Raw genomic sequence first — 67,811 nt, 5'->3', positions numbered from 1 at the left:
CGCCAGCCATTTTTTGAAAAAATGCCCGCCAGTATTTTTTGTGACTTTCACAGAAGTTTCACAAAATGCCTTCCAGGAAACTTTTCTTCTAAAAATATATAAACATACAAATATATCAAATGAAAGAACAGACCCCCTGCTTTCAAACAAACAATAAACAAACAAACAAAACATAAAAAAGTTTCATCCTATATCTATATTTTTTCCCTCTCTTTATAAACTCTTAGATATGGGTAGTTTTCTTTAAAAACAATTTTTTTAGCAAAAAGCTTAAATAATTGTATTTTTGTGAATTTTGATAGAGATCAGATTCAGAACGATTATCAAAACATACACAGAGTTTAAAATGAGTAAATAATGTTTTGGCTTCAGTTTTTTTATAAATTGGGTAAGTGGATAATTGCGGTATTGCAGATTAACATAAAAAATCATCAGTAACACGTTTTTTTTTTTAATGCAAATGTTTTCTCTTAATTGACAGTTTAACTCGTCAATGGCGTGGAAAGAGTTAAAAACATTTCTTTTTCATCCGTTTTAAAATTTTAATAATACTTTACAATATTATTGTATATTTATTACTATTATCTCTGTCAATTCTCATTTTTCTATTGTAGTGTTTTTAATGGTCACATGACATGCAGATTAAACAAATATAATATATCTCCTGTGTAAGTAAATGTTTTATTTCGATTTATTTAATTTCAAATTATTTATTTACATTTTATGATTTAATTGTAATTAATTAATCGTTTTTCATCCCCCCAAAAATCCAACAGGGGTTCAGTTTTTTAGACTTAAATGCCGAAGTATGGTGCATTTTTTACATATCAGAAGAGTGTGTGCCCACTGTATGCACACCACCATATTTTTAAAAATATTTGTACCTCACCCTGAATTGCAACGATAAACTAGTAAAATCGGCTTATTGTAAAAACCTGTTTTCATGTGTTACATGCAAATCAATAAACCGGCTGCGCATTTACAATGCATTTGAAGAATTGTTTGTTTTTTTTGCAGGCAGTGACGTCACCACTTCGATTCCGTCTAGTCCAGAAGTTCTCAATCCCGGCCCTGGAGCCTCACTGCTCTGCGCATTTTGTATGTCTGCCTTATTTAACACAGCTGTTTCAAATCATCAGCTCAATAGCAGAGATCTCATTGAATTAAACTGAGTCTGTCAGATAAGAGAGAAATTCAAAATGCAAAGCAGTGGGCCCCCAAGACCAGGATTGAGAACCACTGGCCTAGTCATTTAAAAAGCCAATAGGAAATTTGTCAAAATTGATACTGTTGTATAAATACAATAGACCAGCATGCTACACCAGCTAAAACCAAGCTGGGAGACCATCTAAAACCACCTCACCAACTTATGCAGGGAATGTAATAGATTGAAGCTTTAAATATGAATAAGATGCCGATCATTCCTCCATCATTTCACCCTATTGCATGGGAGGGAGGCTCCTATACTTTCAATATGTTGCATGTGACATACTGACAAAAAAGTCAAATAAATGCAAAACAGAGATACAATGCAATGTCATGCTTTGGTATTGAATATCCACACAGCTGGGACTTTTTGTGGCACTTGCGTACAGCTGACGTGTCGGGATCCGTCCAACAGGGTGCCAGCATCACAGTGGACACGGGTGGCAAGGTGTTTCATTAACACCAACACTGTGGATGGATTATTGCAGATGTTGTCATGTCAAATTACAGGATGCATATGGTCATTATTAACAACTACTTGGTAGTAAATAGAAAAAGCAGTCCTAGAAAATACAACAGTTTAATTACAACTGTTTCACATAAGGAAAGTGTAATGATGGGTGGAAAGACGCATAATCCACAAGGGCTTGAGTTGGTAAAGGAAGCAGATGGCTCACGCTGTAGGTGTGTGTGAACCGTGGAAAACATGGGGAAGTGTGGCAAAAAGAGAGAGAGAGAGAGTGAAGGGTGATTATGATGAATGAAGGGAGATAGTACAGGTGAATCCATTCGGATTCATCTCAGGTCTCCATACCGCTTTTCCCACAAACGGTATGTAGTGAAAATCTGCTGAGGAGGCAGGAAACCAATATTTACAACCAAAGCTCATGGCCTCAGGCTTTGATAAGACGCTTTTGGAAAAAGTGCGATAAAGACATTTCCCCTTTGCTTTCCCGGCTGTGTGGAGTGAAGCTAATATCAGGACAAATTAATTGGCATTCAGTTAGCATCATTAACATGCATGCGGGTTAGGGCTCGAGCTAATCAGTCAGTTCCTTGCATATCTCGGCAGACTTAACCGAGTGACTCTCTTCATGAGGAGTTTTGCTTTCATCGAGTTATTTGCGACTGGGTCGTCACAAGCATGAAAAGCGCCTCATTAAGACTAAGGTTCCGTTGTGTCGTCTCCAATTTCGTTTGCCTCGTATCCATCTGTTCTGTCATAGTTACGGTCAGTTTAAACACAGATTTTTCTATTTGCACTTAAGGCACCCTATACCCAGGGCTCAGATCATTGTGTGTGTAGTCAGGTAGGGAGGAAGGGGGGCAAGGCCGTGATGTATTTGCTAAAGCAAAGAGTAAAAGCTTTATGAAGGACTCCACCACTTTATGCTTATAATCGTCAATTGTGTTGTCAAGGCAACTGCAGTTGTGAAGTGCCACGTCGGAGGATGCGTCTGGATTGGTTGGTCCGGTCAAATAGGCTGGTGATTACAAGGAAGGACATCAGGGTACACCTGGGGAGAAGCAAGCAGATGCAAAGAGGTGGATGGATGGATAGTTAGTTGATAATAAAATGCTTGCGTATTACTTTGTTTAAAAATTGCCCAGACAGGTTTCCATGATTTGATGCCAAATACAGATAAAGACAAGCAGATGGAACTGTCGATATGATGTTTGCATAAACAGAGAGGTTGTGTGGGGTAAAACAAGGCTGTTTGAGGTCAGGAGGTCTGAGAAATGGAGAAAACGTCCTTGGGAGAGTGATTGAAAATTTGATCGTAAATCACTTACCCCTGTGTCATCCCAAGTCCTTCAATCGTCCTTGGAATAAATTTGTAGATATGTATGATGAAAACTGGGAGGCTTGTGTTGTGGCTGTCCAGTTGATTGCCAAACTGACACTACTCAAGCCCAGAAACGAATTAAAGACATTGGCAAAAAAGACCATGTGGCATCAGTGGTTCAACCAAGCGACGAGCACACTTTTGTGCACGAAAAAACAAACAAAATAACGACTTTATTCATCAATTTGTTTTTTTATGTTTGCACATTCATTAGCAGACTAAAGGGCTCATTACAGTTATGCGTAGGTCCTACTACAGCATAGCCTCGATGCCGTAAGCTACATGTCATTTTTCATATATACTTCTGAGTTGTCGTCCATATCGACGTGCAGTTACACCTGCAGACGGCTAGTAGGCAGTATCCACACCTGTAACCAACAGCAGCAGTGCAACAACCAAAAAAGAAGCTGCTTGGCCAGTAAACCCACAAGCGAAGAAGTAGTAGCAGATGATGGAGGTAATAGACAGCGACTTTTGCAGTTTGAGTTAAATCACTCCTCAACTTGGCCCATCTTTGTTCTTTACCGTCCCAGGGAGAAATGCATATGAAGAAATGCACCAGAGATTTTTTTTTACCTGATGGGGGGTTCTAGTGCAGTGGTTCTCAATTCCAGTCCTCGGGACCCCCCTCCAGAATGTTTTAGATGTCTCCTTATATGGAACACCTGATTTCACTCATCAGGCTCCTTAATTAACACACTAACAAGCTGAGGAACTGAATCAGGTGTTTCATATAAGGAGACATCTAAAACATTCTGGAGGGGGGTCCCGAGGACTGGAATTGAGAATCATTGTTCTAGTGGACCAATGACAACGCTTGCGGTCCGCGTAGAACAGATGCGTTAATGAAATTTTAGACGAGGTGCGCTTTGATACGCTTTAGCTGTGATTTGAACTATGGTACTTGTTGTTTATTTTGCTTGTTATCAGAAATAAACTACTACAAAAGGACCCTATTGTTATTGATTCTTTGCAGAAGTTTACCGGAACTTGCGTTTGTTCCATGAAAGCCATTTGTTTATGGTGTTACTGCTGAAACTGTCTATAAATTACACTTAAGGGTTTATGCCGTGATATCCTGATGTAGTTGCCAAGCAACTGAGTTCACGCAACTACGTCAGGAGGTCACAACGTGAACTCGTAATCTCATGAACTCTCTGACGTGAAAAACAAATGGATGAATAAAGTCGTTATTTTTGTTTTGAATTTGATTGAAGGACTTATGGGTTTGGAACGACACGGGGGTACGTGATTTATGATAACATTTTCATTTTGGAGTAAACTATCCATTTAAAGGAAAACATCACCGTTTTTCAATAATTTACTCTGTTTTTACCTCAACTTAGACAAATTAATACATACCTATCTTTTTCAATGCGTGCACTTAATCTTTGTACACCGCGTCGTGAATGTGTTAGCATTTAGCCTAGCCCCATTCATTCCTTAGTGACCAAACACTTTCATGTTTTCCCTTTTTACTCATGTAACTACTCATGTAACAGTCTTTAAATAGGAAAAACATAAACGTGTTTGGTGGCTTCTAAATTCATCCCTGTTTGGATCTTAAGGAATGAATGGGGCTAGGCTAAATGCTAACGCATTCACGACATGCTGTACAAAGATTAAGTTCTTGCATTGATAAAAGATAGGTATCAATTTGTCTAAGTTGAGGTAAGAACATAGTAAATTATTGGAAAACTGTGGTGTTTTCCTTTAACCCTTATAAGTCCCTTCGGGTCAATCTTACCCCCAAGCCAATGCCAAAATGGTGGTGTTTTCCTTTAATGCATGAATTTGCCAGTGGTCTAATGGTGCAGTGTTCAAACTAATAGTAACTTAAAAGAAACAGTAGGATTATAGAAGTGTAGATATAAAAACTATATTAAAAATGTGCTAAACACAAAATATATTTTTATAAATAAAGGTAAGCACATAGTTGGCGATACACATAGTGGGAAAAACAAATACTATATAAGTCAATGGGAACTGTCAACTGTGTGCTTTCCACCTTCTTTTGTGTTATACAGGTACAACATGAGGGTGAGTAAATGAATTAAATTTAATTTTTGAGTGAACTATCCCTTTATTGGACAACATGTTCCCTGTTTATCTAAAACATTGTAGTAATGCGCACACATGGTCAGAACAGCATTCACAGTGACGTAACAGTGACACGCGTGTTTGCCAGATATAGGTTTAGGGATGATCATGTCTTCTGTCTCTCTCTCTGTTTTGCTGCCTCTCAGTTTGACAGGTGTCTGGATATCCGTCCCAACTAATGAGGTGCGCTGATCTAAAACACACATTTATGATTCCCTCCTTTGATATAGGCCACTAATGCAAATCCATGTAAAATGATCTTGCATAACTATCAAACTCCGTGCTGTGCATAAAAACATGAGCTCTTTCAATTAAAAAATGCTAAATAGAAGTCCTGTCGGGATGATGCAGACGTCGGTAAAGGAGAGCGCGAGGGACTGAGTCACAAATGAGAGCACTCGGCTGGTTCAATGAGGTCTAAATCTGTTTCTCACTGTAGGATTATAAGAGCAGGGCACCTGGTGAGGCTGATGAGGGGGAACGAAAAACACTGTGGAAAAATAGACAGATGGTGGCAGACATTCTTAGAGAGAGAAAACTGAAGGATGGATGGATGGATGGTGGGGGGTTTACTGGAAAAGATAGCAGCTGGTCCTTCATGAAACAGTAGAAATATTCAAAAATATTTTCAGAAATATTCTGCCCAATACAGGAAACCCCAAAATCACTTTATCTTTGTATAGAGCCACAACAGCAGAAACCTTGTCTCGCAAAACCTTCTGTTAAAGTTACACTCACTGTTTGCGTGTGTGGTGTACAATAAGTCTTTATGGTGCGATTGGCTTGTTCACACTTACCCCCCAATGTTGACATGCAAATACGCAACAGCCATTGTATAACATCCAGCTGGTGAATAAGTACTTTACCAATCGCTGCCAGATCTATTGCACAAGACTGTTGATGCTAATTTGGGATGACTGCAGGTCTGCAAGAGGTCAGCGGTTGTCTACCTATTACAGCCCAGGACAACCTGCACCAAGCAGCGTGATGGACGGCAGAGGAAATGTAGATAAGGAGGCACAGAGGGTTAGAGAGAAACACAGTAAGAAATTAAAAGAAAATGACAGCAGATTACAAAGCGAGAGGAAGGAGGGATGGAAAGACGGTTTAAAAGACTGCAAACAAAATGCATAAATCAGAGCGCTTTAGGGCAGCTGCAGACAGCATGGTCACTGGGCTCACGTGCTTATTGGACTTTGAACTGCCAACTTTAAGACCAGCACAACTTCATATGACACTAACTAACTGCATCTGTGCAAACTGGAGGGAAGGAAATTGAAAAGAGAGAAGACAAGGCAGGAAATGGCCATGTAGGAAAAAAAATCATAGTGGAGAGACGCTAAAACACCCACTGACACTTTAAAGGACTTGGGTGTTAATAATTTATTTCAGACTTGCTGTTGTTTCCTGTTGTATACAAAATTCATTCATACAAGCTGTCAAGCACCAAAAGTGATGTGATTTCACCATGTGATTTGTATGATGACAGACTGAAGTTAAAGGTGCATTATGTGACATCTGATTATTCTGTGATTTCATACAGCGGGGAAAATAAGTATTTGACACATCAGCATTTTTATCATTAAGGGGATTTCATTAAGTGGATGAAGCTATCAAGCCAAATATTGAATTCATACAAAGAAATCAGAACATTTAAGTATACAAGCCGAGCCACAATAAATAAAGTGAAATGACACAGGGAACAAGCACCGAACACACTTTATTTAATACTTTGTAGAAAAGCCTTTGTTGGTGATTACAGCTTCTAGACTCTTGTATGGAGAGACTAGTCGTCTGCATTGCTCAGGAGTGATTCTGGCCCATTCTTCCACACAAATGGTCTTTAAATCTTGAAGGTTCCTTGGGCCTCTTTTATAAACTTTGATATTTAGTTATCTCCATAAATCTTTTATGGGATTTAGGTCAGGTGATTGACTGGGCCATTCAAGCAACTTGATTTTCTTTCTTTGAAACCACTTCATTGTTTCCTTGGCCTTGTGTTTGGGGTCATTGTCATACTGAAATGTTCATCCTCTTTTCATTTTTAGCTTTCTGGTAGAAAGCAGCCCCCAAACTTAACTGTTGCTCTGGTGTTCTTGCTTGCTTGTTGTATAAATAAACTAAGTTTAAAGAACTTTGTTGTTATTTGAAGAGTTTCGTTGCAAAATGAGATAAATAAATTTTTTAACATTTTTGACAAAACATGTTTATTATTATGTTATTATTTTGTTTTATAGTGCTACTTAGCTGTATTTTTTAAGTTATGAAGGTTAAAATCAAAACAAACCAACTGCAGTTGCATTGAAATGAATTGGAATGCACAACCAAAAAACGCGATTTCTGAACAATTAAAAAAACGGTGGTTATCTCATTTTGCAACGAAACTCTTCATTTATTCTTAGCGAAGTTTACCGGAAGCTTAGTGCGGACCACGACAGCCGCTTGTTTATGTTGTTACTGCTAAAACCGTCTATAGGCCATCAATTAGGACTAAAGCAGCTGATATCAATTAGTACTGATAGGGGGCAGGGTTTCTCTTTCAATACTGACAGATTTCAAGTGATCTCCTGGCTTTCTATGCCATTTTGCACCTTGTTCTCTTCATGTGTTCAATACTTATTCCCTGTGTCATTTCACTTTATTTATTACGACTCAACTTGTATACTTAAATGTTCCGAGCCAGCGCACGCATTTGGGCAACAGAAGTGATGTTATTCCCCATTGGTTCTAACGTGTTAGCAACTCAGAAAGTTTATTAAAACGATTTCCCAGCATCAAAATGTCTGGTTGCGTTTGATTGCACTAATATAATATACTAATATACGTATATGTATCTGGCTACTTATTGGCCATCTGCTAACGTCTTCTATCCACTCCAGTATAGTACACAGATCTGGTAGCTGTGTTGATAAAGTCAACTTTTTTTAAATAACTTTTTTCTATCCGTGTTGCTTCACTGCTGATTCTTGCCATACTTTCGTTGCCAAAATGTGTGCGCATACGCTGCCACATCATCATTGTGTACAAGCAGTAAAAAGGTCTATAAGTAAATTTCACTTAATTGAGATTTCGTGCAATAGAGGTACGGACGTCACGTGACCTGTTCTGTGTATGCCACCATACTGGCAGGCAAGGACAGCCGAGAGCGAATATGAAATGAATGGCGCCAGCAGGAGTTTCATGGCAACAGAGTTCATTGCCCAGCCCAGTTATTTTCCACATTTTAAACTCTTTCATGTAATTTCAGGGTTACTATACAACATAAAACCCTCATACAACATGTTGAAATAGTAAGGTTTGTAAGATACAAACAGTCTGGTTTAAAATTATTGTTCGATACCAATGCTACAGCACTCAAACTCTTTACAGTTGCCTGCCCAATTGTGGCGTTTAGGCTTTGTGACGTCAACTGCAGAAGCCCTATAGGCACTATACTGCAAGTATTATATTAATTGTTAGTTATGTAGTCAAAGAGACAGTGAAAGAAACAATGAGTAGGCCTTATGATGAAAGTGTTAAAAGGCAAGAAAAAGTTACAGTATGAAGAAACCTGGCAGGGGAAATTTCTGATGTAACTTGATAATCAGGAATATATTTTGAATACAGAGTGTATGAGATGCTTAAAAACCCACTTTACTCCAACACAATTATTGTGAGGCTCACAGTAGAGCAGGAATGCTTAAGTTCAGGGTTCGCATAGACGGACGGGTCGCAATCCAAGGCGCATCCTTTGGGAAATTTGCTATGTATTAACTCGTTCTTGAAACACAGCGATTTCCCCAGTGCTTATACCACCAAAACCAGAGGGATCCACCTTTGAGCGCTGCGTAGTTTATGAACTATGAAAGAAAAGTTACAAAAAGAAATATTACTTTTGGCACTCAGGTATCTTGTAGAGGATTCTTTCTCTCTCATTCACAAGCTGTTTTTATCATTGTCGTTTCTCAGTTTGATGATGGTTTACAGGCACAGCATGTTGTACATTACTGGGAAAGCAGTTGTAAAAATCTTCCCGTAAACCCGGAGCACGTTCACTGAAGAAAATAACTGTCTATACTCTTTGTCAGTAATTTTAAACACATGAGACAGAACCATATGCATGTGTATGATAAAACAGAAAAATATGTATTAAATGTAGCCTGCTATGGTTTTTGCTTATTTCCACATGATCTAATTTTAAAATGTATTTTATGCATCATTTACAAATTTTTTATAAAACTGGATGCACAAAATAAATGTAACCTTAAAGTTCAGATTTCTGATACAATCCACATTCCTGTGTGTGATTTATATTGCAAAATCTTATTGGTGGCCATAAAAGTTAAAACATATGGCATTAAGTAAAATAAAAAATAAATATTAAATTACTTTATAACTTGATGTTATAAACAAGGCTGGAAATGGCAGAAATTCAATGGGGAACACTGTTTTTTTTTTTTTTTTTGGAGGGGGATTATTTGAGATGACTTCATAGATGGGTATAAAATAAAATATTTTTTGTTTTAGCATATGTTTTCTTCAGTATTTAAGTCACACAAACTATTAACAATTTAAAAATAAATTTGTCCTTAGGTTAAGAAAAACATTTGTAGAGAGTGAAAATTTGGATATTTATTTTGAATAAGAGGAAAGATCTGAAATTAAACTGCTATAACAGTCATACAGTGCCACTGTGACTGTGAAGTGTCATGTGACACGCTCCATGATGCATTATAAAATAGTTGTAATTAAAAAAAAATCATTTTTAAATGCTATGAAGTTGTTTAAATATAATTCATTTTCAACTCCACCATTTTAAAAATAAGGAGTTTTGGTTGGAACTCAATTCTCCCTCGAAATTAATTCCAGGGCTCTGTCCCCCTGCGTTCCCCCCATTTCCAGCACTGGTTATTAAGTAATTCAATACTTTGATTATTCTGATTCTGATTACTGCAAATTAGCTTCTCCAATACTGCTTGCAAACAAAACTCACAATGAACAAATTAGTTGATGCCAATACAATTGCTAATTTTAGTTCATTGTGCATTAACAAATGATAACAGTTACAACTGATTTTAACAACACATTGGTAAATACTTAAATTAACATCAACTAAGAATAATAAATGCTTTAGATGTATTGTTCATTGTCATTCCATGCTAACTAATGCATTAACCAATGTTAACCTATACAAGCTTATTGTATTTCATAGGTTAGTAAATGTTTAAAAAGGTTAAAAAGTCTTACCCTGTGTCCCAATTCGAAGTAAATAGTAGTCAAAATCAAAATTTGATTTAGTATGTCCCATCTCTATTAATGCACTCAGATTTACATACTTTCACATCACAAAAACAGTGCATACTTTGAGAGGCAAATTGGTACGCTGGGCTAGAAAGCCCAAGTTTATTCTTGCAGCATTACTGGATTTGATCGCCACCTACTGGAAAATATCTAATTCATGACTTTAGACTTTACTACTGAAGAGTCATAAAAAATATATCAAACACAATTTGAAGAGGTAATAAGTAGGAATTTATTAATGAAAGTGCTTGGTGCATTGTCAGTTAACCACCTACACAAACAAGTTTCATATAGGATAAATAAAGTACTGCACTGTGGAAAATATACACATGCACAGACTGCATCAATTCAGATATTAGATAAATAACATCAGTAACATTTATACAGTAATATTCAAGAAATAAAAGCTTTGCATTTTGGGTTTATATGTAATCTTTAATCTGCTTAAGTTTGTTATGGTTGTCTTTATTGTGTTGTACATTCCTGTCTTCTTTTCCAGTGTGTGATGGTCTTTATCCTGACTGATATACAAAGCACTGTGCTGATATTTAGTGCATTTCATTTATTTGAGAAACCCTGTATTTATAAATAAATGTAATTTAGTGAAGTTCCAATATTTCATTATCTTTTGGCATTACTGATATGGAGGTGTATAGACTGCATTAACAAATGGAAGACATTTTTCTCTTATAAAGGTCAAAGTTGCATATAGACACAAGCATGTTTTGATTGAAGATTCACCCTATAAAAATTATTTAAAAAAAATGTTTTACCTACATTTTAAAAACAAATGAGTGTACACTTTAATGTTGATTTTGGGTATAGCACCTGTTGTTTAGATCTGTTCTGATGTGTGTGGTCCTTCTCTCTGGATCTCATGCATTACGGACTGCACCACCTCAGAGGTTGTGCCCTGTCCTCCCAAGTCAGCTGTGTGCAACTGTAAGAACATAAGAACTTATTAAGACAAATGCATATATAAGCTATATAATGAAAAGGTATTAGTAATATTGCAAATGCTAGTACTACTTTATAGTATTATCTTGAACTACAGCATGCATACGGCTGTTTAAAATATGCATGCATCATACCCGGATTTCAGACAAAGTTCTCAGGACTGCATTTCGAATCATACTGGCATGTGCATGAAGTCTAGAAAATGGTAAAAGAGGGAAGATAGCAAAACATTTAACCAACAGAGAGACATTGTACAGTTTGTGCAAAAGTTTAAGTCCATTTTCAGTGTAGAATGTAAGTGTTGTCTTGTAATTAATATTTTTTCATATGCCACCAACACTGTTTTATAGATGAAATTTCGTACACTGCATGGAATGAATACAGACAAAACGTACTTCAAGTGATCGAGCATCAAGCAGCTGGCCAGCAGTGTGGCTGTAGGGTTTGCGATATTCTTGTTAGCAATGCTTTTCCCAGTGTTCCTAGTGCCCTATAAATCAGAAGACACTTGTGATGCAATCACTTTAACAGCTATCATATTAAATTTAAGTTTTGCTTTTTTCTTACGTTCTCAAAAACAGCATAGTCCTTGCCGTAGTTGGCTCCTGGTACCAGACCTGGACCTCCAACAAGTCCAGCACACACATTGCTCACCACATTTCCATAGAGATTAGGCATCACCATCACATCAAACTGCTGGGGCTTGGAGACAAGCTATGACAGAAATGTAGATTTTACTCGTTACTGAGTGCCATATTTCAAAAATAGTCCTTAAATCAAATCTGAATCTTTAATAAGTTTAACTTTTGAGTATATCTATAATCTTTCACTTATCTGTACAGTTTGTACCTTACCATATACAGTACTGTGCAAAAGTCTTAGTCCACCACCACCAGCTTTGTTGTGTGCAGTGTTTTAATGTCCATTCATATTTATTTTTCACTCTTTTTATTTATTCACAATATTTTTTTTATTTTGTGAATAATTTTTTTTAAATTGCAAGTATATTATAGTGTGCGGGAGTTTTTTTCCTTTCTGATACGACCTAATTGTTGGTCTTTTTTTCCTACGCACCTATTCACTACAGGTGTGCGATGGAGTTTGTTCATTAATTCACTCTTTTTATTAAAATACAAACAGAAAATACAGGAAATATGTACACAAAATTAAAAACAAAACAATTTTCAGAACTAAAATGTCTTCTTCAGGCATCAATCAGTATTTAGTGTGACCTCTCTTGGCACATCTTGAGCTTTTTTGAGTCCTGAAGTAATTCGATTAGAATTAGGATTTAATTTCATTTAGGTTTAAAGGCGGGGTGCATGCTTTTTGAAAAACACTTTGGAAAAGAGAGTCCAAAACACACTTGTAGCCAATCAGCAGTAAGGGGCATTTTTACCAGTGGTGTCAAAAGTACTCATATTCATTACTCAAGTAAAAGTATAGATACTAGAGTTTAAAAAGACTTTTGTAGAAGTTGAAGTATCAACTCAAGCTTTTTACTCAAGTAAAAGTGAAAAAGTACTGGTTTCAAAACTACTTAAAGTATAAAAGTAAAAGTAATGTAAGGAAAAAAATATCATTACGGAAAAAAGCCTAGGCCGCACCACAGGGGCCTATTGTGCACTACCCTATCTCCTCTAAAAAATGTTTCTTAAGGCCATAATAACTATAGTGTCATATTAAAATGTTATTGTTAAAAAAATGTGGGATGCACTAGGGCCAGGGGTATGCAATGTCAGTCCTGGAGTGCCGATGTCCTGCAAATTTTAGCTCCAACCCTTACAAAACCTTGGCTACCTGTAGTTTCAGGTGACTTTTTCAGGGGCTTTTGATTAGACCTGGAGCTAAACTCTGCAGGACATCAGAACTCCATGTTGCCTAACCCCGCAACTAGGCTATATCTGTTTCAACTGCATACGGTATATGCCCATTAAAAATGAACGCATTTTAGTACAATGCAAACAAGTACATTAAAGCAGTGGTTCTCAAACTGGGGGCCGCGAGATGGTGCCAGGGGCCCCAGTTTTATAATATTTCATGAAATACATTACTTTATTATAAATTCTGTGTGATTAAACCTCAGAACAATAAGGCTACTAAACAAAATCAATACATTTGTATAATTTAACATGTTTTGTTTAATTCAAAATTTATGTTTTAGAATGATTTATGTCATAATTTTTTTGGGGGGGGCTGTGAAGGAATCCACTGTACACAAGGGAGGCGAAAAAAAAATGGTTTCATAACCACTGCATTAAAGAACCTTATATGTGTACTACTGAGCATTATATATAAATATTCAAATATTATAATGGTGCAAAAAGTCAAAATTCAGAGCAGGGCCGCTGCTGGCCAAACTTTTACAGTGGTGCCCTCTTTAGTTAAAAAACAACAAACTATAGTATGTGTGAGCATAGAAATATGCTATTGTTATCATTTATAATTGTATTTTGACAGCAACACAATCTACAATTACACACATATGCAATTATATATTAAAGCCTATATTTCTGCATCTGTACCAGTGTAGCTAATGGACGTCAGCTTAATCTAATGTGACAAAGCTGATCTTACATGTCAGTGTAAATCCAAGTAATTTTGAAGACTGTCTTTCTTGTAAGTAAATTAAAAGTCAGGTTTAAGGAAACAGCTGATGTCTAGTAACAAAAGCAAAAGTTGGTATGTATGGGTATGTGTTTGATTGATTTAACACTCAAGCATTTAGCTAAGTAGGTTTTGTTAATGCAAATAAAATGAAGGGCAGTTATTACAAAACAACAGATGTCTTTAGCATAGATATCTTTGCCATGCTTCAAAACGCAACGCAGCACAATGTCATTTAAGTTGAACAACTGAAGTTACATGATTTAAATTGGTACATTGTTGTACTATTTAAATCACACAGATGCGTTGGTGTCAGCAGCCAGCTATACATTTACACAGGCTTGTGAATGTGAACTGACCTGAAAGTGATCCGCGAGTTTTATTTCGTCCTTTTCCATTTGAAGGCAGAGTGCCGCGTTCTGTTACTGTACAAACGGATGGCGGATGATATCAAAGCATCGCGAGAGCAAACTGCTCCAACTGCTTCGCAGGCTTTCTAATCGCTCTCGCGGTTCTTTTAAGTTTATCTTTGCAGCGCTATCGAACAAACTTTTGATCATCTGCAGTCAGCTGGGGGGGCGGGGATTGCGTACGGCGGGGATTGCGTACAAACCAATAGGGTGTCGGAATGGTGTATGTTTATACTTCTCATCCAACCACATTCGGATTCATCCGGATGATGCAATTTTATCAAGATAGGTTTGGGGTTTTTTTTAACGATGACAAGCCGGAATGTAAAAAAAGAAAACAAGCCGAAATTAAAAGAAGTAACGAGGCGATTTTTAAAATGTAAGGAGTAGAAAGTACAGATAATTGCGTGAAAATGTAAGGAGTAGAAGTAAAAAGTCGTCTGAAAAATAATTACTCAAGTAAAGTATAGATACCCAAAATATCTACTTAAGTATTGTAACGAAGTATTTGTACTTCGTTACTTGACACCTCTGATTTTTACCAACCGTCATCATTGCATGGGCTGCTTATGTGTGGGACGTGTCTATCAAAAGAAGGTCCAGATTCTATTGGGGTAGGGGTGTGTTTGTTTAGGTGATTTCAATTATCAACATTGGCTTTCAGAGATTATGCACCCCGCCTTTAAGAGGCCTGCTATTGCTAAAGTGGAAAGGGAGTTTACCCTAAATATTCAACATTTCAGCTTTTACCTTTATACATGTTTTAATACGGCATACAAATTTCCTGTATTTTCTGGTTGTATTCCAATGAAGAGACTGAGAAATAATTATATATGATCACTATACAATTGCTAAAATAACAAATATAATGTGGGCATGGTGGCCTAAGACTCTTGCAAAGTATTGTACATACTTACCTGCATAGTGGTATTATCCACGATCATGTTATCAAATGTGATATCAGGATATCCAGCTGCAACCTCTTTACAGCACTGCAGAAAAAGGCCATCGCCCAGCTTCCTATCAAGCACAGGAGCAAACCATCCCAAATAAACCTGATATGAATACATTTTTTGGAGCAGTATTTTTGGCCAATGATTCAGTGCCACAAAAGTAACATGTGGTGAGCGAGGAGACATTCAAGTATAGAGGGAATCTTACATGATATTAGCTTTGTGTACAGCCGTGACCTTACGGCGTCCTTTTTCCCTGGCCAATTTAAAGGCATATTCAGCAATCCGCAATGAATTCAGACGCGTTATTATCTTTAAACTCTCAACAACCCCAGGAACATTCTGAAAAAGAGGCATTTTACAGGGTTAGATCAACAAAAAAATAAAAATTTGGTATTGATTCACTCATCTTCATGTCAAACCCATATAACTTCAATTAAAGTGAATGGCAACCGAGGCTATCAGTCCCTAACATTTTGGTTAACATCTGGACAGAACAAAATAAGTCAACACAAAAAAAGTGGAAAAAAAGTGGAACAACTTGAGGTTGAGTAAACGATGACACAGTTTTCATTTTTGGGTGCGTAGTCCCTTTAACATGAGAAATAAGAGATATTGCAATCCTTATATTTAACACAGACCTCATGCTCCAGGCTGCTATATTCTCCTTCAGTATTCTCCCTAATAATGATGATATCAATGCCTTTGTGATGGGTCGGGACTCCGGGAAGTGTCTGACAGTGCATCACATTAGCATACAGGTCCAAAGATGTCCTATGGGAGTAAAAAAAAGTAACGCAAATTCTCAACCTGAATTAGGCAGATATAACAATTCAAGATCTTACCGAAGCAAATTGTTCCTGGATTTATGAGATGGAGGAAGGTTGTGATTGGTCTCTATGTTACCTATAAAAGACAAAGCTCTGATATATAGCGTATACTGCAATTTTTTTTTGCCCTCAACACTGATTCATGCCCACCCTTAAGTGCGACTCCATTCCGTTTGATTGCAGTAATGGCGTTGTTGATGTCACTCTCAGATGCAACAGATGAATCCACATTGACAATCTCAAAATCCACTGGGACACAGCAGTATCTGTGAATAGCATTTTAAGCCAAATAAGAAAACTTTATTTATTACATGCTATTAAAGTGAGAAAACAGAAGCTTTATCCTCAGACCTGAAGAGATCTCTGACGTGGTTCAGTAGTTCCGGCCCAATACCATCACCAGGTATCAAAGTCACAGTGTGTCTGCCCCCATATTTAGCAGGAGGAGGCTAATGAATAGAGATGCAAATCAGATCATAGACAAACGGAAGCTAAACTTAAGCGCCAAAAGCTCAGTTATTAGTTTATTAGATCTATGGCCAATATCCAATATTAGGAGAAAAACGCTCTGCCGATACAGATTATAGGAAGATATATTGCCGCATTCTTATTGTAAGTCTGTCTTTCCCATATAAATGAGAATTAAATAAGGTTTTGCCTCAATATGCTTAATTTTTATCATATATCAATGCCATTTTTTTAACTCAAGATGCACAACAGTATTGTTTTTTGTAAGGGATGATTGTAAAAACTACTTAAATGTCCAAATATAACTAAAGTCCTTGTTTGGGAAACTGCCCAACTGCAATACCTATAGATTAACAAATATAAAGAAAGATATGTTATGGCTGCTTATATATAACATATCCTATTGCACCTTGTGAATACATTTACTGTAGTATTGCTTGTCGTACGCAGGGTTTCCCACAGCACTTTTCTGTTCGGGCGGCCCACCTAAGCTGGGAAACCCTACCACCTTAACTAGGTCGTAAAAAAAAACCAAAAAAAAAACAAAAAACAACATGGTCGAAATGAGAGAAGAGAGAAAGACATGGTCCGTCACTGTCTGGAGGATAATTAGCCATTTGATAGAACATTTAATTCATTAATTATCTAGTATGTGTTCATTTTCTGTCATAGTTTCTTCAAAATTTAGTTTTATTTGAGTGTTTTAAATAAAAATATTTTCATCATGACGCATACGCCCCGCCCCTTTGATTGCCATGCCCCCGGCCCCGCCCACCAGCACAACCCCTACCACCTTAACTAACAAATTTTCTGCGGGAAACCCTGCGTACGTTTTTATAACTCTAGCATGTAATAAGTTCAGTACTAGTTATGCCTAGTTAAAACCTGTAAGCAAATGTTAGTTCCAGTACTCACAATTGTCTGGTTGTGGTTGGTTGATGAGATGTGGGACAATCAGGAGAGAACAGGAATGGTTAGTCAGAGGACAGAGTGAGTGGAAACCCATCTGCCTGGTTTTTGGTTACACAAATTAGCTTTGGCTTTTTAAACAAGCAAGGGAAAAGCAGCTTGATGTTAATACAGAGCTGAAAAAAAGCTTTGCTTTAAAGCGCTCGATTAAAAATATCTACTCCAATCTGTAATGCATGCCACAACAAAGATGTTTACTTTTTACAAAAACACCAAAAACAATCATTTCAAATAGAGGATACGTAACTTAGTAAGGATTGCTATAAAGACAGTAAAATGGCAAGAAAGGATACATGCTTTAGTTTGATTTTATACAGTAGGTGAAAGTACAAAGGAAGGGAAGTGAGGTCAAACATGATTATAAATTAGGAGAAACCATGCTGACTCAAGTACACACACTTACAGTATACGAGGACTTCATCCTCTGGCAGCAAACCGCAGGTCTCAGCTGGTATTGAAATATGAGAGGGAAAAAAGCACAAAAAATTGCACCGAGACAAAGGCATAATTTATAATGACGATTTTCTTTTGTTTTCTGAGTGTAATTTTATGCTACTTCACATTATTAATGATTCAATCCTTCTTAGGTTGCATTAAATGTTCACTTTAAATATCTCATTAAAGAGGCGCTCGGCTTGACACCTGTAGCGCGTGCAGACAGTGACCTTGTCGGTGGCTGAGCGTTTACTGGAGACGTTGCTAACAACAACACTGATTTTGTTGAAATCCATAATTATTTTCTGAATTTTATAAACTAATTGTGTTTGATATAATTTCATTTAAGGGAAAGCTTACGCTGTTTGCGGTGAACTTTACTCCGGTCCACGGTTGCAGACGCTTGGAGAGAAAAAGCGCTGACATTACCGCTTTTGACATGTTGCTTGCTCGGAGGACGATATCGCGCTACCGCTACAGGGTCTTCTTCTTCTACGGAACCGCTCCAGGGTCAGATCACACACCGCGCTAAAAATCGACGTGCTCTCTGTTTGAGTCAGATGTGCTTCTACAATCAGTTTACGCACAAAGTCAGGATCCAATTTCATCACAAAAATAACTTTGGCGCCCCCTTGTGTTTAATGTTTGAGTATTTGAGCAAAACACAACATGAAAATACATTTTAGTATACTTTAGTATATTCACTCTAGTTGTCTGTAGTAAAATTCCAAGATACTAGTGTTTTCGAACCTTACCATAGTAAATAAACTATCCTACAATATTTGCTAATTTTTCTAATTCACCATAAAACAACACAGAATACTATACATTAACAATGTGAAGTAACCAATGTAATATACTGCATTTTATGCTATATTATATTCTTTATTCTAATTATGTATATATTTATATGCCATATAACTATACTAAAGTATACTACATTATTTATTTATTTGATGTAGGTGTGCTTAAATAACCATAATGTGATATATAAAAATTGCTTTATATAAACTATTTGTGTCTGAAATATTAAGCAACATTTCCTCTTTTTTACCCCAGATTGAGTCGCCCTGTACATATAGCAGTGCACTTGTTGCATTTAGTTGAGAGGGGAGACTCATTCAGAAGCCTGTCAAACCACTACATAATTCCCTTAATTGTGTTTAACATTCTCACGCAAAAAAACTGTAACAATTTATAAAAAATATATTCAGACACTAAGTGTAAACAGCGAGGGCAACTATTTCAAAGCAGTTTTTGCAACTACACCAAATTTCCCTATCAACTTCTGAATGAATCGTTCCTTTCGGATTTGGCATCCACCGGGGCCTCTTACTGTGACGTATCGGTAGTTGTAGTCTTTTAATCAAACTTCTACGTACAGCAGCACGGCCTTTCGAGATAGAAGAACTACATCCCCCAGAACACGCCCATCGCCCCTCCCACTTTTCCACAGCTCGCCTGCCCTCCCACTTTCTGTTGGTCCGCGGGGAAGTCGCAAGATGGCCGACGTCGCATGAAAGTATGTTCCTCTCCTCAACATGAAGTCGTGAGTGAGACAGAGAGCGAGGGAGCTTACGTCGGGCTTTTGTTTTTGTTTTATTTTAGTTGTTTTACTTTATTTTCCCCGTAATTATTCATCTCATTCCGAATCGTGGCTCCCCTCGATTTGTCTCGACTAGTTGACGCGTCAATCACGCCGGGATCTTGGCTAACTGGCTAAGTGCGCGAGCTAGTTTGTTAGCCGCAAACTGTAGCTCTTATAACTGTTAATCAGTATCGGTTAGATATAGTTTTAATAACAGCGAGCATGTTGGATAGCAATGCGTAGTCATTGTTTATATTGCAGCTAGATGAGTTACTAGACGGGTTTATTTTGATGTTACCAACATTGTCGACATTATAACTGTAACGTGCGTGCCGTTATCCTCCATCGTTACATTGTAGACAGTGGTTATGTGGTGCAACATTGTAATTAATCAAAACAAATAACGTTAGACTGTCGTTTGGATTACAATACTGGGACATCACTGTAACACAGTAAGGAATGGACACATGCTATACTTACACGACCAAATGTAAAAAATAGCCACACATATCTGTCATTTTACCGAGGTGTTTATTTGACAGTTGCATTTTGTCGGGTTGTTTACCTTACGCACCACACTGTAAACATTTCAGATTAGTTAGCCAAAACTACTCCTGACACTTTGGCTAAGTAATTAATCTTCTCAATATAAGGTTCACACATCTCGCGCTTATAGACACTCGTACAAGCAACATGGGAGTTCAAGGCTTTCAAGAGTATTTGGAGAAACGTTGCCCCGGGGCGGCGGTTCCGGTGGACCTTCTCAAGCTCGCACGAACAGTAGGCCGTCAGCCCCCACATCACCACCACCACCATCCCCATCATCCGAGCTCGCTGCCTCCGCCTCCCCCGCCAGCTCGCATTCTCGTTGACGCAGACTCCGGCCTTCAGCGGCTGTACGGGGGCTACCAGACCGACTGGGTTTGCGGAGGCGAGTGGAACGCAATGCTCGGCTATCTGGCGGCGCTCTCCCAGGCTTGTCTGTACCAGGGCGGGCTGGAGCTGGTGGTGGTTTTTAACGGCACGCTTGGGAAAGATCGCTGGCCGGAGTGGGCGCGGCGGGCACAGGGACAGAGGCAAACAGCGCAGCTTATCGTCAATCACGTTGGCAGCAAGGCCACGCCCCCTCCGCGGGCCTGGTTCCTGCCCCCGGCCTGTCTGAGCCACTGTGTCCGTCTTGCCATGTTCAGATTCCGCGTACGGGTGAGTGGCCTACGGTGCTGGGGATGCACTAAGACACTTGGTTATGAAGTGTATGTGATGCATGCTTTATAAGACGTATTTATGGGATGTAGATTGCACACTTTTAAAGTTTTTACACTTATAGATAGATGAATTGTGTGCCTTTTAAGTGTGCATGTGCTGCCACTCCTCCTGATGAATCAGCCAAAATAAATTGTGCAGAAAAACCTGCTTATTCATTGATTTTCTATCATAAATCCCTTACACTCATCCATCCTCACTAGTTAAACTTTACGTGGTGTAGATCAGAATCACACAGCAACAGAAGATGGATGGATAAGGTTGTTTTTCTACTTCACGTGGTCTTTTTCTTCCCTGCCTGGGTTGTAGGTAGTGCAGACCCTTGAGGACCACCACCAGGAGGTGCTCTCCCTGTACAGAGACTACGGTTTTCAGGGTCTGATTGCACAGGACTCAGAGTTTGCACTATGCAACGTCCCAGCCTATTTCAGCTCACATGCTCTCAAACTCTCCTGGAACGGCAAGAATCTGACCACTCACCAGTACCTGCTAACAGAGGCTGCTCGCCAACTTGGCCTCAAGACCCAGCACTTGGCCATCTTTGCTGCTCTACTTGGTAACCACTTACGTCAGGATTTGTGACATTGATGATTGCGCTTACATGTTCGGCTCTGACTGTATGTTTTCAATACAGGTAACCACATTCTGCCAGATGAAGACTTGGCTGCCTTTCATTGGAGTCTTTTAGGCCCAGAACATCCTCTTGCCTCACTCAAGGTACACATTTTTGGGTTGAAACAGTGTCTGATATTTGCAGCCTTTCATAGTTATGACTGACAATATACTTTAGCATCCTTGAGCATCAGGCATTAGCAAGTCTTTTTCCATACTCATTCTTTAACTTTTTTTTTATCACACATTTTTTGTTTCTCTCTGCTTAGGTAAGGGCTCATCAATTAGTTCTCCCACCTTGTGAGGTTGTCATCAAGGCTGTATCTGAATATGTGGCATCCATCAAAGATCTTGGGAATTTGGATTCGGTGGCCAAGGATGTTTTTAAGCAGTCACAGGTGAAGCAATGTTATTTAAAACTGATTTCATTTCCCTTGTCGTCATCTGTCGATATAAAGCACACTTTCATAATGATAACTTGAAGCGCTTTTTGTTTTTGTCATGACCAGTCACGAACCGAAGACAAAGTTGAGAGGTTTAAAAAGGCAGTGGAGTATTTTTCAGTGGCCAGTAAACCTAGACCTCTCTCCATGGGACCTTCTCCTTACCTCTGTAGGTTCCAATCACAGTTTATTATATTGATGTCCCTCCGTTTTTTGCAATATTTATTTGGTTTTCCTTATAGTTCCAGGCTTTGGGCCTAGTCAGTTTAGTGGACCTCCAGGCCACATGGGGGCAATGCAGCCTGGAAAAGCTCAGGTAATTTTGCCCAGAGAAATTTAGTGCATAACATCACGTTTCTAATTATGAGACGAATTCTAACATATGACCTTTTATCATTTTGCTTTTCTCGACAGTTTGGTCCACCCCAGATGTCAGGTGTTAAGGTGCCTTATCTAGGTGGGCTCTACGGACCCAGCCCTGCCACTGGTCCTGCCCTTTTATGCCAGAACCCCACACAGCCTCTACAAGACTGTAATGATTCGCTAGCTGGGAAAATGGGCTTTGCTGATTGGTCTGCTCCATATGATTCCTCACAAGGTGGCAACAGACAGCCCAATCATCACACAGCTGCTCCTACAGGTCCTTCCCCTTCATCGTCGTCATCTTCAGATGGGGAAGAGCAAAATGACACCAGCACTAAGTGAGTCCACATTGCACGTGTAGGACCCCCATATATCTGTGTTAATTATGTCAGTGGTTCTCAATTCTGTTCCTGGGGGCCATACTAACCTGTTTGTTAGCCTTTTGATATTAAGGATAGTGTAAATATACATTTTCTCTTTTTAAGTCATTTGGCTGACAAATCTTCGAGATGGGAAGATCCCAGTGGACGAGGAAGCGGGCCCTCTGGGGATAGCCACCATGGCAATGGAAGTGGCCCGTCCATCCCGTCTTTGCTGTCCATGCCGACACGCAGTCACATGGACATCACAACTCCGCCCCTTCCACAGGTCAGTGCTGAGGTGCTGCGAGTGGCAGAGCACAGACACAGAAGAGGACTCATGTATCCACAGATCTACCACATCCTGACCAAGGTATTGCAATCACACAGCATGAGCTTGTACTTTTTTAGGATTAGTTACTGATGTAACTAAGCATGTAGTTTTGAAGACTGGCATAACATTTATGAAGTCAGTTTTAATATTGTTGTACTCTTGCCGGCAACAGTATTGTAATCTTTTTCCTGTTAAGTGTCAAATAAATGTCACCCTCTGAATTTGATCATATTATGTAATTAATTTGACATTTTAAGCTAATTCAAAGTGGCAAATATCCCATAAAGCTATTTAATTACATTAAAGCATGTAATAATGCCTGTTACTCTTACACTTTTCTATTTTTCTATCATGTCTCAGGGGGAGATGAAGATGCCTGTGTGTATAGAGGATGAGTGCAACCCAGACCTTCCTCCTGCCTCTCTTCTTTTCCGTTCTGCACGCCAGTATGCCTATGGGGTGCTGTTCAGCTTGGCTGAGACCCAGCGGAGGCTGGAGAGACTGGCTATGCGCAAACGAAGTCCAATTGATGGTGAGAGGAATGAGAGTAGATGGGACTGTAGAGTAGGGCTGTAGCAATACTAAAGTTTTTAGTATTCAATAACATGTAAAATGTGTATGGTAATTAATACTAATTTTAATATGACTGCAATTTAAAAACATATATATTATTGTGTTTATTAAATTAAAAAGATTATATTTGGAAGCAGTATCGTCCGGTACCGATTACCAATCACAGTCTCTATGTAAAGCCATATACAGTGAGGAAAATAAGTATTTGAACACCCTGCTATTTTGCAAGTTCTCCCACTTAGAAATCATGGAGGGGTCTGAAATTGTCATCGTAGGTGCATGTCCACTGTGAGAGACATAATCTAAAAAGAAATCCAGAAATCACAAATTGTTTCGATACCATGTCAAGAAATTTGATTCCGATACTTTTCAATACTTTTCCTGAAAAGGGAGGAACACTCTCAAATCTCATTGCTGTGCTTTATTTTAAAAACGGGACAACATTCTAATCATATAACACACTAATAAATCAACATATGAACAGTAGATATATTAAACATTTAAGCAAAATATGAAATATATCAAAATATAAAAATAAATTAGAGCAATGGCATTCAAGGTAAAACATTTTTTTAGCAGCATTATCTCAGTTTTTCTCTAGTGAGCATTAGCATAGTAAAAAAAGATAAACAAATGTGTTACTTTTTTGTTAATGTTAGTTAATACATTAACATTTGTATGATAAACAGATTATAGTGCAAATGTGAAAATAAACCTCACTGAACAATATGAGGGTTAATAAATTACATGTTTTTGTAAACTTAAAGCACAATGGTATCTGGGTTAATGTACTTTTTACCACAGTCAAAGTATTTTCTTGTCAGCTAAAATGCTGTCTGAATTTCGTAAGTTCCTGATAGGCCATTGTATTAACTTGGATCATTACAGGCAAAAAACCCCTTGTGACAACACGCATATCAACAACAATTTGGTAAGTCTAGAATTAATATTTAGTGATGATTAGCAATCTCTCGTCGGCGTGTCGGTCCTTCAGTGCTTTGCTAGCGCCGTTAGCACGCTGCTCTGTAGCAACGCATATTTGGTTTACTTCACTTGTGTCCTTCGGGTTCGCATGTTTATTTGACTCGCATCCGGAAAAAAAACTCCACACAGCACTACTTCTTGGCTTTCTTGTACTGTTAAACCAGAGCGAACGAGGAGAGGAGGCGGGGCACTGCATTCCCGTGCACTGTGTGTGTGTGTGTGTGTGCCGTTTAAAAGAAAAAGAGAGAGAGAGCGAGAACGCGCAGCTAGTGTTTGCAGAGTTACAAAAAAAACAATGCGCAGCTCGTCTTGGAGTATCGATTCCGCGGGACACGAGTATTGGAATCGTTTTACATTTTCAGTATCAATATGTGTCAAAATATCGATATATTTGATAACACTACTTGGGATGGTACTCATCATTTTTTCCCTCCAAACACGTTTAGTGGAATTATGACCAAAAAGTTCTATTTTGGTTTCATCTGACCACATGACTTTCTCCCATGACTCCTCTGAATCATCCAAATGGTCATTGGCAAACTTAAAGCAACACTATGTAGTTTTTTTTACCTTTAAATAAGGTCTCTAAAATTATTTCAGTGATAGAACAACTTTTAACTGGACAAATTGTATTGTTGCTGCAACCTGAGCAGCCTCCTAGCTACTACAAGCACACTCTGAAAGTGACGGTGGAGGGTAGAGCACACAGCCCCGCCCCTCCCCCTGCCTGCAGAAGAGTGTCTGATACCAGGCCCTGTTGCGCTTTTCAACCACATGGTGGAGCTGTAAGTCATTTTTACATGGAAACTACATAGTGTTTCTTTAAGTCTGGCCTGGACATGTGCTGGTTTAACCAGGGGAGCCTTCCGTGCCATGCATGATATCAAACCATGACGTCTTAATGTATTACCAATAGAGGTCGACCGATTTATCGGCCGGCCGATTAATTGGCCGATTTTTGGCATATTTTAAAAAATCGGCTTTGGCCGATTTTGCTGCAAAATTAGGCCGATTAATAGGCAGGCGCATCTGCGGGCACCTAAGCACTGTTGTAGAACTCGTGACGCTGCCTCTTGCTGCAGATCGCTCCCGTCTCGTGTGTGTGCAGCCATGCCTTGTTCACAAACAGCTTTACTAAATGATGGCGGATCGCGCGAATTAAGCAGCCAGTACAACAGCGCGACGGGCTTATGTCTCGCGGTGCACTGTCCGTGCAAAGATTAGGCTCATTTCATGTGATTAATGAGTGATGATGAGTTTTGTTTGCGTGACAGAGAGAGAAGAGCCGCGCGTGCACGCTTTCTGTCTCCCTGCTTTTATTACTCAAAACAAAACTGACCCGATGGCGAAAGGTCGGAAGACCAAATCATATCCACAAAGGAAATGTTTTTCGTGTTGTTACAGTTACACTTTGTTTACAGTTTTGCGCTGCTCGGCCTGGATTGGGGCACGGCGCGTCCGATTCGCGGGCTGGCTCCTTTGGACGGATTCGTTTGAATGAACGGTTGAAAACAGATCTGTCCCAACACACTAAACTCACAAGACGTCGCTGTCAGCACAATCAGTCACTTGTGGCGTCTCGGAGATGAGAATGTGGATGTGTTTGGAGGGATTTGCCCTAAATAACAGTCTCAACTAAAAACCATAGACATTTACTATGTTAACTTTATGATGAATAAATATTTTATCAGGTCTACCAAATAAGGATTTTATCCTACAAAGCAATAAAAGCCATGGTAAAAAACTGATCAAAGATTATGACAGCAGAGTGTCAGGTAAAATCTGTGTCTGATAAATGCATGGTGCAGAGGAGGTTGTAAAACTCTTCAGAAAGACCAGTCATATATTTTTAAATACTTTGACTTAAATAGTGACATTTTTGCATTTAAAATATCTGCTAATAATGATGAGAACATTTTGATTATTATGTACATATAGAAAATCGGCCAAACATATCGGCCATCGGCTGCCCTGATTTCTAAAAAATCGGCATCGGCCAGAGAAAAAGCATATCGGTCGACCTCTAATTACCAACAGTAACCTTGGAAACGGTGGTCCCAGCTCTTTTCAGATCATTGACCAGTTCCTCCTGTGTAGTTCTGGGCTGATTTCTCACCTTTCTTAAGATCACTGAGACCCCACGAGGTGATATCTTGCATGGAGCCCCAATCCGAGGGAGATTGACAGTCATGTTTAGCTTCTTCCATTTTCTAACGATTGCTCCAACAGTGGACCTTTTTTCACCAAGCTGCTTGGCAATTTCCCCGTAGAGAAGCCTTGTGGAGGTGTACAATTTTGTCTCTAGTGTCTTTGGACAGCTCGTTGGTCTTGGCCATGTTAGTAGTTGGATTCTTACTAATTGTATGGGGTGGACAGGTGTCTTTATGCAGCTAACGACCTCAAACAGGTGCATCTAATTTAGGATAACAAATGGAGGTGGACATTTTAAAGGCAGACTAACAGGTCTTTGAGGGTCAGAATTCTAGCGGATAGACAGGTGTTTAAATACTTATTTGCAGCTGTATCATACAAATAAATAGTTTCATACAAAAAAAATAATATATTGTGATTTCTGGATTCCTTTTTAGATTTTTTTCTCACAGTGGACATGCATCCACGACGACAATTCTAGACCCCTCCATGATTTCTAAGTGGGAGAACTTGCAAAATAGCAGGGTGTTCAAATACCTATTTTCCTCACTGTATATTTAATATGTGGCATAATAATTTTTTAGCAAAAACATTTAAAAGTATCATGATTTGTTGGTAATTTTTTGCCAGGCAACATGTGCAACATATTCCAGTACCTCTCTTGTAGAAGCAACTGAATCCATAGCAGCCTATGCCTGGTTATTGGGAACAGCTTGGACATTAACAAATACAGCTTCTGTCACTTCTCAGTGCAGTACTAACAATTCAAAGCCACTGCAAATTTGCATCTTTCGGTCATGTTAAGAAATGCAGCTGGCACTACCAAAAATATTTCTGCACAACAATTGCATAATGCATAAGGTCATTAATAAAAAAGTCATCTAATCTGATTGATCAATTGGAGCACTATTAAAATAATTGTATGTAGACCTCTATGGTATAGTCTGCTACTGGGTCATGAAAAGAGGGGCACTAACAATTATTATTGTAGCAAAGTGCCAATCTCTGATAGAAAAGTATAGCATGTTATACGTTCTGATCAGAGAACCGTTGCTTCATGTTGTCGTAATACTGGTTTTGATTCATTGTATCTCCTCTGCTTGTGAGGAAGAACATTTGAGTGGAACATCAAGAATAACCTGAATCTCTTTATTTCTCTGACTCCACAGTGCCCCCAGTTATTGTAAAGGAGTGGTGTGCCAGTAAAGCTAAATCTGCCCTGACCCCAGAGCTAGTCCCAGCCCTGTGTTTCCGCGAGTGGACGTGTCCCAACCTGAGACGGTTGTGGCTGGGTAGAGCTTCAGAAGACCGCAGCCGCCGCACTCGAGCCTTCCTGGCCTGCATGCGCTCTGACTGCCCTGCCCTGCTCAATCCGGCATGTGTGCCGTCTCACCTGCTGCTCATGTGCTGCGTGCTCAGGTAGCCACGCCCCTTTGATGATGTAATCCTTGTAGGCTGATTGGCATGGGAATTGTTTATTTATTTTTGTGGGTGAATAGATTAGCACTAAATCGTGGTTTTTGAACATTTGGAATTTTGTGTGTTTACAGGTATATGATGCAGTGGCCAGGAGGCCGTATTCTTCAGCGCCATGAGCTTGATGCCTTTTTGGCTCAAGCTGTGTCCAAACAGCTCTATGAGCCTGACCAACTTCAGGAACTCAAGGTGAGCCATTGAGCTCTGCATTATAAAATAGTAGCACACTGGCCACTTCTCAATAATTCCAGAAGATGCTTTCCATAGGGTTTGCATTTTTTTTTTAAATCTGCCTCGCTATCATGTTTCATCCTCTTCTCTTTGACACTGATACCAGGTGGAGAAGGTGGATAACCGTGGGGTTCAGCTTGCCTCTTTGTTCATGAGTGGTGTGGACACTGCCTTGTTCGTGAACGACGTGTGCGGACAGCCCCTGCCATGGGACCACTGCTGCCCTTGGGGCTTTTTTGATGGGAAATTGTTCCAGAGCAAGCTAGCTAAAGCCACCAGAGACCGAGCCTCCTTACTTGACATGTGTGAAGGCCAGGTAACAAACTTAAATTTGCAGCTAATCTTACTTTTGGCACTAGTGCTTGACATAAATATCTCCAATATTCTCTCTCTACAGGAGGAGCTGGTTTCAAGGGTGGACAAGATGCGCCAGGCCATTCTGGAAGGCATCAACCTCTCCCGACCGCCTCCCCCACCTCCACCACTGCCACCCCCTGCATTCCTCCCCCCTTCCATGGTGCCACCTTTCTACCCCATGCACCCTTTGTACCCTCCTCGTCCGTTGGGCTCCATGCCACCTCCTCCTCACCACCACCAGCACCGGCCCAGGGCCTTCCCAGGTTGGTGCCTCCTCTCATGCACTTTTAGTTTAATATTTTATAACTGAGAATCTTTTAACATAGTGATTTTCTTTTAGGAATCCAGTCTATACCTCCCCAGGGTGGCAAGCTGGAAATAGCTGGCATGGTTGTTGGTCAGTGGGCTGGGAACAAGCCACTGCGTGGCAGAGGGGGGTTCAATATGCAGGTGGTGTCAGTGGGAGGGAGAGGGTGAGTCGTCATTTTTGTGTCATTTCACTTATCTATTTATTTTTAGCGGTGAACAGTCCGACATTGCATCTCTTATACGCGTATATGTATCCAATTCCCTTTTAAAAGTCCTTTCTTTCTCCACTATTGTTTTTTGCCTTTGTCCCAGAAGGGGTAAAGAGGTTATATCAAGAGGAAGGGGAGGGAAGAAAATGACCACCAACAGAACACAGGTAAGTCCAACACATTACCTACAAAAATAAGCAATGCTCTTATTATGCTGTCAATAAAACTGATTTGCCCCCTCCAACTATTTCTTGTAGACACTTTCAGCATCGCCTCCCTCCACCAGCCCCCCAAAGCTCAGCGAGGATCCTAAAGCAATGGGGCGACCTGCTGGACCCACGGAGGGAACAGGGACTGTATCACAGCAGCTGAACGGCAGCTCTTCAGGAAGCGCCACTGGTCAAGCCCTTGACCTGCCACCACTGGCCCAGCCAATCCAGTGTGCCTTAGCCAGCAGAGACAACCAGTCAGGAGATGACGTGGAGGTAGAGGCCCCTTGTTGCCTTGACGACTGCCCGTCAGATGGTGCACTACAGAAGGAGGAGTAATTACATCCCATAATGTAATGAGAATGCGAGAGTGAGGGGGAATGATCTAAGGTTGACTGTCTTTTCCTTGCAAAATTAAATATTTAGGGCACGGTAGCCACTTTGTGTTATCATAATATAATTTATGATGCTACACGCTGGAAACAACAGGTGGGCAGTGACAGGATTACGGTCCGTGTCACCTTACGAGATGGTTCTGATTTAAAACCTAGCAAATTTAAATCGCAACCCTCGACTGCACATCTTCGGATTCTGGACCTGATCCTTTCCACTGGCCAATCGGTGTTGTAGCATTTATTTTTTAGCATCGTTTTAATTTTAGACCCTTAGTACATCAGTGGTGACCTTTTATGTATGATTGCCTAAAATGGCTACAAAAGGCCCTTATTGCCCAAAGTATATTGTAAAATGTACCTGCTCGGATCACTGTTGCACCGTGTTACGTAGCACAGCAGCACCCTGCTCTCAAATAACACAGCAAAGAATTACACTATTTAAACCCTAACTGTATCTGAAGTGCACCATAGGGGGGGATTCAATGACAACACTGCCCAGTATAGTACAGTAGAATGAAAACATGATGGAGTTGATATTTGTATGTCACAGTGTGCATTCACACACACATGGTTTTCCCGTTTTTATTTATTTTTTATTTTTTGCCATACCATGTGAAAAAGTTGCCCTTGAAGTCCCGACTCAGATATGAGTAAGAACAATTGAACGCCCAGGAGAGTTGTACAGGTTGCATTGCGTAGATCTACTCTGTTGCTTTATTTTAATATTTCTGATGATCTGTCAGCTAATTTAAACCCAAATCCCCTTTAGGATAAGCAAACAGCAGTACAACTCAGTCCTACATTTACTAAGTTATAAATTAAATCTTTAAAGCACCTTGAAACCTGCCCAAGGTTATAGATATGCAAGCTCTTATTGTGAAAGAAATACCCTTAAAATTGATTGTATCATAACGTGAAGCACTTAAAAATTATTTATTACAATAAGAAAGTACTGCTCTATATAGATAAAGTTATTAGGTTAATTTCATTATACCAACTTTTTGACAGTTTAACTGTCCGTATAAGCTTTTACCTTGCGTGTTGTTTACCAGTATGACGTACAAATTGGCACCAACCCATTTGAATGTGAGTGCTCGAGTGCACTTTGTTAAAAAAACGAAAACACACTGGCTTGTCCTCGAACCAGGATAAAGAATATCCGAGGCTTCTGCTAGAGTTAGGGAGGAAGCGAAACGGTGTGTTCACCATACTGTTTGACATCCCAGCTGTTTGTATATAGACCCAAATGTACATGATCCTGTTACGCAACGATGCGATTTAGAGGAGTGATTTTATCAGTGGTCGAGAATGCACACAGTCCTTCAGATAGACCTTGAAGACCTGCCATTTGACATCTCTCAGCTTCACGGTGCTTCTTGGTGAAGTCTTTTATGTTGATTTTAGTTTTCTCACCCATCTGTCATTCATTCTCCGTGCCTTGCCCTTGTGCATGTGTACCATGTGGTCGTTTTTTGTGCATGTGCATTCTCCTACCATAGCTAAAATCATTGAACGTTTTGTCACGCTTTAAATAATTGAAAGTAATTATTCAACCTTAGGATCACCTTCTATTGTGACAAAGTCATTTAGAAAAATAATTTAAAAGTCATTTAAAAAAAAAGACAGTTTGTGACTAATCTCTCCATCGTCTCGTTTTGTGACAGTCAGTCCTATAAACTCATGCACTTATGTGTTACAGAGAGATACTCTGTTGAGGCTTTAAAAAAAATCTTAACATACACTGTAAAAAATGCAATTGTTGGGCCAAATATAAACATTTTCTGGTTTAATGTAACCCAATAGTTGGGTTCATCTCTTTTTGACCCAGAGTGTAACAAAGCACCCTTAAGGGTAAAGCCCCATTTGCTATAGATTGACCATTTTGCATCAGATGGTTAGAAAGTAATTATACTCGCATTTAATGTTTTAAATACACAGTGATTTGTTGGACCGTAGTTATGAAAGTATAATGTAAGAATACTAATACACTTGAGAGGGTATCGCATTTAATCATCATAGTTTAAAAATCTGTACAATTGACAATATCAAGATAACATCACAGCTTTCTATGAAGTCATAAGATGCACCTTATTTTGTTATGATAGGAAGTGAATAAATATTATATTTAGTGCCACTAAAGTATATTGAAAGCTCTTTAAATCAGATTATGAAAGACACCCATTATAGCTATGTCTATATGTATATTCTGCAAAATTTCACTTTTCACAAACCACGCTATCAAATCGCATTTAAAGTTCGTCAGAAATATCGCACCAAGCATGCATTTTGAATGTATGACAAAGTTCATGATATTTCCGTAAGGACAGTGAAATATCAACGTCAAAGACAATACTAGACATACCGGACAGACATTAAGCCAAGAATAATCTTGACTTTAGCACGAAAGGTAATATTCCTTTTAAAACGAATATGGTACACCATCATGCACATTACAACATTTTAAATGTCAAATTTAGGTTGTCACATTTTATTACAAGTTAAGTACAGTAGTGCTAGTTTTTAAGAGGATCTCCAGCATGTTATAGTGTATACGAACATGCGTACAGAGTGATACACACCCATTATTGTTAACACAGATTAAAGTTTCAGTAGATCCTTTTCAAAAACATTCAAGTCTATCCGTCTGTGATTTAAAGCAGTTTAGTTTTTCTTCAAGTGTGTTTATTGTCATAGAATATCAGTAGCTCCTTCACATTTAGTTTTAAGTGTAATCTAAGAAGAAGAAAAAAACACAGCATAAACCGAAATATACAGACACACCAAATAAGATATAATCTTTCTCTCCTACAGTCGATACAGTCTCTGTTATACCTGTAGAGAGACATCATTTAGTATGAGGGAGTATTTATAGCATACTCAGATTGTGTATTGTCCAGAGTGTTAATTTCTCTTTTCATTATTTGGATACTTAATTTGCCGTGTCGGATGCTTTGTTCCAAAGTTACCCTTTCAAAGCTTCTTTGCTTTGTTTTAGCTGCTTAAACTGTCATTCGTTCGTTCATTCATACATGATTTATAAAGAAACTTGTGTGAGATGTGCAACATAAGTATATATTCTGACAATACATATGGTAATACTTGCGTTGTATGAGAGAGATACTCTGGAGATCTGTGAGGATGGCTTGGCCACCTAATTTAAGTTTGGAGCTTTGTTTCTCCAGATGTTGGGCCCAGTCTTGATAAACTCATCAACATAGAAAATTTGCGATAAACGCAGATGTAGTTTTTTAATTATTTCTTTATAGACATTTATTATTTCAGTAACTTGTAATATTCAAGCATTTGTCGCTTCTGTATTCTTAGTTTGCCCAGATTGTGACATCTCCCTCTACTCAACTGTCCCGTTTCTTTTTATTCTTGAAATAATCTCATATATTCTTGCTTATGTTACCCCTGCAACAAGCTCCCCTTACCTCTTCATACAAACAGTGAAAGATTTTAACTTTTATAATTAGTTCAGTCTGTCTGTAATTTTAGACAAGAGTTGGTAACATTTTCAACAGTGAATCAAGAAATGTAGAACCTTAACATCTTTGGTTTCATTCAGTTGTGAAATTGTGTTTTACTTAATTTTTAAATGTTATTTCAACTGCTACTCCTTTGACCGTTGCTACATTTAGTATTAAAATTTGCTTAGCAGAACTAGATATTTTTAACAGTAATGATTGCAATTTTCCTCACCTCTGTTTTGTATGGTATTGTTTCAAGCCACTTCACCATTTTGATGTAATATTCACAGAAAAATAAACACAGATACATTTTTTCACGATTTCAGTCTGATCAAAACTGGTCAAAATCAAAAGCCGAGTACCTTTGAGAAAGCATTACTTTGCTTCGTACAAAACAGACTAAATTTCACATGTTCAACTGATTAATTATCAACCAAAGTAAATATCTGGAAGCTATGTTTTCAGTATAGGTAAAACGATTTGTTGGTTCAACTTAAAAAAGTAAGTTACCTGGTTGACTATTTTAAAAAGTTGTTTAACAAAATTTTTAGTTAATTAAACTTAAAAATATTAAAGGCAACCAGCCAACTTACGTTTTTTAAGTTAAACCAACTTTTTTACATTTGTGTATATTATATACAGTTGCGTGGTTTTAATAATTGCGATACGCAAGGCGTCTATAATCTGATACTAATTTAAGAAAATGTGATTTTACATCTTTTTGGTGAACAACGGCTAAATCTTGTATCATCCAGTTTTATTGCTAAAATGAAGATTTTTTTGTCCTCTCAAGTTAAGCCTTGGACACAGCTCTTGATACTGATTAACCCTAGAACACATTAACTCCCATGTACATGTATTGTCCCTCTGAAATATGTAGCTTCAATTGTAGTCATGGATAGGTTAAGTGTGAACACATACTGTAACCATATACACAAACAAATGCTATTATGGTAAAAGTTTTGCCTGTGCATTCCTGTAGATTTGTGTCTGGACCTCCGATCTGACTCTCGCTTTATAACTGTTACCCCGTATCCTGGCTGTGTAGCCCTTCACTCCACAGGACCACATGTGTGCTCTTAACTGGTGTTGTCAGGTTTCAATCCTAGTCTGATTACAGCAATGTGTTGTGTACGGTGGCCCACTTTAGGAAGTACCCTTTTATGTGGTCCCCACTGCTTTGTAGCACGTGGCCCGCTCATAGCCCATAGACAGTCAAGTCGACCCATCCATTTGTAGGCAACACATTCTGTCGTCTGTTCTTGGGAAACTGATCCGTTCATCAACACAGACGCATTGATGCATGCATCAAGATCTCCAAAAGCTCCAAAAAAACTTGTGAAGTGAAGGGTAAAGTTCATTATTATTATTGCTGTTATGGTTATGATCGTTATTAACAATTTCTCATTTTTAGTAAAAAGAAAGCACCTGATTGTTTTGGAAAGAAACTTTTCTTTTTAATTTGTCTTGCTGTTGTGGTCTGATTTCACAATGGATTGGGGAGAAAGCCAAAAGGCTCAAGAGAGAGAGAGAGTCAAAGTTGGCAGTCATGTTTGTATGGTTGGGAAATGACTTCAGTGCTGAAATAAAATTTATTCTTTTAGTAAATGGAGTTTGTTTCTTTTTTGTGTTTTCAAGACCTAAGAACTGTAAATCACAAGCCAAGTAATGTGCCAAGTTTTCAAATCTGTCAGTTTTGGGGTTATAAATCAAATAACGTATTGCTGATAGAAGGAAAATTAATATAATTTTGCTCTATTATAGCATTAGGTCAGAGCCGATGATGTAGTGGGAAGCGCTCTGACATGTGGTGCTTTGCTTCGCACTATCGGCAACCCGAGTTCGATTCCTGGCTTGTGTTAATTTGCCGATCCCATACGCCTCCTGTACTTTCCTGTCCTATCCTCACTCACTTTCAAATTAAAGGCAAAATGGCCAAAAATATAAAAGTTAGTGGTACACCATCTTCAGTGCCACAATATAACACGCATAGTTGTTGTAAAAGCTAAACATTTTGCCTTTATTAATTGTCAAATCTTTAAATTATCATTCACTCACGAAATCCAGACTTAGAAGGTGTCCAGCATCAGATTTTTTTTAAAAAGCCCTTGAAGCCAATTTTTTGCACATATAATATTATAGTCTGGACTTACTAAAACCATTATTTTTAGAGGATTTAAAACATATTTCCTACGGAATTATTTACATTTTTTAGATTATCATTGTCAAAAATTATCATTACCGCAACATGATATTACATTAAATATATGCATTTATATGCAAACTCGTGTTTCGGTAGTGAGAACTAAAAAGTTGTCTAGGTACTATGACAAACAAAATTTCAACTTTTATCTGGAGAGAAAAAATAAGAACTGCTTACCTGGTAGCCATCTTGAGTGTCACAGTCAATTATGTCCCTTCCAACAAATGTTTTTTGAAAATGTTAGTTCCTTGAGGGCTTAAACAATGATTGAAAATTGTTGCGGAGGATGAGAAAATTGGTCTTGGACACATTTATATTCCTTATGAAGCTTTTTATTTTTTAGATTTTTTAATTATAAATATTTCCATGTCAAAGAACCAAAATCCAGTCATGGACACGTTGCGGTAATGAAAATTTCCCCCTTAAATGTGGAAAAAACAACAAAATTGGTTTGTATTTTGTCATTTGAAATCATGTGCAAAATAGCACATGAAGAGATGTTTGTAACTGTATGCTTCTTATTTTGATACTCTTACTTTGCATTTACTTTTTAAATCAAAATGTTTTATGACACCTCATAAATCTAATTTCGCATGAATCACCCAACTAAATTTCAGTAGATAGACACAGGCACACTGTGTGACATTATTGGCTGCTGTTCGGCCCATCTAAACCATTTTTATGAGCTAACCTCCACAAAAATCACTTTACTGCTGCACTCAGAATGAACTCTTGCATAACAGTACCCAAGTAGGACAGGTTTCTGGCTAACAATGATGAATTTACATTATCAGCTTTTTTTAACCTCTTCAGCTCTGGTACATATTTGGCATTTTTGAATTGTGGAGATGCAATATTGGACCCACAGGTGGGTCTGCGGGGGTGGCAGAGTTGAAGATGTTAATCTATTAATATAAGTTAAAGGGATAGTTGACCCCAAAATTTTAATGCTTTCTTTAATTTTAACAGATACAACTTTATTGTTAAGTGGCCAATAACACTGTGCTATTTAGAGCATACCCAGAAGGCCGACCTTCAATGTTGAAAAATGGTTGAAATGATGTCTGTTTTTGGTTCAACGTTGATAAAACAGTTCATGCTAAACGGTTGCAAAAGGTTAATAAAATGAATTGAAATCTGTTTAATGTCAGTTGTTTGTTCAACGTTGATTCAATTTGCAAAATTAAAAGGTAATTCAACGTTGAAATGCCTGCTGGGTAGGACTTTTTTAGCTATAGTGTAGTATAGTTACTCTCTCATGCTGTCATTTTGAAAGTTTTATATCGCTTGATGTGTGTCACACAAAAAGTTTTTAAATCCTCAGCTGCCTATTGGTTTCTAACATATATTTATTCTTATTTATATAGTGTGACTTTGTTAGTGTTAAAAATAATTACAGCTTCCACATTGAGGGGCAGTGCTCACAATTTCAATGTTGTTTAAATTTAAAAAAAATTGCATGCTTTTAAACTATTATCATAAATAGTTAAAATGGCAGTTTTCACCCCTGCAAGTTGTGAGATTTGACAGCCGCTAGTTGTTAACTGCACACAGTAAATTATCCAGTGAACTGAACTGAATGGTAGGAGGATCAGATCACTCAGGGGGCAGGTCACCCGAGGAGCAGATCTGCGCGTCTGCAGCCTCTTTGCTGGTGATGTAAGATGGCGGTATCATGTACAGTCACGGTCTCAGGTGAGCGCAACACCACCTTCATTTTAAACTGTCATTGCCGCAGAGCCGCTAGCTTTTATTACGCTTTGCATTTGCATAGACAGATTTCAGTTTAATACGATGTAAAATTGCGTCTTGGTATGCAATTGTTTGGTGATCATAACGGGTGCTTTAGTAAGGCACCGCCATTTTTCGTATTTGATAGCATAACTAAAGAGTAGCTCCAGTATGTCATGAGAAAGCAAAGTATGTGCACGCGTATACTCTCTGTTTCTCTTAAAGGCTGACCGAGCAACAATCCTTTTCTCAAGGGGTAAGTCCGGATGCCTATCTGATTTGTAACTAACGTTACAGTTTCTTGATAAGAAAAGCTTGCCGTAATAAACTTAATCTGGCTGCCAGACAGTCTACACTTTAGCCAAAAACCCGTCTGTGCTTCAAACATATAAAGCTGACATGCATTATGACGTCTGTGCTGTCTATACGTAGCCAGCTGTTGATTCACGAGAATGTAGTATGCGATAATAATTCATATTTTATTGCAGATATGTTTACATGTTGCTCTGCTGTTATGAACTGCTAAATGTGCACGTGTGGTAATCACCAGTATTTTTTCTCTATATTGTGCATACATACATTATGGTGTGTGTGGGATTGTTATATACAAATGTCTAGGTTAACATTTTCACCCATAGATCAGTCCTAAAGACATTCATGACAGGACTATTGCACTTCTTGCATCAGCATCATACAAGCTCAGTGCATAATGGATATCCCTAGCACTAAAATAGTGTTTCTATGCATATTGTTTTCCCCTATACTATACTTCATTATTCCACAAGCGGACTGTTTTAAATTTTGTTATTGAGCTTCATTACAGCTCAGTAATGATGAGTAAATCTAAATGATTGCTTTTAATATATCAAACAGGCTACCGCAGAGCAGCCTTTGTGTAATCTCTCTGTTGTTCATGGCATCATGAGTCACATTTCAAAAGATAAGATGTGATGCCAAAAATCTGCCCACAGTTTGTGGTGGTGGTGGTGTTTGAGCAGGGTTAATACTGGGTTAAGATAAGGGATGACGACAACAATATATCGCTGTGGGATTTATGAAAATCAAATTAGCAATTGCTAAGGTGGTTCATTAAAATTGGATGTAAAAATAGCACGGCATTAAGAATTTTATTTATAGTACTGACTGACATGTCTTTCTGCCTTTTGTCTCTACCCCTCAGGGCACCAGATGGAGGATGGCTTTATTGGGGGCTGTGAAATGAGGTAGTAGTTTGTATAGTTTGGGATCACACCAGATCTAGGAGATAACTATACAGCCTACTGTCTTTCTCACGGCTGCTCCCTCACATCAGATACAACATACCTTCAATAAAACACAGGACTGGTGGATAGCTGCAGTATTTTTTGTTTTCTGTGTTGTGTAAATTGTCTTATGTTTCACTGGATATAACTGTATATCATAACCTATCCTAGATATGACATTAACCCCCAAATCCAGTGATTCAAATGTAAATGAGCATAACTCAAAGGATTAATTTATTTCAAGCAGTAAAATTATTTCCACATCATTATTACTGTGCTGTATGCAATTTTTACACTATAACTGGGTTTCCATCGAAGCAAATCTTTTCAAAATTTGCAAAAAAATACAAAGACAATGACAGCTGATACAGCTAGAGGATTTGTCATGCCATGTTTGCTATGTCAGAATTGTTTCGGTAAATTTGTTTTCATCTCCCATTATTCGCATTTACTCTTTTTCCATAAGTCAAAAAACCCCTCAAGCAAGCATAAAAACAATTAGTTAAAAAATAAATGTGATTGAAATTCTATTTTGTACTTAAATTTTTACGTTTAATCAACTTGAATTTTCATTTCAACTTTCTTGTCTTGTAAAAAATGTAGTTCAATTAGTTGTTTTAACTTTATTTTTTAGAATTCATAGCAACTGCTCACTGTTCAAGAAAGTTGAAATTACAGATAATCGTATTTCAAGTTGATTAAACTTACAAATTTAAGTGCACCAAGGAATTTTCACAGGAACATTCACATAATATGATTATTGCCATACATTGTGATAACATATATTTACATTATATTTATACATTTAGCAGACACTTTTATCCAAAATGACTTACAGAACTACTTTTTCAGTATCTGTGATCATGATGGGACTGAACCCCTTTGTGTTGCTAACGCAGTACTCTACAAAGTGAGCTATGGGAACTAATGTGTTATTTGTTTTCACTTTCCTTTTATTTATTAAAGTGAGATGAACTTGACTCATTTGTGTTCCATTATGTTTCTTAAATCAGTGTTTCTCAACCAGGGGCTGGGTCCCACTAGGGGGCCTTAAGATGACCTAAAATCATTCAGAATAAGAACAAACTACTAAAAAACAACTAAAAATAAATATATTTCATAGTGTTTGATTATTTTTGTAAGGAATACACAATCTGTGCTGTTATGCCAAGTTCTATAGTATATTTGATTGACTATAAATTATAAAGGTGGGGGGCTTCCAATTTTGAAGTGGACAGAAGGTGATCATTGAATTGGTAACTTAAATCATTTGTGACACAGTCTGTGAAAATCTAGCTAAGTCATTTTTTTGTGATTTACTGTTGTCTACATAAAATCATCCAGCATAATGTAAAATAACATTCTGCAGAAGTATAACCTTGATATCTTTATTACTGGCTGAGTAAGGCCATGTCAAAGATTGAAATTAAAGTGAAATGAAAGTTTAAGGCTCCCAATCTTATTATTTCTTTATGGGAGTTCAACCTGGACTTGACAAATACTGTCACGTTTTATTAGTGATGCTCAATTATGTAAAATAATTAAGTTAATAGTAAGTCTCTATAACGTAAATGCTACTTCAGTAAAACACCATATGGCTTGGAAACAAAACTGTGAAATATAAAATACGTTTGGCGTCTTTAAACATTAATGATAATTTCCTAATGATTAGAATATGTAACAGGAGCTAAGGAGATCAAGCGTACCTACTGGCCAAAAACGTTCTGTGAAATTGTCAATCAAATGAACTGTAGCCAATCACACTAAAGGGCGTAGTCGCGTCCGTATATCTGATTGGCCTGAACCGCACCAGCGTCGTGATATGACGTCATTACCGGCGCCCAAGCACTAGCAGCGCGTGAATATGGCGAACATCAGAAGTGTCAAGGTGAGAGAATAATTGAATGAATTCATGGAAGTCATTTATAAACCTTTTATAAGATCAATTTGCAAGCGTTGCTTTACAGCAAATATATGTTTATTTCGTTTTTGTATGTTTGTATTCTGCGTTTGCCATCATATTTTGAAGTTATAGCTCAGCGCTTAACGTTACCAGTTGACTGGAACTTTTAGCAGGTGTGAGTTGACTGGGACAGACAGGTAAACAATAGTGAATAACCATCTTTACAAATTGTTAACCTGTTGCAGCCAGTCTTCAAACTCATAAACGTAGCTGTTTACTGTCGGACAATGCCTGTATTGTGTTTGTTGTACATTTAAACATCTGCAGACATATGCAGGTGTGGCGGGGCAGTGGGGAGAAACTGAATAATTAAAACTCTTAATACTCAATCTCAAGATGTAATAGAAGCAGACTACGCCACCCCTGTTTACAGGGGACAATGACAACCCAAAAATAGGGCACAGAGGTTCGTTACCATGGAGGGCAAAGAGACGTGGATGGCAGTACAAAAATATATTTTATTTAAATCACACAAATGGGTAAAACATTCAATATCAATTATAACATATTGCTATAGAAGCCACAATGCGTCAATTTTCCACAGACACACAAAACAAACTTTAAGGCAACCAAGGCTTTACCGTAGCCGGGCAGGCTAGCAAAGAGTAATTATCCTAGGCAAAACCACACACACACACACACACACACACACAGTGAAGTGTAAGCAGTTACAAGCGGCAAACCACACTCCGTGCTCAAAGACCACCACCACACGGCAAGAAAGCTAGCCTCCCGACCCGGGGCCTGGCTGCCTGAAACAAACAAAAAAAGACCATTAATGAATGAATAAACAAAACAAATTATAATAAAAGTGATTTCCAAGATGTTGGGGGACTTACAGTTGGTAATCAGTCAAAGAAATCACTGAATAACTCAAACAAAGAGATTAGTTTTTAACCAACAGAATATTCATAAACAAAATGAAAAAAACAAATTAATTCATACAATTGTATGAATTATTAAACTTTTGAAAACAATCAATTTCACACACACACACACACACACACACACACACTTACAAACAGCCAGTGGCGGTAACTAGAGGGCCGTGCACACGTCACACATGCGGCCAGGAATAGATTTAAAGCAGTCCTACTCCAGCCACCAGCTGTGGTATAAAACAACAAAACAAACAAAACAAAAAAAAGGAAAATCTGCACACATGCAGCAGAGCAATGCAGTCCAACAGCACAGCAAAGCAGAGCCACCAGCAGAGGAGCGAAGCAAAGAAGCGAAGCAGAGAAGCAGCAAGACAGCAGCGCCGTCTCAAGGCATTTAAGCAGCAACCAGCCACCGCAGTATTGTCTTAAGAGCGCTCATTCAGCAAATCAATCGTCCGGTGGTTCCAATGAGACTCACACACAACGCAATCACTGACAAATAATGTTCACAGAACCACACATTGTACCGTAGCTCACAGCATATGCCACCACAGCTTACACGCCTGAATGATACCTCGCAGCTGAGGATTAATAACAGCCTGGACCCACCGCGATGCCTCAACGTGTTATTCCAGCTTTGACGGAAAACCACTCGCGCGCACACACAAAAGGGCGGAGTAACCAGTGACGCATCTCCAGGTGGCATAAACGCAATCTTTAAATAGACCAGCATTAACTGCTGATAGGCTAATCATTACTTGGGAGGGAACCTACCCTACCACAATCTTCCCCCATCTTTTGCATCGTCGCCCCGACGATGAATGACTCAAACCCTAGCAGACTTAATGCCAAGGCCTAAATAAGGCAGAAACAGAGTTTGACATAGTCCCTTCCCTTGCCATCTCCCCAGCTGCCCGAGGGAGATGGTAACGGTTAGAATGCTGGCCAGCATTAGCTCTCCCAGTACGTCGCACCATGGCATCCCCAACGCTGGACTGACTTTCCAACAAGGGTTCTGCAACCACAGGCTCCGTTACTGGCATCACACCTGGTGGTTCAAAAGACACAGGTGCTACCCCTTCACTATGCTCTACACACTCTGACACAGAGGGAACCCCCAACACAGGGCCCTGGGCAATCATCCGATCCTCCATCAGTTGAGCTTCAGGTACCGAAATCCACAAGTCCACCTCTTCCATACATGTGGACTCCTCCAATGGTGATGCCTCCACCACCTCAGGCACCCTGTCAGAAGGCAAGGCAGGGGACTCTACCTGAGCTCTGATCTTCAGCAAGGAGCGATGGACATGCTTCACCTTATTCAAATCGTCTACCGGTGCGATTGTGTAAACAGAACCACCCGTCTTAGGTGCCTTTACCACCTGATACACCACCGGGCTCCAAAGATCCTGGATCTTATGTCGACCTCTCACGCCGTAATTGCGGAGGTAGACCAGCTGGCCCTCTCCCAGTGGTGTATCACGCACATGCAAATCATAATGCGCCTTACGCCGATCTGCAGCTGCCTTCACGTGCTCTCGGGCCCCTTCGAAAGCCACCTGCAACCTGGTTTGGTGCTCTAAGACCCACTCATTTATGCTACCATGACCCATCTCCTGACCGCCACCCAGCAGAAAGTCAATAGGGAGTCTTGGCTCTTGGCCAAACATTAAAAAATAAGGAGATTCACCAGTTGTTTGATGAGGGGTGGTATTGTAGCAAAAAAACCATTTGTGGGAGTGCAGAAGGCCAGTCTACTTTCCGAGAGTTTGGTAGAGTGCGAAGGAGATTGTGCAAGGTTCTGTTAAACCGCTCGCATTGTCCGTTGCCTGCAGGATGGTATGGTGTAGTATGAGACTTGCTAATCTGATAAAGATTACAAAGCTGCTGAACCAAAGAGGACTCAAAACTACGGCCCTGGTCCGAATGAATGCGAGCAGGGACACCAAATTTATAACACCACTCGATAACCAGGACCTGAGCCACCGTCTCAGCCCGCTGGTCCCGAGTGGGAACTGCCACCGTGTACTTGGTGAAGACATCAGTCATCACCAAGATGTTCTCCAGGCCAGAACGTGAAGGCTCAAGCAAAGTAAAATCTATGGCCAAGATTTCATTTGGTCTACTGGCTAGCAGGTGGCCCATAAAACTCTGGGCAACAGGCTGGGTGTCCTTGGCGGCCTGGCACCTCTCGCAATCCCGACACCACTGAACTACATCAGAAGTCGAGCCAGGCCAATAGCAGCGTTGCCTCAATAACGCTGTGGTACGATCGACACCTTGGTGCCCATGTCCTTGATGCATTTGTGTCAGGACCTCACTTCGCAAAACTGATGGGAGAACCAGTTGTAAAACCTCTTCACCCCCATCAGAGCGAAGAACACGACGGTACAGCACCCCTTCCCTTTCTACAAACCGATCCCACTGACGGATCAGGACCAAGGCCAACTTGGGTAACCGTTTACGCTCCTCATGTGTTGGAGGTATTCTACGTCTCCAAAAGGTCAAAACCCTACCAATTACTGGATCTGCCTCCTGCATTGCCTGAACATCGCTTACGGAGCTTGGCAGGGCTGAAATCACAGCTTGTGTTACTGGTGGGACTCCAGCTACCCCCACTGCTTGCACCACAGCAGCTGGGACCTCTGTCCCAGGTAGAAACTCTCTCACCTCACATGAACCAGAACGGTCCTGCCTCGAAAGAGCATCCGCATTTTTGTTACTCCGACCGGATCGATACCTGATCTCAAAATCAAAGACTGCAAGCTGAGCAGCCCAACGCTGCTCAGTGGCCCCTAGCTTGGCAGTATTTAAATGACTGAGAGGGTTGTTGTCTGTAAAGACAACACATCGATGGCCCAATAGATATTCTCTGAATTTCTCCGTCATGGCCCACTTGAGCGCAAGAAACTCCAACTTCATGGAGCTATAGTTAGACATATTGCGCTCAGTGGGCCGAAGACTGCGGCTGGCGTAAGCAATAGGCCGCACCCTACCCCCTTGTTCCTGGGATAAAACTGCTCCTAAACCACCATGACTGGCATCTACTTCCAGGACAAAGGGGAGGGAGAAATCAGCGTAAGCAAGCACTGGAGATGTAATAAGCCTACCTTTTAACTTGTCAAAACTCCTTTGACACTCCTCAGTCCAAACATTAGAAAACTCCTGCCTTGCTCTTACCTTGGGCCCAGCAGCTGCACACTCAGCCACCACCCTGTGGAGGGGAGCCGCCATTTTTGCGAACCCCTCCACAAAGCGACGATAGTAGCTGGCAAAGCCCAAGAATGAGCGCAACTCTGACACACTAGTGGGGCATCTCCATTCAGCTACAGCTTCGATTTTACTAGGATCTGTAGACACTCCCTGTGCTGAAATCACATGTCCGAGATATCTTACCTGTGGCTTAAAGAAAGCGCATTTGCTCAATTTGGCTTTTAAGCCCTCACGCCCCAGGCGATCCAACACAACCCCAGCCGTTCTACATGTTGAGACACAGAGGACGAGAAAACTACGATGTCATCCAAGTAGAGGAGAAGAGACCTGCCTTGCTGGTCCCCAAACATCCGTTCCATTAAACGCTGGAAGGTGCTTGGGGCATTGCAGAGCCCAAATGGCATCCGATTCCATTCGAATAAACCAAAAGGGGTGCAAAAAGCAGTCTTGGGCCGATCTCCTTCAGTGACGGGGACCTGATTGTATCCGCTAGCCAAATCCATAGTGGAAAACCAACAGGCCCCCGTCAAGAAGTCTAAGGACTCCTCAATGCGTGGCAACGGGAAGGCATCCTTTCTCGTCTTTGCATTTAACTGACGGTAGTCTACGCACATGCGTAGACCACCGTCCTTCTTTTTAACAAGAACAAGAGGGGAAGCATAGGGGCTGCAACTCTCCTTAATAATGTTTGTCTCCAACAACTGATTTATGTGAGACTTGACAACCTCATACTCTGATGGAGGAATCCTCCTGTATCGTTGCCTAACAGGAGCAGAGTCTAAAAGGGGAATATCATGAGATATCAAATTTGTGCATCCTAGATCGCCCTCGTGAGATGAAAATACTGTCTGGTACTTGTGGAGCAGAGCCCTGACTTGACCCTGTTCAGTCTCAGAAAGAACAGACAAATCAATGGCTTCAATCTGTTCTTGAAGGGAAGGGGACACCTCCACGGCATGGGAGTTCACTGTAGCAGTTGCAGATTTAACCTCAGTGATCCCAGCAGGCAAACTTACAACACAGACATCATTAAGGGTTCCAAGAACAGTATTAGCGTAAAGCATAACATCCACGGTGCCTACATTAACCACAGGTAAATAAACAGTACCTCGTATGACCTGCACTAATGCGGGAGAAGCCAGCAACCCAGCTGGTAACCCAGACTCTGGAGGTTCAAATAGTACTACACTCCCTGCATACTGCCCTGAACAAGTTGCCGCAACAAACTTCATCATGCCACCTGGAATGCGGCATGGCTGGCGGCCTCGCAACTTAACACTGCCTACTTGACTCCCCACAGCTCCGTCATCTATGCGATGACAATGTTGCAGTGCCTGTATCACGAAACTAGGGACCTCAGTATTTAAGGAGGGGTCGAAAAGGGCCTGACCATGTTGTCCAAAGAGCTCCCGGTAACACCGACTAAGGACATTCATTCCCAGCACCCCTGGAACTTGGGTACGAATGCCACCGGGAGGATCCCTGACAACAAGCACTCCACATTTTGAAACAACACGGCCACATAATTCCACGTCCAATTCCATATAACCTATATATGGAATTGAAAGGCCGTTAGCAGCCCGCAGCTGCAACCACTGGCATGACTTAAGTCGGTCCTGGCCCCATGGTTCAAAATGTTGACGAAAACAACTTTCAGTAATTGTAGATACCATGGAGCCAGTATCGACCAAACATGGCACTGGAACCCCACCCACTTGTACAATCAGATGTGGACAAGACGACATTAAATGAGACATACTTGACTGGTTACTTAAGTAATTAGAGCCGGTCACTTGCCCAACCGCGCTTTGGCTCGGCGGCGCGGTGGGGATTAGTTTCCCGACAACGCAGATGGGCCAGGCTGCCCACCCCCAGCTAATGACGAACTACGCGAAGATGGTTGAGGGCGAGGGGAGACACGGTCCCCTTCACATTCTCTAGCAAAGTGGCCAGGTTTTTGACATCTCCTACATATAATAGGACCTCTATAAGAGAGGTGACTGCGTGGCGGAGGGGCCTGCAAAAGGGCAACACTTTGAGTTAGCTTATTTAGCTGTTCCTGCTGTAATTTCAACATTTCCCTCAACTCACCCAATTCAGTCTTTTGTAAGGGCCTACCATCCTCTAAGGAGGATTCACTGTGCACCCCATACTGAATTCCATAAGCAGATGGAACGGAATGACTACGGGCCCTCATACTCCCTGGCATACCCTCTCTTTCCCATCTAAGGGCTTCGCTTCGGACGTCTAAAAGGGTTAACATAGGTTGACGACGTATCAACTGCTTTAGTTCGCGACGAAGAGCGGCATCAGAAACATGCTCTATAAACTGATCGCGTAACAAAACTTGTGAATTCGGCATTGCATAAGGCGATTGCTGCTTTACTCTATCAAGCAGGCCCATCAAAGCGAGGGAGAACTCCAACAGCGATTCACCCTCCTGTTGTCGCCTAGAAAAGAAAGCCTCCTGAAGAGAGACATATGACTGTGAGCAACCATACAATTCCTTTAACACAGCAATAATTTTATCTGGATCATTACGTTCATCATCTGAGCGGTACTTAATCTCATCACGCGCTTCGCCTTCTAAATGATCAAACAAAAAGAAAGCCTTATCGGAAATGGACATGTGACGAGCCTGCATACAAGCCTGGACCTCCTCCACCCACTCCTCAATACCAATGCCAACCCTGCCACCAAACTTTGGGCACTTTCGATCTCGTGGTACAAAAACAAATCTTTCTGGCAGGGCAGCACTCTCACTATTTAATTGAGGGGTAGCCACAGAAGGCCCAGGCCCAGCAGGAGACGCATCACTAGAGCTAGGTAGTGCAGGTACGCGCTCCTGACGCAGCCTCTCATTATCGGCCCGCAGTTGAGCCACCATTTCCCGCAGTTCCTTTAGCTCCTCCTCCATTACGTTAACCCTGATAACACTTACCGATAAGTAGGCCCACAATGAAGCCCAGGATCAATCCACAAGACGCACGCTGCTGTCCTGCTGCTACCTCTCCTGCAACAATATACAAAAACAAACACACACAAAAAAAACACAAAAACAAAACACCGTTATCCACGTCTCTGCCGAACACGGAACCCTGCCGACTACGCCAGTTTGTGGCGGGGCAGTGGGGAGAAACTGAATAATTAAAACTCTTAATACTCAATCTCAAGATGTAATAGAAGCAGACTACGCCACCCCTGTTTACAGGGGACAATGACAACCCAAAAATAGGGCACAGAGGTTCGTTACCATGGAGGGCAAAGAGACGTGGATGGCAGTACAAAAATATATTTTATTTAAATCACACAAATGGGTAAAACATTCAATATCAATTATAACATATTGCTATAGAAGCCACAATGCGTCAATTTTCCACAGACACACAAAACAAACTTTAAGGCAACCAAGGCTTTACCGTAGCCGGGCAGGCTAGCAAAGAGTATTTATCCTAGTCAAAAACACACACACACACACACACACACACACAGTGAAGTGTAAGCAGTTACAAGCGGCAAACCACACTCCGTGCTCAAAGACCACCACCACACGGCAAGAAAGCTAGCCTCCCGACCCGGGGCCTGGCTGCCTGAAACAAACAAAAAAAAGACCATTAATGAATGAATAAACAAAACAAATTATAAATATAGCTGCAAGCAGCAATGGCGGGCCCTCGCACGTTTTTTTACCGCTACACGGTGCGTCCGAGAAAACGATGCACGGTGGGCAAGGGCATCAAGTGGATAAAATATCAGTGGGCTATTTAATGTTGTTTCTGAGCCATTTGGGGACTGTAGGTAAAAGAAACCCCACATTTTAGACAAACAGGGGCACTAGTGAGCCACTTAAGAGACACGCCTATGTCTGACCTTTTTGTCACCACTTAACAGCCGAAAACTCTGATGTGGGTGCCAAATTTAAAGTTCAACTAAGCACGCCAAGAGCCTTAAACATGCCTGAAATTAAAGTAAAGTTTGACACGTTGCCATGGGAACAGCGTTCGAGATGTCAAAAATTCCTTCGCAATTTATCATCTACAATGTCTCGGCATCATGTTGACCACTTCTCGTGTCAATCGCATGAAAATCCTAGAAGGAGTATTTAAAAGTTATCTGTATGCAACTGAAAGGCTTAAATATGCCTTTAAAATGAAAGTAAAGTTTGACAGGTTGCCATGGAAACAGCGTTTGAGATATCAAAAATCCCTTCGCAATTTATCATCTACAATGTCTCGGCATCATGGTGACCACTTTTGGTGTCAATCGCATGAAAATCCTAGAAGGAGTATTTAAAAGAACATTGCATGGAACTTTCAAAAAAATCCAGCTTTGTGACTGACACACTTCCTGGCGCCTGGTGGTGGCGCTATACCCGGGAGTCACAATAGGCACATCGATGTGATCGGAATCTTCAGATGAACAAACACCCCGCGTGTCATTACAATAAGACATTTTTTGCCTTAGATATTAGACACTTCCTGTTTCTCTGATTTCGCCACAACTTTGTCGGCTCGCCATGGCAGAACCGTTCGAGATATCAAAAATCCCTTCGCAATTTAGCAAGTCCAATGTCTCGACATCATGTTCACCACTTTTGGTGTCAATCGCATGCATCCTCTAGGAGGAGTATTCAAAATTTCAACGCATGCATTTTTTAAACAATCCAAAATAGCTGACTTCCTGTTGGGCGGAGCTTAAATATTAGAGGGCGAAAGTTGTTCGGGTCAATGAGATCTATATGCGTACCAACTCTCGTACATGTGCGTACATGTTTGCACGATCTGTGCCCCAATGTTTGTTTTTGAATTACAGGGGGCGCTACAGAGCCCCCGTGCCACGCCCGTGTTTCAGCCTTTGGCTTTCGGCGATCACGGACGACTCTGATGTCTGTGCCAAATTTCAAGAGTTTTCGAGTATGTTAAGGCCCCCAAAATGCCCAAAAGTGTTGAAAAAAAAAAAAAATAATAATAATAAATATAGCTGCAAGCAGCGATGGCGGGCCCTCGCACGTTTGTTTACCGCTACACGGTGCCTCCGAGAAAACGATGCACGGTGGGCAAGTGCATCAAGTGGGTAAATATCATGCTGCTACTGACCCATTTAGGTACTGTAGGTAAAAGAAACCCCACATTTTAGACAAGCGGGGGCGCTAGTGAGCCACTAAATAGACACGCCTTTATCTGACGTTTTTGTCAACACTTAACAGCCGACAAATCTGATGTGTGTGCCAAATTTAAAGTTAATCTAAGCACACCAAGAGCCTTAAATATGCCTGACATAAAAGTAAAGTTTGACACGTTGCCATGGGAACAGCGTTAGAGATGTCATAAATTCCTTCGCAATTTAGCGTCTACAATGTCTCAGCATCATGTTGACAACTTCTGGTGTGAATTGCATTATTTCCCTAGAAGGAGTATTAAAAAGAACATTGCATGCGACTGTCAGGCTTAAATAAGCCTTTAAAATGAAAGTAAAAAGTTTGACGCGTTGCCATGGGAACAGCGTTTGAGATATCAAAAATCCCTTCACTATTTATCATCTCCAATGTCTCGGCATCATGTTGACCACGTTTGGTGTCAATCGCATGAATATCCTAGAAGGAGTATTGAAAAGATCACTGCATGCAACTGAAGGGCTTAAATATGCCTTTAAAATGAAATTAAAGTTTGACGCGTTGTCATGGGAACAACGTTTGAGATATCAAAAATCCCTTCGCAATTTATCATCTACTATGTCTTGGCATCATGTTGACCACTTTTGATGTCAATCGCATAAACATTCTAGGAGGAGTATTTAAAAGAACATCACATGGAACTGTCAAAAAATCAACCTTTGTGACTGCAACACTTCCTGGCGCCTGGTGGTGGCGCTATACCCGAGACTTACAATAGGCACATCGATGCGATCGGAATCTTCAGACGAACAAACACCCCACGTGTCATCACTATAAGACATTTTTTGCCTTAGATATTAGACACTTCCTGTTTCTCTGATTTCGCCATGACTTTGCCGCTTCGCCATGGCAACACCGTTCGAGATATCAAAAATCCCTTCGCAATTTAGCAAGTCCAATGTCTTGACATCATGATCACCACATTTGGTGTCATTTGCATGAATCCCCTAGGAGGAGTATTCAAAAGTTCACCGCATGCATTTTTTAAACAATCCAAAATGGCGGACTTCCTGTTGGGCGGAGCTGAAATGTTAGAGGGCGAAAGTTGTTCGGGTCGATGAGATCTATATGTGTACCAACTTTCGTAAATGTGCGTACATGTTTGCCCGATCTGTTCACTCTTGTTTGTTTTTGCATTACAGGGGGCGCTACAGAGCCCCCGTGCCACGCCCGTGTTCCAGCCTTTGGCTTTCGGCGATCACGGACGACTCTGATGTCTGTGCCAAATTTCAAGAGTTTTCGAGTATGTTAAGGCCCCCAAAATGTCCAAAAGTGTTGAAAAAAAAAAAAAAAAAAAAAAAAAAAATAATAAAAAATATAGCTGCAAGCAGCGATGGCGGGCCCTCGCACGTTTTTTTACCGCTACACGGTGCCTCCGAGAAAATGATGCACGGTGGGCATGTGTATCAAGTGGGTAAATATCAGTGGACTATTTCATGTTGCTACTGATCCATTTAGGTACTGTAGGTAAAAGAAACCCCACATTTTAGACAAATGGGGGCGCTAGTGAGACACTAAATAGACACGCCTTTATCTGACGTTTTTGTCAACACTTAACAGCCGACAACTCTGATGTGTTTGCCAAATTTAAATTTAATTTAAGCACGCCAAGAGCCTTAAATATGCCTGAAATAAAAGTAAAGTTTGACGTGTTGCCATGGGAACAGCGTTTGAGATATCAAAAATCCCTTCGCAATTTATCATCTACAATGTCTCACCATTATGTTGACCACTTCTGGAGTCAATCACATTATTTCCTCAGGAGGAGTATTTAAAAGTTTACCGCATGCAGATGTAAGGTTTAAATATGCCTTAAAAATGAAAGTAAAGTTTGACGCGTTGCCATGGGAACAGTGTTTGAGATATCAAAAATCCCTTCGCAATTTATCATCTACAATGTCTCGGCATCATGTTGACCACTTTTGGTAACAATCGCATGAAAATCCTAGAAGGAGTATTTAAAAGAACATCGCATGGAACTGTGAAAAAAAATCACCTTTGTGACTGACACACTTCCTGGCGCCTGGTGGTGGCGCTATACCCGGGAGTCACAATAGGCACATCGATGCGATCGGAATCTTTAGACGAACAAACATCCCGCATGGCATCACAATAAGATATTTTTTGCCTTAGATATTAGACACTTCCTGTTTCTCTGAATTCGCCATGAATTCGTCGCCTCGCCATGGCGGAACCGTTCGAGATATCAAAAATCCCTTCGCAATTTAGCAAGTCCAATGTCTCGACATCATGTTCACCACTTTTGGTGTCAATCGCATTCATCCTCTAGGAGGAGTATTTAAAAGTTCACCGCATGCATTTTTTAAACAATCCAAAATGGCGGACTTCCTGTTGGGCGGAGCTAAAATGTTAGAGGGCGAAAGTTGTTCGGGTCGATGAGATCTATATGTGTACCAACTTTCGTAAATGTGCGTACATGTTTGCCCGATCTGCGCACTACTGTTTGTTTTTGCATTACAGGGGGCGCTACAGAGCCCCCGTGCCACGCCCGTGTTCCAGCCTTTGTCTGTTCGCAATGACGGACGACTCTAACGTCTGTGCCAAATTTCAAGAGTTTTCGAGTATGTTAAGGCACCCAAAATGCCCAAAAGTGTTAAAAAAAATAAAAATAAAAATAAAAATAAAAAAAAAAATAATAAATTTGAGCAAAAACAATAGGGCTTCGCACCTTTCGGTGCAGGCCATTCTGGCCTGCTCCTCGGTGCTCGGGCCCTAATTAAAACTGCAAGCAGTGATGGAAGGGCCCTCGCACGCATGTGCACCGCCACTCTATGGCCTTAGTAAAGCAATAAACCAGGGGGATTGAAATTTCCGTGGATAAATATAGGTGGATATTCAAAGGAACTTTGAAGTGCCACTACTCCTTTATGCAGCAGGTGGCGCTATGATTGTAATTGATTGTTGTAACATTGATGTGTTGAGGCCAGGACCCTTGTCAAACGTATGATGTCTGCGACAGGTCGGACATTGCATGTCTGAGTTACAACAGCTTTCTCATGGCGAAAAATCAAACTTTGACAGGCCACAACGGACACGCCCCTTTAACGAAATGTCAATATCTTCACAATTTATCATTGTGAAGTCCCTAAGTTCAGACTGACCAAATATGATGATGATCTGAATACACTTCAATGAGCAGTAAATCACAGTGTAAAACATGACATTTCCTGCTTCCAGCAGGTGGCGCTATAACTTTTACTGAATATTGCCATGTTAATGTGTTCAGGACAGGACAATTATCAAACTTGTGAAGCGTGGGTCAGATTGGACATTTTAAACCCGAGTTGGAACAACTTCCTGTTTCATTGAGAAACACAGACATTTGGCAAGCCGCCACATACACACCCTCCATTGAAATGTCAAGATCTCCGCAATTTAGCATTGCAAAGCCCTTTAGATGACACTCACCAAATATGATGATTATCTGATTAAATTTATAGGAGGAGTTTGTTAAAATACGAAGGCCAGAAATGGCAAAATTTGCACTCAAATTACAGAGAAAATTCAAAATGGCTGACTTCCTGTGGGGTTTAGAGCTTTGCTCCAAGAGACTTTTTTGTAGGTCTTGGGGTGATACATGATCCTACCGCATTTCGTATCTGTGCAATTAACGTAGCTGGGGGGGCTGCTCTATTGAATTTTTGTAGGTGGCGCTATAGAGCCATTTTAACACCCCAAGTTCTGAAGCCTATATCACATGAAAATATTCGCCACTTTTGACACGTGTGCAACGTTTCATGACTTTTTGAGCTCGTTTAGGCTGTCAAAAATGGGATTCATTTAGCGATACTTTGCGAGGCCGCAACGGACACGCCCTTTCACGAAAAGTCAAGGTCGTTGCTATTTATCATCACACAAGGTCTTGAGATTAGACTGATGAAATATGATGTTGATATGGTTAAATCTCTAAGAGCAGTAAGTCACAGCATAAAAGGTGGTATTTCCTGCTGCCTCTAGGTGGCGCTATGACTGATACTGAATTATGCCATGTTGATGTGTTCAGGCCGGGACCCTTATGAAACGTGTGAAGTTGGGGGCAGATCGGACTATGTATGTCTGAATTACAACAGCTTCCGGTTTCATGGCGAAACATCACACTTTGCCAGGCCGCCACGGACACGCCCTTCAACGAAAAGTCAAGATCTTTGCAATTTATCACCGCAACGGCCTTAACATCAGTCAGACCAAATATGATGATGATTTCATTAAATCTCTAAGAGCTGTAAATCACAGCGTAAAACATGGTATTTCCTCCTACCTCTAGGTGGCGCTATGAGTGAAGTTGAATATTGGCATTGAAATGTGTTCAGGCCAAGACACTTATCAAACGTATGAAGCGTGGGGTAGATTGGACATTGTATGCCTGAGTTAGAGCCACTTCCTGTTTCATGGCGAAAATGCAGAAATTTGTCAGGCCGCCACGGACACACCCTCCGACGAAAAGTCAAGATCTCCGCAATTTAACACCGCAAATGCCTTTAGATGAGATTGACCAAATATGACGATGATCGGATTAAATCTGTAGGAGGAGTTCGATAAAGTATGAAGCCTGGAAATGACCAAATTTGCACAAAAATCAAGGCAAAAATTCAAAATGGCGGACTTCCTGTTGGGTTTAGAGCTTCGCTCCAAGAGACTTTTTTGTAGGTCTTGGGGTGATAGATGATCCTACCAAATTTCGTATCTGTACGTTTTTCGTAGCGGGGGGGCTGTTCTCTTGAAATTTTGCAGGTGGCGCTATCGAGCCATTTCTACACGCCCACTTCTGGCGCCTATACCACATGTAAATTTTCGCCACTTCTGACATGTGTGCAAAATTTCATGAGTTTTCGAGCATGTTTCGCCCCTCAAAACTGCGATTCACTTTGGAGAAGAAGAAGAATAAATAATAATAATAATAATAATAATAATAATAATAATAAACCGAGCAAAAACAATAGGGTCCTCGCACCCCGGTGTGCTCGGGCCCTAAATATAGCTGCAAGCAGCGATGGCGGGCCCTCGCACGTTTATTTACCGCTACACGGTGCCTCTGAGAAAACGATGCACGGTGGGCAAGTGCATCAAGTGGGTAAATATCGGGGGACTACCCATTAAGGGACTGTAGGTAAATGAAACCCAACATTTTAGATAAACGGGGGCGCTAGTGAGCCACTAAATAGACACGCCTTTATCTGACGTTTTTGTCAACACTTAACAGCCGACAACTCTGATGTGTGTGCCAAATTTAAAGTTAATCTAAGCACGCCAAGAGCCTTAAATAAGCCTGAAATAAAAGTAAAGTTTGACGCATTGCCATGGGAACAGCGTTCGAGATGTCAAAAATTCCTTCGCAATTTATCATCTACAATGTCTCGGCATCATGTTGACCACTTCTTGTGTCAATCGCATGAATCCCATACGAGGAGTATTTAAAGGTTCACAGCATGTAACAGTCAGCCTTAAATATGCTGGAAAGTGAAAGCAAAGTTTGACGCATTGCCATGGGAACAGCGTTTGAGATATCAAAAATCCCTTCGCAATTTATCATCTACAATGTCTCACCATTATGTTGACCACTTCTGGAGTCAATCACATTATTTCCTCAGGAGGAGTATTTAAAAGTTTACCGCATGCAGATGTAAGGTTTAAATATGCCTTAAAAACGAAAGTAAAGTTTGACAGGTTGCCATGGGAACAGCGTTTGAGATATCAAAAATCCCTTCGCAATTCATCATCTACAATGTCTCGGCATCATGTTGACCACTTTTGGTAACAATCGCATTAAAATCCTAGAAGGAGTATTTAAAAGAACATCGCATGGAACTGTGAAAAAAATCACCTTTGTGACTGACACACTTCCTGGCGCCTGGTGGTGGCGCTATACCCAAGACTCACAATAGGCACATCGATGCGATCGGAATCTTTAGACGAACAAACATCCCGCATGGCATCACAATAAGATATTTTTTGCCTCAGATATTAGACACTTCCTGTTTCTCTGAATTCGCCATGAATTCGTCGCCTCGCCATGGCGGAACCGTTCGAGATATCAAAAATCCCTTCGCAATTTAGCAAGTCCAATGTCTCGACATCATGTTCACCACTTTTGGTGTCAATCGCATTCATCCTCTAGGAGGAGTATTTAAAAGTTCACCGCATGCATTTTTTAAACAATCCAAAATGGCGGACTTCCTGTTGGGCGGAGCTAAAATGTTAGAGGGCGAAAGTTGTTCGGGTCGATGAGATCTATATGTGTACCAACTTTCGTAAATGTGCGTACATGTTTGCCCGATCTGTGCACTACTGTTTGTTTTTGCATTACAGGGGGCGCTACAGAGCCCCCGTGCCACGCCCGTGTTCCAGCCTTTGTCTGTTCGCAATGACGAACGACTCTAATGTCTGTGCCAAATTTCAAGAGTTTTCGAGTATGTTAAGGCACCCAAAATGCCCAAAAGTGTTAAAAAAAAAAAAAATAAAAATAAAAATAAAAAAAAAAATAATAAATTCGAGCAAAAACAATAGGGCTTCGCACCTTTCGGTGCAGGCCATTCTGGCCTGCTCCTCGGTGCTCGGGCCCTAAATATAGCTGCAAGCAGCAATGGCGGGCCCTCGCACGTTTTTTTACCGCTACACGGTGCGTCCGAGAAAACGATGCACGGTGGGCAAGGGCATCAAGTGGGTAAATATCAGTGGGCTATTTAATGTTGTTACTGACCCATTTGGGGACTGTAGGTAAAAGAAACCCCACATTTTAGACAAACGGGGGCGCTAGTGAGCCACTAAATAGACACGCCTTTCTCTGACCTTTTTGTCAACACTTAACAGCCGACAAATCTGATGTGTGTGCCAAATTTAAATTTAATCTAAGCACGCCAAGAGCCTTAAATAAGCCTGAAATCAAAGTAAAGTTTGACGCGTTGCCATGGGAATAGCGTTTGAGATATCAAAAATTCCTTCGCAATTTAGCGTCTACAATGTCTCAGCATCATGTTGACCACTTTTGGTGTCAATCGCATGAAAATCCTAGAAGCAGTATTTAAAAGAACATTGCATGGAACTTTCAAAAAAATCCAGCTTTGTGACTGCAACACTTCCTGGCGCCTGCTGGTGGCGCTATACCCGGGAGTCACAATAGGCACATCGATGCAATCGGAATCTTCAGACGAACAAACACCCCGCGTGTCATTACAATAAGACATTTTTTGCCTTAGATATTAGACACTTCCTGTTTCTCTGATTTCGCCACAACTTTGTCGGCTCGCCACGGCAGAACCGTTCGAGATATCAAAAATCCCTTCGCAATTTAGCAAGTCCAATGTCTCGACATCATGTTCACCACTTTTGGTGTCAATCGCATGCATCCTCTAGGAGGAGTATTCAAAAGTTCAACGCATGCATTTTTTAAACAATCCAAAATAGCTGACTTCCTGTTGGGCGGAGCTTAAATGTTAGAGAGCGAAAGTTGTTCGGGTCGATGAGATCTATATGCGTACCAACTCTCGTACATGTGCGTACATTTTTGCACGATCTGTGCCCCAATGTTTGTTTTTGCATTACAGGGGGCGCTACAGAGTTCCCTTGCCACGCCCGAGTTCCAGCCTTTGCCGGGTCCTAATGGCCGACGACTCTGACATCTCTGCCAATTTTCAAGAGTTTTTGAGTATGTTAAGGCCCCCAAATTGCCCCGAAACGTAAAAAAAAATAAATAAAAAAAAAAAATATATAGCTGCAAGCAGCGATGGCGGGCCCTCGCACGTTATTTTACCGCTATACGATGCCTCCGAGAAAACGATGCACGGTGAGCAAGTGCATCAAGTGGGTAAATATCAGTGGGCTATTTCATGTTGTTATTGACCCATTTGGGGACTGTAGGTAAAAGAAACCCCACATTTTAGACAAACGGGGGCGCTGGTGAGCCTCTTAAGAGACACGCCTATGTCTGACCTTTTTGTGCACACTTAACAGTCGACAACTCTGATGTGTGTGCCAAGTTTTAGGTTAATCTAAGCACGCCAAGAGCCTTAAACATGCCTAAAATTAAAGTAAAATTTGACGCGTTGCCATGGGGACAGCGTTGGAGATATCAAAAATCCCTTCGCAATTTATCATCTACTATGCCTCGGCATCATGTTGACCACTTTTGGTGTCAATCGCATGAAAATCCTAGAAGGAGTATTTAAAAGAACATTGGATGGAACTGTCAAAAAAATCCACCTTTGTGACTGACACACTTCCTGGCACCTGGTAGTGGCGCTATACCCGAGACTCACAATAGGCACATCGATGCGATCGGAATCTTCAGACGAACAAACGTCCTGCGTATCATTAAAATAAGACATTTTTTGCCTTAGATATTAGACACTTCCTGTTTCTCTGATTTCGCCACAACTTTGTCGCCTCGCCATGGCAGAACCGTTCGAGATATCAAAAATCCCTTCGCAATTTAGCAAGTACAATGTCTCGACATCATGTTCACCGCGTTTGGTGTCAATCGCATAAATCCCCTAGGAGGAGTATTCAAAAGTTCATCACATGCGTTTTTGAAACAATCAAAAATGGCAGACTTCCTGTTGGGCGGAGCTAATAGGTTTAAAGGCAAAAGTTGTTCGGGTCGATGAGTTCTATATGTGTACCAACTCTCGTACATGTGCGTACATTTTTGCCCGATCTGTGCCCCAATGTTTGTTTTTGAATTACAGGGGGCGCTACAGAGCTCCCTTGCCACGCCCGTGGTCCGGCCTTTGCCCGGACCTGATGGCCGACGACTCTGATGTCTGTGCAAAATTTCAAGAGTTTTTGAGTATGTTAAGGCCCCCAAATTGCCCCGAAACGTAAAAATAAAATAAAAAAAAAAAAAATAATAATAATAATAAAAATAATAATCCGAGCAAAAACAATAGGGCTTCGCACCTTTCGGTGCAGGCCATTCTGGCCTGCTCCTCGGTGCTCGGGCCCTAATAAAAGTGATTTCCAAGATGTTAGGGGGGGGACTTACAGTTGGTAATCAGTCAAAGAAATCACTGAATAACTCAAACAAAGAGATTAGTTTTTAACCAACAGAATATTCATAAACAAAATGAAAAAAACAAATTAATTCATACAATTGTATGAATTATTAAACTTTTGAAGACAATAATCAATTTCACACACACTTACGAACAGCCAGTGGCGGTAACTAGAGGCCCATGCACACGTCACACATGCGGCGAGGAATAGATTGAAAGCAGTCCTACTCCAGCCACCAGCTGTGGTATAAAACAACAAAACAAACAAAACAAAAAAAAGGAAAATCTGCACACATGCAGCAGAGCAATGCAGCCAAAGAGCACAGCAAAGCAGAGCCACCAGCAGAGGAGCGAAGCAAAGAAGCGAAGCAGAGAAGCAGCAAGACAGCAGCGCCGTCTTAAAGCATTTAAGCAGCAATCCGCCACCCCAGTATTTACTTAAGAGCGCTCATTCAGCAAATCAATCGTCCGGTGGTTCCAATGAGACTCACACACAACGCAATCACTGACAAATAATGTTCACAGAACCACACATTGTACCATAGCTCACAGTATATGCCACCACAGCTTACACGCCTGAGTGAAACCTCGCAGCTGAGGATTAATAACAGCCTGGACCCACCGCGATGCCTCAACGTGTTATTCCAGCTTTGACGGAAAACCACTCGCGCGCACACACAAAAGGGCGGAGTAACCAGTGACGCATCTCCAGGTGGCATAAACGCAATCTTTAAATAGACCAGCATTAACTGCTGATAGGCTAATCATTACTTGGGAGGGAACCTACCCTACCACACAGGCTGTATCTGCACTGACCACGCCCACAGTATCTTAATTAAATGAGTACTATCCATGCATTATACCATTACAACAGAGCTACTGCTTATCACAAACACATTATATAAAGTTATAAAAGGTACTTATATCCACTGTGTGACAGGGTATGGTGGGTCTGGTGACAGGAGGGGCATCTGGTTTGGGGAGAGCAACTGTGGAGCGCCTTATCAGCCAGGGTGCCAGCGCTGTGATCCTAGACCTGCCCAGTTCAGATGGACACAAGCTTGCTGCTGCCCTTGGGGATCGTTGTGCATTTGCCCCAACCGATGTGAGTGACTTCTTTCACATATTTCACATTGTCTCCTAAAATTATACAATGAACAAAAATGAAATCTTGCTATGTTAAAGGGATAGTTCACCCAAAAATGAAAATTCTGTCATTATTTACTCACCCCCATGCTGTTACAAACCTGTATAAATGTCTTTGTTCTGATGAGCACAAAGGAAGATTTTTTGAGGAGTGTTTGTAACCAAACCGTTCATGTACTCCATTTACTTCCATAGTATTCTTTATTCCTACTATAGAAGCGAACGGGGTCCACTAACGGTTTGGTTACAAACATTTCTCAAAATATCTTCCTTTGTGTTCATCATAACAAAGAAATTTATACGGGTTTGTAACAACATGAGGGTGTACTGTAACATTGATACAAAATGTTTAATGTACCTGTAATAAAATTTAAATAAAGAGCAAATATGTCAGTTTTCATAGTTGGACATCACTACTGTGTGTGCTTTTTGGAGCTTCACAATATTGACCACCATTCAATAGCATTACAAAGCTAGGATATTATTTAATACAACTCAAATTTTGTTCAACTGAAGAAAGGAAACAGTATGGTATAAGGTTCAGAGAATGTTCATTTTATAGTGTTGTTCTTTTAAAATCTCTACTTTAGTTCTAATAAGACCTTTTGTGATTAAGGTCACATCAGAGTCAGATGTGAAATCGGCTGTTGAGTTGGCCAAGGAGAAGTTTGGCAAGGTGGATTTGGCAGTGAACTGTGCCGGAGTGGCTGTTGCTGTGAAAACATACAACTTCAAAAAGGATCTTCCTCACAGCCTGGAGGACTTCACTCGTGTTATCACTGTAAGCCAAACTACATCATCCCTTATATAGGAGGTCCAAGTGTACAGCTGATGATAGTTTTAGACTACAGTATTGTTGAGTTTCAAATCAATATTACAAAACTGCCAAATTTTACATATATTAATAATCAAAATGATTACAACATTACTGGCTTTGAAATTGTAGAAACATGCATTTCTGTAAAACAGCTTAAAACGATATGTATGCAGATATTAAGAGCCATACAAATAAATGTGAATTAAACAAGGATCTCCTTTGACTAGGAATTTTATTCATCAGGCGTTTTGCATGTTAGTCAGAGAGAATAAAGGCCATCAATAAATATAAATCGGACAATAAAGATGCCACACTCGGAGCATAAAAGCTAGACAAAGTACTAAGATGAATGTTGGGGGAAACACATTATTTATCATTGTTATTTATCTAAACCGTCAATGCTATTTAGATGACTAGTAAATGACTGGAATTTAATGGGGGTTTTGCATGAATCATTAAGTCCATTATGAATTATGTGCACTAAAGGTTAACATTGCTGGGACGTTTAATGTGATCAGACTGGCTGCGGGGGAGATGGGAAAAAATGAGCCTGATGCCGATGGGCACAGGGGCTGTATCGTCAACACAGCCAGCGTTGCTGCTTTTGATGGGCAGGTATACCAAATAATTTTTTTTTAACCATGCTTATAGTTTTAATACACTGAACACATCAGGTATTATAATGTGTGTTGTTGAATCATTGTCTGTTTTTGGAAGGTGGGCCAAGCTGCATACTCCGCCTCCAAGGGTGGGATTGTAGGGATGACTCTTCCTATTGCTCGGGACCTTGCACCTGTGGGGATCCGTGTAGTCACCATCGCCCCAGGTCATTACAGTAACTGTACATTCTGTTTATTATTTGTTTTGATTTTTTATTTGTAATGTTCATATCTCTCATATTTTCCATACAGGTCTGTTCTCCACGCCCCTACTTGCTGGATTACCCGAGAAGGTGAGGAACTTTCTGGCCAGGCAGGTGCCCTTCCCCTCACGTCTAGGAGATCCGGCTGAGTTTGCACACCTTGTGACGTCTATAGCAGAAAACCCGATGATCAATGGTGAGGTGATTCGCTTGGACGGAGCCATCCGCATGCAACCTTGAAGGAACTTGAACTAGAGATAAGGGTAACATAGTGGACTGTTGTGTCTTTGGTCTGAATTTTCAACACAATTCATAAAACCTGGATGCTTTCTGTCTAAGATGAAGTTTTCTCACTCATATTGGAAATAGATTTTTACACACTTAAGTCAGTCTGGTATTCATTTACTTGGTCTACTGTTCATATGTGTCCTAGTAGTACATACTAGCTCTGAAGATGTGGATCATATATTTAGCCTAATATATGTCAGAGAAATGCCTTATTCATATAACCATAAGGAGACTTCTAGTCATTCATGCCGAATGTCTTTGTGTAAAATGAAATGTACTGTAATATAATAAGCATAAGAGGATGAGTTATGATGAATACATATTTAGCAGTTTTCCCCATTCATTGAGTCGAAAACAAACCTCAAGGATGATGGTTCATTTAAAACACTTTACCACAGTTCTGTTCCCTGTTTTTCTTGTTGTATAATAAAAATTTCCTAGTTTGTAGTAGCAACTTTTTTTTAATTTATAGACAAATACCCCATCACAACAGAATCAGTATCTGATCCAGCAGAGGGCAGAAATGAGCACGACTGGAAGCTCATAGGTATGGAGGACTACAAGAGTTATGCAAAATGTAATAAAGAACTTCAATATTTAATAACTACCTGGACAATAAAAATAGCAATTAATACATAAGTTTAATAATTAAATTAATTAATTTATAAATAAATAGACAGAGTTACAAAAAAGCATTATGTAACATTTTATTAAGCAATAAAAAGTGAGATTATAAAATAATGTAGAAATGAAGTATTAATCCATTAATAAATAGTTCGAATTAATATAACAATTTACAAAAACAACATAAAACACTTTATAAGTTCATCATTTTGAATTGCATTTATAAATTCTTAATTGAATAATGGAATTTCAAAATGTATTTCAAAAAGCGATTTGGAAGGAGAAATAAATGGCTGGATTTATAAATTGAACTACAAATACAGGTTTAAAGGAACAGTATGTAAGAAATGTGTATCAATTAATCATAAAATGGCCCTGATATGTCACTAGACATTAAGAAATCATTTTCATTTCAAATACTTCTATCACTGACAACAGTGATCTGGCCAGGATATTGTCATTTAAAAAGTGGAGTTGCAGCCCTCAATTGATGTTTATGTTGTCATTTTGTGTATTGGCCACCAGTTGTGTGATTGCAGTACCAGTTTTAGCCACAAGTTTTGTGATTGCAGTGTCAGTTTTGGCCACAATCCTACATACTGTTCCTTTAAATTAGGCATTTAAAAGGGCATTTCGCTGTTCGATTTGCTTTTCGTTTTAGCTTTTTCCGTGACTCTTTGGGTCCTTGCAAATGGTCAAATGAGAAATGCAAATTAGCTATGGCCAGGTGGATGTAACCAGCTCGGTGATTGGCTCTGATTGTACGTCATGCACAGATTTATAGATCTCGGATGAGGACCCAAAGAGTCACGGAAAAGCTAAATAGAGAGGCTGAAACGAAAAGCAAATCGAATAGCGAAAAGAATAAGGAGAACCATCGGGAAAATGAAAACAGAAATCTTAAACAGAAATGCCCTTTTAAATGCCTAATTTAAACCTGTATTTGTGGTTCAATTTGTAAATCCAGTTGTTTTTTTCTCTTTTTAAATCGCTTTTTGAAATGCATTTTGAAATTCCATTATTTAATTGGGAACTTGTAGGTGCAATTTGGAATGATGAACTTGTTGGGTGTTTTGTGTTGTTTTTGTGAATTGTTGTATTGATTTGAACTATTTATTAATGGATTATTGTTTAGTTTCTGCATTGTTTTTGTAATCTCACTTTTTATTGCCTAATAAAGTGTTACATAATGATTTTTTTGTAACTTTGTCTATTTATTTATAGATTAATGCATTTTTGAACAAATTTATTAATTGCTATTTTTGTTGTCCAGGTGGTTATTGGATGTTGAGGTTCTTTATTGCATTTTGCATGACTGTTGTGGTCCTCCATACTTAGGTGCTTTTTGCATATGGCTTGCTTTTATATTTACCGTTTAGTAAGACTTTGAGTGATGTAAAATGAGTCAAAACTCTTTATTACGTTGTTATTAGTAAAAATATAAGTAAAATATTTGAAACCCCTTTGCATAACATTTTGAATAACTTTATTATAAACATATTTAAATGGGCCTACTTAAATGGAAACATCATAGGAGACTTACAATCACCATTATATCAAGTAAATCTCAAGTGTGAAACATTGGCAGCTGTGCACAAAAGTCTTGCTAAATCCTTTGCGTAGCAGATTGACCATAATTAAAGTAAACCCAGATTGATGTTTGTAAATCTGCTTAAGCACAAACACAGCAGATTGTTTCCAGTCTATGGAGTGTTTGATTTATTACTGCTTATCCTAAAAGCTATACTAGACATGTTATCATTAAGGCTGTTTTAAATAACGTAACACTTCCTGCTGTTAGTTGTAGAAATATGTGTGAATTGTCTCAAAGATGATGATGCTGTGGTCTTCGACATGCACGTCATGCAGATTTCTCCACTTACGAGATGTACAAAGCATATAAATATGGTCTAAACAATGTATTGCAGTCGCTGCTCGATTAATATACAGCGTATGGTAATAAAGACATTAGATTAGACCATTAAAGAATAGAAAACATGATGAATGAATGAATGAATGATCATTTAATGGTTATTGAGTGTCACTGTGTTGTTGAATCATTTGATGTGTTGTTCCATTATATCATGAGGCTTTGATAAACACTTTCTGTCAGCCCATTTATTGTTGCATTGTTAGGAAAATGACTTCATTAACGTCAGACTGTGCAAAGACAAAGCTGCCAGAGCTACACAGGGTTGACCTGGTAAAAAATTTGAACTGTTCAGAAATGTTCAACATGATTTAAGACCAAACTAACAGAATGATTTAAATATGTGCATTATTTCATGATTTGTAATGGGAGAATGGTGTTAACAAGTGATGAGAAGGCTTATGTTTAACCTGTAGGGGGCAGGCTGAACAAGCAGGCAACAAACTGAACTGGTATTTGAAGAAGATGCGTTCATTGACAGTATCTACATGCATCTTTTGGTTTAGAAAGCTGTTTGGTTTACAATATGTTTATTTTACCACTGTATATAAATGTTTACTTCATCACTGTCCAAGTAGTCATATCTGTGCTTAGCATTGGAACGGCACAAATACAAACCATGCATAAGGACTGTGACTCTTTTTGGAAGATGGGGACAGATGCAGAAGAGAGGTGGAGAGACAGTGAGCTGGTTGTCATTTATTTAGGTCAGCATCTCTAACCTCTTTTCTCAGCTGAAACATAAACATGCACATACATATCAATTCAGACACACTAGTGAGACATCAGATACTTTAAATAAAGAGAAACACGTCATTTCTGTTACTGTAATCTGTTTACAGTGTGTTATATTGTGCACAAAAAAAGCATACAAAACTGCCTTTTGTGTGGGCTTGTGGGGTTCTTATTTAATGATAATACTGTCCCAAAAAGTGTCTTGAACATTTTTAGATCGGTTTTGGGACATTCTCTGGAGGTGCCTCGCTATGCCGTGGTTGCTTAAAGGGACACTCCACTTTTTTTGAAAATATACTCATTTTCCAGCTCCCCTAGAGTTAAACATTTGATTTTTTTCTGTTTTGCAATCCATTCAGCTGATCTCCGGGATTAGCGGTATCATTTTTAGCATAGCTTAGCATAATCCATTGAATCTGATTAGACCATTAGCATCGACGGAAAATTAAACGTTGCAATTTTTTTAGCACGATGCTAATGGTCTAATCAGATTCAATGGATTGTGCTAAGCTATGCTAAAAGTGATACACCACCAGACCTGGAGATCTTGTAAATCACGCGGTTAACCGCTCACTTCCGGTTGCTGTAGCCGTTCCATTCGCAGCTGTTGCTTAAAATGATAGTTTGGCAAAAAATGAAAATTATCCCATGATTTACTCACCCTGAAGCCATCCGAGTTACATATGTTCATACTTTTTCATATGAACACATATTCAGATATTTTTGAAAATATAATGGCTCTTTCAATATTCATAATAAAAGTCCAAAGCATGTGCATCCATCCTTCACAAAAGTAATCCACACAGCTCCGGGGGATAAAGGCCTTTTAAAGTGCACCTATTTCATTGCAAGAAAACATAGTGATGTATGATGAACGTTGTTTTTCTCCCTGCTTACAGGGATCACAGCGCCCCCTAATGTGTGATTTAGTTTCTTCATTTTTACATGTTCTTCATTTGCAACTGTTTACTATGGGTTGTCCAAAGAAGTCAATTTGTTTCTAAGGGGAGGTTTTTGCCACAAAAGCTTGCATGCACTTAAAGGATTTTGCATCGAAAGACAGTCAAATTGGTTAAAGTGACATATTTGTGAAAATAAGGCATTTCAACTACTGACTAATAATCTTTTCATTGCCATTAACGTGAAATGACTAAACCTAAACATAGGTGCCTGATATGCTCATTTACAAGAAAACATGTCAGACGCACTTAGAGGGTTTGTATCTGAGCTCCTCATTTGGTGAACTGCAAAGTCTTTCCCAGACATGGATGATGACATATGGCCAAATGAAAACTTCATCTTTCTGAATTAGGCGTTTGCTTCTAAACACGGCACAGTGGCTTCCCACAGACACGTTCGACTTGTAAGCTCCATTGAATGTTGCTATGAGGATGCTGAGGACAACAGGATTCCTCCTCCTTGCAAAAGAAACAAAGATTTAGAAAACTCAGGAAATAATAAAATTCCCAAGGACCGACTGTTTCCAATGAAGAACCAGAAAAGAATAATGATTCAAATTAAAAGAGTCCCAGCGATCTCAGATGTCCATTGGCCGGTTTGAATAAGACAATTATCATTCGATCCCACATTTACGATGCTTTTCACATCTGACAATACTACAACCTGACCAGACAATGTTCATCTACTTCTTATCATATATGGAAACAAATACATTGGGATATGGTGTCTTTCTGGGCTCTATTAGTGGTATTGTGTTGGCTTTATCTGTCGAGCGCAGGCTACAGTAACAGTCTTTGTGTTGAGGGAGGGTAATCCTCTCTCTCTCTCTCTCTCTCTCTCTCTCTCTCTCTCTCTCTCTCTCTCTGTGTGTGAGTGTCTGTGTGCCCGCTTGAGGGTTTGTTTCCGAAAGAGGAGGGAATCCACTAATGCTGCCAGAGCTAGAGAAACAAATAAACACAGTGTGCCACCCAAACCAGGCATGACAGCGTAAATATTCCCACAACATACAACCGTATACTCAAATAGAGCTATTCTTTTTGTTTATTGTGACACATAGGTGTTTTATTATGGCCCTTTGTAAACTTAATGCAGTTAATTTCAATGCAGAATTTCCTTGTCAGATAACATACATAAATACTACATTTGTATTGTATTGTATTATACTGTATATGTTACAGTAGCAGCCATGGAATTTATTTCATATTTACACAATGTTCAATATAGCGTAAAAGGCCATTTATGTTCCTGAGAGGCCTTTTGGATATGTTTTCACAGTGGGTTTTTGAAATAGCATGTAATCACAGCTTTGGGAGCATGATGAAGATCCAGCACTATTCTGAAAAACACATACGACCTCACCCACCACTTCATTGTAGCATGAACATAAGGCTGATAGGTGATCCAATTTAATCACATAACAGTTGGGTGGTAACAGCCTTTCAGGAGTATCAGACCCTCAGCATAAAAGAAAGATGTTTCCCACCACTTCTGAGTTTAAACTCTAATCCCCAGCAGAGGGTTAAAATTGTGGACCATGAACGATCCTCCATTCATACAGTAGCTGCCTCTGCCCAATTGCATTGTATTGCAGAGACATCATTACCACATGCAGTGTGCTTAGTGATTG

At 39.9% G+C, this 67,811-nt stretch overlaps 3 protein-coding genes across 7 annotated transcripts; 2 read left to right on the top strand and 1 right to left on the bottom strand.

Annotated features, from left to right (window-relative positions):
* Window positions 1-10,651: 10,651 nt before the first annotated feature.
* LOC129430272 (isocitrate dehydrogenase [NAD] subunit gamma, mitochondrial) lies at window positions 10,652-18,652 on the bottom strand. 4 transcript variants are annotated; one of them, XM_073875124.1, is made up of 13 exons: window positions 18,423-18,652; window positions 18,025-18,075; window positions 16,542-16,639; window positions 16,341-16,456; window positions 16,206-16,266; window positions 16,002-16,134; window positions 15,569-15,702; window positions 15,325-15,427; window positions 11,958-12,104; window positions 11,786-11,880; window positions 11,525-11,585; window positions 11,262-11,373; window positions 10,652-11,009 (listed from the first exon to the last, which is right to left on the bottom strand). In XM_073875124.1, the coding sequence occupies exons 1-12, from the start codon at window positions 18,501-18,503 to the stop codon at window positions 11,269-11,271; spliced, it is 1,185 nt and encodes a 394-aa protein (XP_073731225.1). In that variant the 5' UTR covers window positions 18,504-18,652; the 3' UTR covers window positions 10,652-11,009; window positions 11,262-11,268. The 4 variants fall into 4 exon arrangements, with proteins under 4 accessions (XP_073731225.1, XP_055043348.1, XP_073731224.1 ...); XM_055187373.2 differs by lacking the exon at window positions 10,652-11,009 and adding an exon at window positions 11,081-11,175 and having other exon boundaries at window positions 18,031-18,075; XM_073875123.1 differs by lacking the exon at window positions 10,652-11,009 and adding an exon at window positions 11,081-11,175 and having other exon boundaries at window positions 18,423-18,651.
* An 877-nt stretch (window positions 18,653-19,529) lies between these two features.
* fam120c (family with sequence similarity 120 member C) lies at window positions 19,530-34,996 on the top strand. Of its 2 annotated transcripts, none has more exons than XM_055187372.2 (16): window positions 19,530-20,853; window positions 21,223-21,469; window positions 21,548-21,630; window positions 21,795-21,923; window positions 22,035-22,137; window positions 22,211-22,284; window positions 22,383-22,669; window positions 22,817-23,063; window positions 23,385-23,556; window positions 27,902-28,151; window positions 28,283-28,397; window positions 28,546-28,755; window positions 28,837-29,059; window positions 29,137-29,269; window positions 29,421-29,481; window positions 29,572-34,996. In XM_055187372.2, exons 1-16 carry the CDS (start codon window positions 20,344-20,346, stop codon window positions 29,860-29,862), a joined length of 3,135 nt encoding a protein of 1,044 aa, XP_055043347.1. In that variant the 5' UTR covers window positions 19,530-20,343; the 3' UTR covers window positions 29,863-34,996. The 2 variants fall into 2 exon arrangements, with proteins under 2 accessions (XP_055043347.1, XP_055043346.1); XM_055187371.2 differs by having other exon boundaries at window positions 29,418-29,481.
* A 5,342-nt stretch (window positions 34,997-40,338) lies between these two features.
* On the top strand, window positions 40,339-62,385 carry hsd17b10 (hydroxysteroid (17-beta) dehydrogenase 10). Its single transcript, XM_055189004.2, has 6 exons — window positions 40,339-40,472; window positions 59,763-59,927; window positions 60,585-60,749; window positions 61,272-61,400; window positions 61,503-61,611; window positions 61,697-62,385. The coding sequence occupies exons 1-6, from the start codon at window positions 40,449-40,451 to the stop codon at window positions 61,885-61,887; spliced, it is 783 nt and encodes a 260-aa protein (XP_055044979.1). The 5' UTR covers window positions 40,339-40,448; the 3' UTR covers window positions 61,888-62,385.
* The last annotated feature ends 5,426 nt before the right edge of the window (window positions 62,386-67,811 follow it).

The sequence above is a fragment of the Misgurnus anguillicaudatus genome, chromosome 13 (assembly GCF_027580225.2).
Source record: "Misgurnus anguillicaudatus chromosome 13, ASM2758022v2, whole genome shotgun sequence".
Taxonomy (NCBI): Eukaryota; Metazoa; Chordata; class Actinopteri; order Cypriniformes; family Cobitidae; genus Misgurnus; species Misgurnus anguillicaudatus.
The sequence above is the reverse complement of the archived record's forward strand: the minus strand, read 5'-3'. Positions and strand labels throughout refer to the sequence as shown.

Excerpts from the sequence above, each read along its gene's own strand:
- LOC129430272 (XM_073875124.1), bottom strand. The coding sequence starts at position 18,503 with ATGTCAAAAGCGGTAATGTCAGCGCTTTTTCTCTCCAAGCGTCTGCAA. Across the intron at positions 16,267-16,340 it reads GAATGGAGTCGCACTTAAGG|GTAACATAGAGACCAATCAC; the intron begins GTGGGCATGAAT and ends TGTCTTTTATAG. Across the intron at positions 15,428-15,568 it reads GTACACAAAGCTAATATCAT|GAAGCTGGGCGATGGCCTTT; the intron begins GTAAGATTCCCT and ends TGTGCTTGATAG.
- fam120c (XM_055187371.2), top strand. The coding sequence starts at position 20,344 with ATGGGAGTTCAAGGCTTTCAAGAGTATTTGGAGAAACGTTGCCCCGGG. Across the intron at positions 20,854-21,222 it reads TGTTCAGATTCCGCGTACGG|GTAGTGCAGACCCTTGAGGA; the intron begins GTGAGTGGCCTA and ends CCTGGGTTGTAG. Across the intron at positions 21,631-21,794 it reads ATCCTCTTGCCTCACTCAAG|GTAAGGGCTCATCAATTAGT; the intron begins GTACACATTTTT and ends CTCTCTGCTTAG.
- hsd17b10 (XM_055189004.2), top strand. The coding sequence starts at position 40,449 with ATGGCGAACATCAGAAGTGTCAAG. Across the intron at positions 40,473-59,762 it reads CGAACATCAGAAGTGTCAAG|GGTATGGTGGGTCTGGTGAC; the intron begins GTGAGAGAATAA and ends ACTGTGTGACAG. Across the intron at positions 59,928-60,584 it reads GTGCATTTGCCCCAACCGAT|GTCACATCAGAGTCAGATGT; the intron begins GTGAGTGACTTC and ends TTTGTGATTAAG.